This window comes from Microtus oregoni, unplaced genomic scaffold, assembly GCF_018167655.1.
Source record: "Microtus oregoni isolate MIOR12 unplaced genomic scaffold, Mior012 000052F_005, whole genome shotgun sequence".
Lineage (NCBI taxonomy): Eukaryota > Metazoa > Chordata > Mammalia > Rodentia > Cricetidae > Microtus > Microtus oregoni.
This window is the reverse complement of record NW_024543817.1, coordinates 1-61,067: the sequence shown is the minus strand read 5'-3', so window position 1 is coordinate 61,067 and position 61,067 is coordinate 1. Positions and strand designations below refer to the sequence as shown.

The 61,067-nt window shown below is 43.6% G+C and overlaps 1 protein-coding gene across 1 annotated transcript; it reads left to right on the top strand.

Moving 5' to 3' along the window:
* The first annotated feature begins 42,810 nt into the window (after window positions 1-42,810).
* Window positions 42,811-47,243, top strand: LOC121437408 (zinc finger protein 449-like). Its single transcript, XM_041637299.1, has 3 exons — window positions 42,811-43,170; window positions 44,701-44,896; window positions 46,486-47,243. Exons 1-3 carry the CDS (start codon window positions 42,811-42,813, stop codon window positions 47,241-47,243), a joined length of 1,314 nt encoding a protein of 437 aa, XP_041493233.1.
* The last annotated feature ends 13,824 nt before the right edge of the window (window positions 47,244-61,067 follow it).

Here is a 61,067-nt window from a genome sequence, read left to right as displayed (position 1 = left end):
TAGTTATGATAAAATGTGTCCAGATGTCCAGTTCATGATCACCTCAGATCTCAACCTTTTGTAAGTCTTTTAATAAGATTACCTAATACTGAAATTTTCCTTATCTGCTTCTCCTGCCATAGCACAGACAACCAGAGTCTTCTCTCACTCAGGAAATTGAGTCGGTGCATTCACGTTTAATCAAATTGAAAGAAAAAATGCCAAGACTCTTAACCTTAAGATTCTGTTCCTGTGGAACCACTCTTGGTACTAAAATCTGTATCAGTCAGGGTTGTTCAGAGCAACAGGATCATTAGGCTATAGGAAACCCACTCACATATGCACACATAGAAACACTCATGCATGTATAGCTGTTTAAAGATAAATCCATAGTAATGCATGGCCATGTACATATGAACATGCATGTATACGTATGTATGTATACAGAGATATTTATTTTAAGGAGTTGGTTTATGCAAATTATGGGGCTGTAAGCCTGAAAACTATAGGGTAGGCTGGCAGAGTGAAGCCTATCATATAAGCAAAAATGTTGCCAATTTGAGGCAGGATTTCTTCTTTCTCTAGGAAAATGTATTTGTTCTCTAACTCATTGCATGGGAGCCACCCAACTTATGAAGAGTAGTCCCCTTTTCTTAAAAATCAGCTAACTGTGAATGGAGCAACTTACAGAGTACTATCACACTAATGCTTAGATGAGTGTTTGGCCCGTAAGTACTATAGTCTACCTGAATCGATACACGGCAAAGCCATCCAAATAGTGGCATACTGAAACCCAGACTGATCACATACATACACCTTCAATCCCAACACTCTGGAGGCAGAGGCCAGCTAAGACCGCATAGCAGAACACTGTTTAACAATACCAAGACATTTTTTGCATCTTCAATTTTGTAAGGAAATGTTTAAATTATTTTCCAAAGTGAATATATCATTTTATACTGCAGCCAGTAGTGCATGAACAGCTCGGTTTCTCCGCATTGTTGCCAGTACTGAGTGTCAGCATTGTTCCTCATTTGAGCCTTTCTCATACCCCACATGTCTTGTCTTATTATAGCTCTCATTTACATTTCTAAGGCAGTGTCTTACTATGTAGCCCTGCCTGGCTTGGAACTTGCTTTGTGACCAAGCTTGTCGTGAATTCACAGAGCTCTGCCTGCTTCCTACTTCCACTGTGCTGGGATCAAACTGTGTGCATGAATGCTTTATATCATTTCATGTGCTTATTTGCTGCCTGTTCTGCTTTTCCCATAAAATACCTATTGCGATATTTTTCCTGTTATTTAATGGAGCTGTTTTTAAATTGAATTTTGAAGTATCCTTTATATAGCTTTGACACTAGCCTTTGTTGGGCATGAGCTTTGGAAATCATTTATCACAGCTTGTGGCTTATTTTTTATATTATTAGCAAGATCTTTCACAGAGCAAAAGTTTTAGTTTTATGTTTACTGTATCAGTGTTTGTGCTGGAGAGTGGTGGCGTGTGCCTTTAATTCCAGCACTTGAGAGGCAGAGGCAGGTGGATCTCTGTAAGTTCGAGGCCATCCTGGTCTACAGAGTTCCAGGACAGCCAGGACTGTTAAACGGAGAAACCCTGTTTTGAATCTCCCCACCTAGAACTCACTCTGTAGATCGGGCTGGCCTCAAAGCCACAGAGATCCGCCTGCCTCTGCCTCCTGAGTGCTGGGATTAAAGGTGTGTGTGACCACTGCCTGGCTCTGGTGAGTCTCAATACTCACAGTTTACTTACATAAACATTTCACTTCACTTCATGAGGTACAGCAACTTGACTGCCACATCTGTGCCTTCATGCTCTCTGCTTCTAACTGCCATCATCTTGAGTATCAACCATTGTTCTCCTCCCTTTAGAGGAAAGAACATTGGTAGTTGGTAGTTGACAATTCTTTATATTTTACTCTTGAAAGATGTCATACTACTTACTTGTGGTCTTCGAAACAGGGCTTCTCTGTGTAGCCCTAGCTGTCCTGAAACTCACTCTGTAGGCCAGGCTGGCCTTGAATTCACAGAGATTCGCCTGTCTCTGTCTCTGAGTGCTGGGATCAAAGGAATGCACCACCACTACATGACCTTTTCTGTTTGTTTGTTTTTTTTTTTTCTGGAGGGGGTTGTTTTTGTTTTTGATTTTTCGAAATGGTATTTCTCTGTGCAATCCTGGTTATTCTGGAACTCAATAGATCGACCTGCCTCTGTCTCCTGAGTGATGGGATCTTTGTCTGTTTTGGGATTATTTTATTTTATTACTTTTTTGAGACAGAGTTCCTCTGTGTAGTCTGTGTAGCCCTAGCTGTCCTGAAACTCGACTGGTAGACCAGGCTGGCCTCGAACTCAGAGATCCTCAAGCATTAGTATTAAATATGTTCACCACCACCATCTGGCTAGGTTATTTTGTATGTGACTTTTTGCATGTACCGCAGACATCTGGGTTATAGTGTAGAAAGACACCAGGTCATGATCATACCGTTTTGAAGGAGGTTGTCACGTATTTAGGTTGGACGTGCAGGTACTGGTGTACTTTTTGAACCCTGAGTTTAAGGACAGAGTGAAGATCAGCGATTTTTTTCCCAGTACTGTGCTGTAGTGCTCGTATCTCACATGCTTTTGCTATTATCACTGCTCGAAGAGGTGAAAGGTGTATAGGCCTCTCCCTACCTGATAGCTACAGGGAGCAGAAAGGATTCGGGTGATTTTTGTAAGAAGAATGTTCACTGCTTTGGGAGCTTCTAGAGGCCTCTGTCTGCACGGTGGACATTTTTTGAGCCTGGCTTTTGTAACCTGATTCATTGTGCCGTTCTTCCAAGTGAGACGGTGAGTGTGATTGAGGAAGTCAGGCTTGGGCCCAAAGCTGAAGACAGTTATTATGCCAGGCAGGTCACTGTGGCGGGTCTGCTTTTCCTGTGCTCCTGGTCACAAAGGGTTTCTGCACGGGAAAGGGAAGGCTTAAGCCTGGTAGAAAGGGCCTTTTCTAAGTAGTGGAAGGAGATTTCCTTAACTTCCTTATGTACCTTGTTTAGTCCTAAGGAGCAGAGACCGGGTCTTGGGGAATAATATTATTTTTGTAATCTTCTAAGGTAGTGGTTCTCAACCTGTGGCTCGCAACCCCTTTGTGGAGGAGTCTTTCACAGGGGTCACCTAAGAACATCAAAACCCATAGATATTTACATTACAGTTCTTAGCAGTACCAAAGTTACAGCTATGAAGTAGTAATGAAAATAATTTTATGGTTTGGGGTCACCACAACACGAAGAACTGTATAAAAGGTCACAGCATTAGGAAGGTTGAGAACCACTAGTCTATGGGATGGCAAGAATTATGAATACTATTCTTTTTTATTTTTTTTTTATTTTTATTTTTTTGTTTTTCAACGCAGGTTTTCTCTGTGCAACAGTCATAGCTGTCTTGGAACTAGCTCTTGCAGGCCAGACTGGCCTCGAACTCACAGAGATCCCCCTGCCTCTGCCTCCCAAGTGCTGGGATTAAAAGCGTGCGCCACCACCTCCCAGCTTGAAATGATATTCTTAGTGGGATTTTTGTCACCTTCTGAACGCTCTCCCTGCTTTATTCCTGTCTTTTCTTCTGAAGAAATGGTGGGAAACAATGGGATGGCAAAGGCTACAGGTGATATGGAAATGCCCCATCACCTTTCCCTTCTCCAAGTGCTGCTCTTACGAGTCCCTTTCTGCCTCTTACAGAAGGCCCTTTTTCTCTCCACCACATGTTTCTTCTGCCTTAATTTAATTTGTATTATCCACACCTCACTCGTGGGTTTGCTACCCTTCCACCCTGTAGCACGTTGTAAGTACCCCTATTTTCTCACGTTATCCCATCCGACAGTTCTCGGAGCTTCTCTTTCAGTTGCTTGAATGCTTGGTGAATGTGCTTTTGTCTACTTTCCCCGGGGAGTGGACATCAAGATCCTGGGCATAGAAGATGGGGGGGGGGCATGTTGATTTGGTTCAGGGATGAAGACTGTGCTGCTCATTGCCAGGGTCTTGTACCATATACACTTATTACACTGAGCTTATGCATGGAACATCCTTCTTCATTCAGTGGCCAAAACTCACTACAATCAGTTCAGTGTGGCTGCCTGTCAAGAAGCAGAGTGGTCTCAAAGAGTGACGCTCCAGCTGCCAGAGCTTAGAGAACTTAGTACACTTCCTACGGTAGGAAAAACAAGAATCAATGAATACCCCCCCCCCCTCCACACACACACACTCAGTCCTGAGAAATATATCTAATCTAAAGTTTTGGTTTCAGACAAGGCGCTTGTTCTTCTGAATTCTTTCATAATTTCTACCTTTTATTAGAATCGCTTGTCTTTCTAGAAAAATGAAAACAGTGAACATTTTAAAGATGCTGATCGGCATTTCCACTTATCTGCCATCACTGAACTTAAAATATCAGAAAGAAGGTACAGGCCCTCTCAGTGGTTGCTATATATAGAAAGAATTTGGGTGCACATTTTTATGGTGCTGGACTTGTTTTTAAGTCAGATTTGTAGAAATATAGCAAGATTTTTATTTTCAATCTTTTTAGCATAACATATTCAAAAGAAATTTTGATACTAATGTTCTCTTGGTACCCAAAAGGATGTAATTCTTGATTTCTGTTTCTGAGAAAGGAGTGAGGTTCCTGAGCTATTCAAGGAGATGCAGCAAAATGCACTCTCAGGTAGGCTGTGCACGACTCCAACTCCAGAATGTGTTGTGTATGAATGGTTCTGCTTCGGTTGCAGAGTGCACAGTCTATATGGTGACAAGAGGTAACCCCAGAAGAGAGGCTAAGAAAGGAAAGAGAACATTGGGACAGAAAACATGCGAGGCTGAGAATCTCAGAGGATTTTGAGTGGCCACACATTTTTAGTGATAACTATACCTGAGGGACCTATTATCAGCACCCTCCAACAGAACTAGACAATTGGAGGTCAGAAATGGTACCCTATCATTAGGGGAGAATGGGTTTGGAGGTGATAGGTGTCTTGAGTTTCCTTCTTTGTAACATGAATGAAGTTCAGCTGAAGATCTCAGAAAGGGATTTCCTGGATGTACCAAGAGTACTGGTCGAGGAAACAAAGCCTGGGACTCAGAAGAAGGCCCAAGGCACACAACCCATTAAGCCAAAACAGCAACCACAGATACCAATATCAAATGTTGGTGTGTGCCACGGTCAGGGATAATCTGTTTTGTTTATCAGAAGTATGGTGGGGAATGGCAAACATACAAAGGTGTTGTGCCAAGGCTTCAGGTATGTTATCCTTGCTATATTTATCAGTAGCTAGATAGTTTGAGTAGAGGAGGATGAGGGAAAAGAATCAGAAGAGGAGGGAAGAAGATGTATTGATTGGACAGGTTACCAAGAGGAGATAGAAAGAAGGAGCAAGTAAGTGAAAGGAGGTTTTACAAAAAAGAAAGGATGAGGAAGCGAAGGAAGGAAAAGAAATGGGAAAAAGGAAGGAGTGGCTAGGGAACATGAAAGGGTGGAACGGCCATGTTAAGAACATTGGATTTGGGGGCTGGTGAGACAGCATCACAGGTAAAAATGCTTGCTCCCAAACCCAATGACCTGAGTTCTAGCTCCAGGACCCCCGTGGAGAAAGGAGAAAAATGACTCCCATACCTTGTCCTATGACCTTCACATGTATGCCCTAGTACATACACATATGTACATATTTGTGTGTGTGCATGCACACTAATTAAATAAATACACCATTAAAACTTGAAAAATACTACTGGATTTGAATCTAAAGATCCTAAACCATTGAACCAAAGAACAAAATAAGTACCAATTGCCCCAAAGAGGTTAATGTTTAAACCAGAAAGGACTTGATGGGACTCGCCTTGAATCAGGAAGATTTGACCATTTCCTCCATCTGAACAAATGGGAGCTTGTGTGCATGTGGAAGTTGGTTGTAGAGATACAAAGAAAGTCACCCATGAGCTGAGTCATGTAACTCTCAGAAACTGCCAGCATCTACAAACTTTCCAAACGGTGACAAATTTAAATAATATTTAAGCATTGATGGAATCAGACTAGAGTGCTACAAGGTAGGAAAGCAATTAGCTACCACCTGGGGACAGAAAAGCAGAGGTTCCCGGATGTGATTGTTCTCTTTGCTTACACCATTAAGGCCAAAGTTGAGCCAGAGAGAGCAGGAAAGAGCTGCTAGGTGTCAAGGTAGCTGCTAAGCCAAGTCAAAATGGTAGCAGCCAGTCCTTTAACCGCTGTAATAGCTAGCAATAGGCTAAGTGGGTGCAAATGTCACCTCCCTCCTGCTCCATATTCTTCCTGAAAATACCACTGGATCAAGAATCCTCGGCCAGCACAGAGATGGAGAATAGTCTCATTGAAAAGGGAGCCCTCAACAGAAGGCTCATTCTTGTGGACCCAAGAATAGAAAAAGGGGTAGGGCTAGGAGTAGTAATTAAAATGAAAGATAAGAAAGCATCTTCAAGACCTTTCTCTCATAGAAGGAGTAGAAATACCTGGTGAAAACCTTGGCTGAAGGTTCTCAATAAAAAGGTTTGGAATGGGCAAGAGCCTAGAATCTAGACACAGGTAAGAAAGTGTCTGGCCCTCCGGAGAGGCTCCTGAGTCTGTGGCTGTAACTTTCTTAGAGACTACAATGCACTGGCTGTGCACCAAGGCTTCAACAGGGGAGCAGCTTCCCCGCGCTCATGGGAGTTTTTGTGGCAGAAGCCTAACTCCTCCATTCCTGCTTGGAAGCCTCTGTTTCCCTCCCAACAGTCTTCTGCACTTATGCCACGGTAAGTCTTTTTGAGCTCTTAGACCAAAATCTCTCAGCCTGGGTGCTTTACAAACCATAGCTATTGCTCACTGTTCCAGAGGCTGGGAAGTTCAAGGCCAAGGTGCTGGCAGACGTGACCCTTGGTCAAGACTCACTCTTTGCTTCCTAGACTGCTTTGTTGCTACATAGGCCTTTACATAGCAGGAAAGTGGGAAGGGGGGTTCTCGCCCAGCCTGTTGGTAAAGATATTAATCTTATCCATGAGAGTAGTCTCCTCAGGACTTGATCACTCCAAAGCCTCTATTTCTTGTTTTTGTTTGTTTGCTTGCTTTTGGAGACAAGGTTTCTCTGTGTAACTGCCCTGGCTATCTTGTAACTAGCTCTGTAGACCAGGCTGGCCTCAAACTCACAGAGATCTGCCTGCCTCTCTGCCTCCTGATTAAAGGTGTGTTCCACCACCGCCTGACTCTATTTCTTGAGACTAAATTCTAACATACATATTTTGGGAGAATATAGACTACAACAACTATGGTAGTCAAATGCTTCATTTTCAGACTAAACAAAACAACAAATGTATTTAAGAATGCAAACACAATAAAAACCGAAACAAGGTAAACTAGTGATTAGGATACCATTCAGAATGCTGGTAACGTTAAAGGGAAGGAAACATGTGACTAGGAGGAATCAGGAGTGGAATGTCAAGGTGTCGGTCAGGTTGTATTCTTTCGGGGAGTTTAGTTCCAGGTTTTATTTGTGATCGTTCATTGAACTATGCAAATATGGAAGGACTGTTTTACAAACATATATGCATACACATAGATATGTGTATATCACAGTCATATGTGTGTGTGTAAACGTGCTTCCTGGGGACCTAAAAGTTGAGTGGCAGAGTAGTCAGACAGCAGACTCATCCCTGACCTTTTCTCTTCTCCCCCATACCCAGAAAACAGCTGAGCTGGCCTATCGAGTAAACAACTTTATCATTTCCTTTGACGTGCGTAATAAGGATTTCAGTTCTCGGATGCAGCGATGAAGCAAGAAGGGAGCCTGGAGGCTAACAAGTCAAGACTGAGAGGCCCTAGCTGAGTCAGCGGATGGCCCCAGGAGACTATTAGGCAGAGCCTGGTGGATGAGCTGGAGCTATCAGGAGAAAAGGCATCCTACCCCAATGGTGCACTGAATGGGGAAGGGGAAACTCAATACTATATGTCTATTGCTTGAGTCATACTAAATCTTTACAGACATAATGATGTCCTATAAGAATCTAGTCTTAGTTGAGCAGCGGTGATGCACGCCTTTAATCCCAGCACTCAGGAGGCAGAGGCAGGCGGGTCTCTGTGAGTTCGAGGCCAGCCTGGTCTACAAAGCAAGTTTGAGTTCCAGGATAGTCAGAGTTACACAGAGAAACCATGTCTTGAAAAACAGAAGACGAAAAACGAAAGAAAGAAAGGAAGGAAGGAAGGAAGAAAGAAAACGCAGTCTTGCCCACATTTCCAATTTACTGCTTTCTAATTCCCTCTGTCCGTTGTTGCTACTTCGCTTACTTTGTTCTCCTAGTCCTCCAATACCACACAGTTTGAAACAGCTTCTTTTCTACACCAGGAACTAAAACCAAGGATCATTGCAGACATTGGGGTGAAAGAATCTGTTGACTCGGTAGAGTCGAAAGAGAAGCCAAAGGACAAGATTTAGAAGATAGTGATGTTATCGAGGTCAACTAACAAACAGTAGAGGGAAGGCCACAAGGCACAGTCCTGAGCCTCCAACCCTCTCTGGGCTCTGCCATTCGTCACAGGTATTGTTCTGGAGAAGACATGAAATTAAGAGGAAGGTAGTTCAGGCCTCGGACACCCTGTTGTTAAGAAGCCATAGTTCATATACACACGAACAAGTACCCCCAATCCAGGGGTGAGATGCGCATGTCTAAGACACCCAGCTCCATTAGCCCATGACCACAGCGCTGATCAGCAGCAGCCAGAACACAGGGTTTTCCACACACTTCAGCCTTTTCCTTCCCTTTCCTCCAAGCTGACCCTCACTTGGAGTAGAAAAAGGGAAGATTAGAGCATTTACTGAAAGGAGGGGTCAAAAGGACGATCCCCCCTTTTGTTTCATTTCTCTCTCTTTTCCCCCCTGTTCTCTCTGTTCCAGGAAGGACAAGGGGGAGACAGCATGCCTCTCTTTCCTAGAGCCTTTGAGAGTGATGCTCACACCTTTGGCTTCTCCTTGGTTCTCCAGGCACTGGGAAGAATATGCTGCTCAGTGCTTACGAAAAGGTAAACTCAGGAGAGGAGAATTGAGAGCCTCTGGAAAACCAAAGGAAAAGAGGCATTCGAAAGTAGATGCATATGGACATGGTTGGCCTTTATGCAGCTGAAGATGAAGTTGAAATGAAGCAAGGATGAAGTGGGGCTGCCTTCTTTCTCACCCCAACTCTCCTCTCCAGCTTGAGCTTGGCAAATGACACCTCAGGTTGCTTGGAGTTGAGAACAGGAATCCCCACTATAAAATTCTTTACAATCTATAGTTTTCCATTCCTTCCTCCCCCAAAATACGATTTGGGTGGTTTGATGGCTACAGTTCTCAGTTTGACACACCCATGGTCCCGCTGCGTGGATACTACACTGACATGTTGTCCCCTGTTGACTGTCAGCTACTTGGTAGCAAGACCTATATATGTAAAGGGCTACCTAGACTGTCAAGACAGAACTTGAGTTTTCTGCTTCACAAGTATAAAATAAAAAGAAGACTTTTGTGGGAGCAATGGAATTCACTCCTGTGTCCACTTTGACTGCTTAACGGGGAACGGATGGAACTCCACAATTGTATTAGCTCCAAACACTGATGTCTTTTGGGAACAAAAGAGCCATCTCACTGGGTAGTGATCTACTATGTGAGATTTTGTCAGAATTAACTATGCATGAAGGGGGTTTCCCTTTTACACTACATGATATGTGAAAACTTGCCGTTAACCTTAAAGTTAGAATTTAAATTTCTGTTCCAAGTGGAATTGAGGTAAAAGTAACCTCATTCCACGATATCTGATAGGATTTCACGTGTTACCTTCTGTTAGTCAAAGGGCTCCTTTAACCTGACCAAAGAAACTGTGGAGCTGGGTGTGGGAAAAATGGCAGACTGTATTGGTTACTCTATTTGTACAATGCAATGTGTCCTCCTTTCTTCTCCTTCCTTGTGCCCTCTGCTCTGATTCTCAGGAAATCGACACATAAAGGCTACATTCCACCCCTCATTCTCCACCAAGAAGTCCTTCAGTTCTCCAGCCCCTCCAGACACCTAGCGAGTACACACCCTCTCGTGGAGGAGCAGCTAGAGCTCCTACCTTTGGGTTTGATCACCTTCACAGGAGGACAGGAAGTGAGGCATGAAACCTTTGCCGTCAACTAGTCTGAGGCCTCAGCCAGTCAGAGACTAGGTCATTCCACTTGAACTTCCTGCTGCCTTCTAGTGGTTTCCTTGACATCTCCAGCTTCTGCTCGGTAAACTCTAGTTATCCGGCAGCAGCATCCTCTTCTGCTCTGAGCTACTTGTGTACTTCCCTCCCTTGGATCACTGGGGGATCACATATGGTTGCCACCCGTGGGCCTCCCCGCAAAATTCTCTCTGGCCTTGGATGGCCCTGAGATGATGCTTTTTGTCCGGTCTCCACTCCTCTGCTGTGTCTCCTTGTTCCCCTGCTGTTGTCCTTCAGCCTCAGCTCGTTCTCTCTTCCCCACAGTCATGGTTTTAATGGGCTTGACTGATCATTGTTGCGATCACAAGAGTGACTGTACTCTCTCTTTCACAGAACCACCCGCACCTCTGGACCTAGACTGGAACTATATAGATATTGGGGGGGGGGCTGTATTTTTTTATGCAATGGGATCAAAGCATAGCTATCAAGGGGGACAGGGAGAAGAACATATTCTACACGAGGACCTGGAACAGAGGAAGTTAAAGGGAGACAGAGTGACATCCTCTGAGATAGAGCCAAGGACAGACTTAGAAAGGGGTAAAAAAATATGCGCTATTAGCTAGGCAGTAGTGGTGCACACCTTTAATCCCAGCCCTTGGAGGCAGAGGCAGGTGTGATTCTGAGGTCAGCCTGGTCTACAGAACAAGTCCCAGGATCTCCAGGAGAAACCCTGTCTCAAAACAAAACAAAACAAAAACCAACCAAACAGAAAAACAACAAAAAACTCCATAACTCCTACCTTCTCCAACAAAAAGCTCTACAATTGGTGAGGATGCAGAAAACGATTTGCCGTGAAGGCTACATGGAGTCTCATTTTTTTTTTTTTAATCTCACATTAAGCAACAAGAACAATGTAAGAAATTTAGGAATGTTTTCACGGTGGCGCCTCCAAGTCTTGGCCATTTCACTTTAGAGAGGTGTTTGGAACCTATTGTCGTCCCACCTGTCCTTTCCATCCTTCTTGTCATCTGTCTGGGCTACCCACATTTCCCATGCTCAGGCTCCTAGCCCTCTTTTTTCCTGTTGACGTTTGCCTTCATTCTGCAAGGCTCATTCTTGCACAACATCCGTTTTAGACTTGTAAACTTGTTGTAGACTTCTGGTGTTTCTCAGCCCATTCCTTTTAGGGATAAAGTTGCTATTGTTTTTTACTCTTTTGTTTTTGTGTGTTTTTGAGCGTTTGCCTGCATTTTATAACCGCACCATGTGTGTGCCTGGTGCCTGACAAGGCCAAAAGAAAGCCCTGGACCCCCAGAAGCTGAAATTACAGGCAGTTCTGAACCCCCAATGAGGTAGAAACTGAACTCAGGACCTTTGCAAGGGCAGCAAGGGATCTTAACAGATAAGCCACCTTTCTAGCCTTAAGATAGAGGTTGGTGTTTATTTGGTTGGTTTTTGGCTTTTCAAGACAGGGTTTCTCTGTGTAACAGCTCTGGCTGTCCTGGAACTCACTCTGTAGTCTAGGCTAGTTTTGAACTCACAGAGATACTCCTGACTCTGCTTCCTGAGTGTTAGGACTAAGGCATGTGCCACCACAACCTGGTTTGTTTTTTGTTTTTGTTTTGTTTTAACAAGAGCTATTCCTTAAGTCTTTCTTGACTATGAGGTAGCATCATGTTGGTCAGAAGAATTCTATCCCAGCACTCGGGAGGCAGAGGCAGGCCTGTGAGTTGGAGGCCAGCCTGGTCTACAAGAGCTAGTTCCAGGATAGGCTCCAAAGCTACAGAGAAACCCTGTCTTGAAAAACCAAACCAAAACAGAAGAATTCTACTCAATCTACCTGGGGCTTGACATATTTAAGTCCTCCCACCCCACCCTGTCTCTCTCTGGCTCTCCTACAAAAACTCACACTTGGGAATTCCACTTCTTTGAAAAAAGACTTTAACAAGGTTCTCAATGTATAGTATTTCCAATACAAAATGCTCCGTGCCCTATTTTGTATTAAATAGAACTGGGCTTTCTAAGTCATGTTCTCATGAGCACCATAATAAAAAGGTACTCAGAACCTCCCACCGGCTCTGCTTTGCCCTCAAGAATTTCTTTTTAGTAGGGAAGGCAGACAGGCTTTACAGAGCAACATGGTGGATGTCTATCCAAAATGACTTCGGGGAAAGATTCTTTGCTCCTGAATGGCCAAGTGCTACAGGCATGCATAAACACCGATTTTCCAGATGACAGCGAAAGAGATGTGATTTGCAACCCAATCTCACTATCTTGAGTCTGAGAGCTTCTACATGGACTGTTAGGATGGGTAGACTTCTCTGTCCAACATGACTATAGAAAGACAGATTAAAACATATACAATAGGCGGCACCAAATGGACTCAGTGGGTATTAAACTTTTAAGAAGCACATGAAACTAGGAGGAGAGAGAAGTGGGGACAGGGCTAGGGGAGAAGTTGGAGAGCAGGAAGTGGGTGAATGGATTAGTTCTAGACACAGTCTATTCATAGATGAATACTAAATGAGATAGTTAGTAAAATATTTTAGTAAACATTTAGTAAAAAAAAGACACAGACCAAAAGAAATGGAAAATACAGCTTGTATTCAACAGCAAAAGCAAGAAGTTTTAATTTCCATTCTTCTTGGAGGGTTTCCCATGATTTGGGATGGGCATAAGAATGTAAGTAATATGATGCTTGGGCAACGGCCACCTCCAGCCTGGCATTCCTCGTGTCAGCATCCACAGCCACCTGTACATTTCCGCTTCATCTTCATGCCTCCCCAGTTGTCTGCCTAATATAAAGCTCATCACGTTTTTGGTGCCTTTGCCACGCTTTAAGTATTCATCTGCCTTCCTCCTGGGGCTCACTCTTGGTGGGTTGGGAACGACCTCGGGTTGTCCTCTATCCATGGCTCGTCGATCCCACGCAGTCTCAAGGAGACAGCACAGCGGAGGATGCCTATAAAAGATAATGAAATCCAAATAAGCCACGGGCCTCAGAGGTTCTCATTTTCTTATCACCTCCTTCCCCGCCCCCACATCACTGTTAATGCAGGAGTCCTGCCTCGCCTAGAGTTTCAATTCCCATAGCTTTACTTACTAGTGGTCAATCATGATCTGAAGATAGTAAGTGGGAAATTCCAGAAATAAAAGAGATTCTAAATTTGAAATTATGTTCCTTTGTGAAGTGGCATGATGGAATCCCATGCCATTTCTCACTGTCCTGCATGGGAACTGCATGAATCACCTCTGTGTTTATTATCACATGCAGCTGTGTACATGAACTCTTCCACAACATCTGTAGCTTGTGTCAATGTTACCCTGTTTTTTGTTAATGATGCTCCCAAAGCATAAAAGCAGTGATGGAAAAGTGCCAGGGCATAAACACGGAAAGACGGATTTATTCTGGTACTATATAGCAATGTTGCAGGACATGTAGGAAAAGCCATCGTATAGTGGATACCCACTGGAGATTTAGAACACATTCTCTTGTGGAATGGGGCTTTGACAGTCCTGACATACATAGATCTAATCTACATGAGAAGCAGAAAAATACAACATCTCCTGAGTAATTTGGGAGCATGGGGACCTTGGGGAAGGATTGGAGGGGAGGGGAGAGGCAGGGAGGGAAGCAGACAAAAATGTAGAGCTCAATAAAAATAAAAAAATTCTTAATAAAAAAAGAATGCTACCCCTTCTTCCACATTGTTATTCATGTAGGTCTGTGTCTAGAATCTCTTTTGTTTTTCTGGTGCATTTTAAGTCATGTCTTTATTTCTAAATCCTTCATGTAAGTTTTCATGTCTTATAGGTCAAGTTCATTATCAGGTATATATCTTGGTGTTTCGAGACAGGGTTTCCTGTAGCTTTGGAGCCTCTCCTGGAACTAGCTCTTGTAAACCAGGCTGGCCTTGAACTCACAGAGATCCACCTGCCTCTGCCTCCCAAGTGCTGGGATTAAAGGGGTGCGCCACCACTGTCTGACAAATCTCTTCTATATTCCTATACACATTCTCCCAAGTACTGGGATTAAAGGCATGCACCACCACCGTCTGACAATTCTCTTCTATATTCCTCATACACATTCTCCTGAGTGCTGGGATTAAAGGTGTGCACCACCACCGCCAGGTGCATGCTTTTCTTAATTGAATAATCTGCTCATGTCATTACTTGAGAAAATCCTATTAAAGCACATAAATTATATTGTGTTGAATTTATAGATTGGTTTTGAGTAAGAATTAATATTATTATTCAGGAAAATGATAATATTTTAAATGTGAAACAAATATGTGCCATTAAAAATCATTTTCACAGCTGGGCAGTGGTGGCACATGCTTTTGATCCCAACCCTTGGGAGGCAGAGGCAGGCAGATCTCTTTGAGTTCTAGGCCAGCCTGGTCTACAGACTGAGTTCCAGGACAGCCAGGATTGTTACACAGAAAAACCCAGTCTTGAAAAACCAAAACATTTATTATCTGCCTTGACCAGTACACACTCTATATAAATGCACAGAAATACCAAGCTACAAATGTGTACAAAAATTATTACATTTTAGTCAAAATAAGTTAAATCCACATGAATAAAGGAGATGGTTTGAAATAATTCACAGCATTCCCATGCCGCAAGTTCTTTAGGCATTAGAATGTAAAACAGAGGGGTAGGAGATAGGAGGCATTATCTGTTGTAGGTCTACATACGTTACTCTCATGTGTTTTCAGTACCAGCATGAAAAATTGTGCCCAGATTAATTCCGCCAATGGTGTTGAACCAGTATCAAGGCTCTTGGAAGTCTTAGATTTGAGAAACAGAAGGATAGGACCTAGGCAGGTTGGTTCACAGATGTTTTCTCGGCTTTTTGTTTGTTGGTTTGTTTGTTTGTTTTTGTTTTATTGTTTGGTTTTCTTTCAAGACAGGGTTTCTCTTTATAACAGCCCTGGCTGTCCTGGAACTAGCTCTGTAGACCAGGCTGGCCTTGAACTCACAGAGATCCATCTGCCTCTGCCTCCTGGGTGCTGGGATTGAAGGCGTGCACCATCACTGCCCGGCTCTCAGCTTTACAACAAGATCGGTTCTCAACTTTCTTAATGCTGCAATCCTTTAACACAGCTCATCATGTTGTGCTGACCCCCAACCATAAATGATTTTCGTTTCTACTTCCTAGCTGTATTTTGCTACTGTTGTGAATTGTACTGCAAATATCTGATATGCACAATGGAATTACAATTCACAGACTGAGAACCACTGTTCTAGAAGAGTGATCACTAGCACTGGGCCAGTCACAGGAAAAGCAAACCAAGCCAAACACAACCAGCTAACCAATGAAACACACAAAGGGAGCCTACGAACCTGACAGTGGTCTCCAAGGCAACAGAACAGAGTTTCTGGGGGAAAAGCTGAGCCCAGGCCTTATCTCTAAAATGCTCTTACCCAGGAGGAGGAAACAGGAGAGACTCTTACCTGAGACTGAAGTCTCCAGCAACTCAATTGATGATTGACTTCTGAAGCCCAGGTAGGCTGTGAAAATGGAATGAACACTGTTAGGACATTTTGGTACCTCCCACCATAGGAGAAATTCAAACAAAGAGAACTTTCATGGTCTAAGGAGCAGTCTGAGACCAAAATACCTGAGCATCCCAACAACAGCTACAGGAATCTATACCTGAACACAGTACTCAGTCCTCCTCCCAGCAACCTCTCTACTTACTGTTTTCAGTCCTAAGTCAAGAGTAACCTAGGTGGTAGTGGTCAGGGCAAAAATCTTCCCATTGTATACAGTTCCAAGGTTCTGAGGTCCATTGTGAGACATCATGACTTTTTAACCAATCAGATCCCAGGACGTAGAGGAAACAGATGGAAAGTGAATGAAACTTTCCCTCTCCCTTCTTACCCTCACTCCCAGATCAGTACTGCTCCCTCGGGATCTGGCTCCTCTGTTAGCTGGAGAAAAAACATTCACAGAAATTATAGCAACTATGTTCATTATAAACAAATTAACTGAACTGATAAACACCAATCCCGCTGCACTGTGGCAAGATGGATGCTATCATTTAATTAGTAGAAAGTCGTTGCAGAAACAGCTTTAAGTAAAACGTGTTCTGGTTTCTATCCCAGCCCTGGATGGCTTCCATACATAAATCTATTGTCCTTAGGTCTGTCTTCTGCAAGGCAAACGCCTTCACCTTTGGGTGTTTGTAAGGATTTACTGGGATGGAGTCAAAACCATACTCAGTAACTGTCTTCCAGTGAATACTCAGGTTCTTTCCACTCCTCATGCTGCTGGTCACCACTGACCTTGGCCTTAAGCCGTTCCTGTTGGCTTTTTTTACTTCCTTGAAAGTTGTCCTCCTTGGTGGTGTTGTTTCCCCTTCCCCATGTTTCTCGCCATTCTCAAACAAAAGTTCTCGGGAAGCCGGGTGGTGGTGGCACACGCCTTTAATGCCAGCACTTGGGAGGCAGAGGCAGAAGGATCTCTATGATTTCAAGACCAGCATGGTTTAGAAGAACTAGTTTCAGGACAGGCTCCAAAGCTACAGAGAAACCCTGTCTTGAAAAACAAAATAAAAAAAAAAACCTAAAAAAAACCCCACAAAACTTCTTGGGGGATAAGGGAAAGCTCCAGATACTCACAGTAGCAAAGGGAAAGGGCTCTTGACTCTCAAGAGCTGGTCTCTATTCTGTGGCTGATAGGCAAGTTCTTGCCTATAGAATCACTTGTATTCACAGGAGAGACACTAAATTTGTGTCCCTGGTCAGTCTGCCATCATCTGACTTTGAGAAAATCAGCATGTACTGTACTCCCAGAGTGCTAAGACAGACTGCCTGAGTGCTAAGACGGACTGCCCTTGTTTTATACATGAGCTTAATTCCAGTTCTTACTGGAACTGGGGACCCTGAGGTCTGCCTGTGGACAGAGTGGGGCCCCGTCTCCAAAGCATTAGCCTGAAGCACTGCTTCTGGTCCTCTGGTGAGTCACGGTTCTGTGTCACGTCTAAGACCATGGAATCCCAAGCCTACAGATGCACCGACCTTCAGCCAGACTCCAGTGTTGCTGATGGCTGAGATGACTATCTGTCCCCAGGCAAGAAATTGCATTTTCATTAAGAGGCACTGACGAGAATGTGAGCTTCATGTCTAACTGGAACATGAGTTAGGACACTAACGGCACGTAGTGGCACGTAATGTGCGCAAGTTCATTGCTAGTCCATAGTAGTCCATACATAGTAAGATTGTTCCCTTGCTTTGAAAATCAACTTGCTATTTAAACATTTCTCCATTTCCTGGACTGGGTTAGGAATACAATTGCTAACATAAGGCAATGTGTTCCAATTGCTGACATTTATAATGCTGTACTTAAGTCTATCGGCTTACTTAGACCTTAGTCTCATATCCATAAATGATGAGACTGGTAAGAAAATCCCTGTTAACAAAAAGTCAAGTGACGGTGGCACAGGCCTTTATTCCCAGCATTTGGGAGGCAGAGGAAGGCAGATCTCTGAGTTTGAGGCCAGCCTGGTCTACAAAGAGAGTTTCAGGATAGCTAGGGCTGTTGCACAGAAAAACCCTGTCTTGAAAAAAAATGAAAGGAAGGAAGGAAGGAAGGAAGGAAGGAAGGAAGGAAGGAAGGAAGGTCTGGTGAAGCACGATTAATAAAAACCCAGAGACAGAAATTGGGATTCAAACTGAAGACCAAAGCAAAGCAGCCAGCCACTGGCTCTTACCTTGACCTCAATCTGAAAATGGCGTCCTTCCTCCAGGAATCTCAGAACGAGACTGAGACTGAGAGCTGTCTCCTCCCGTTTGATAATCTTCTCTAGTTCTGAGATTAAGGGCGTGCACCACTACTGCCTGGTTTTGATGGCAAGCTAGTGTGGCTACTGGGATTAAAGGTGTTTGTCATTGCTGCCTGGTCTGTAAGGCTGGCCAGTGTGACTGGTTTAATTTTTGATCTTCAGACAAGCTTTAGTTATTAAAACACAAATAAAAACATCCTGTCACAACTAAGCATGAAAGCTAAAGAGAGGCACATGTGGCATAAAATACTAGAAAAGAAGCAGGAATTGGTCCAGGCGTCCAGCCTGAGGTGTGAGTTCTCATTATTTTGGAGAATATTTAACCCAGATCAGGACTGAGAAAGTGCAAAGAATATGAGACTGAATCTCATGCCATTTCCTTCCTTCCTTCCTTCCTTCCTTCCTTCCTTCCTTCCTTCCTTCCTTCCTTCCTTCCTTCCTTCCTTCCTTCCTTCCTTCCTTCCTTCCTTCCTTTCTTTCTTTCTTTCTTTCTTTCTTTCTTTCTTTCTTTCTTTCTTTCTTTCTTTCTTTCTTTCTTTCTTTCTTTCTTTCTTTCTTTTGAGACAGAGTTTCTCTGTAGCTTTGGAGCCTGTCCTGGAACTAGCTCTTGTAGACCAGGCTGGCCTCGAACTCACAGAGATCCACCTGCCTCTGCCTCCCGAGTGCTTGGGATTAAAGGTGTGAGCCACCACTGCCTGTTTTTTCTATTTGTCTTTAAGTCTCTCTCTCTCTCTCTCTCTCTCTCTCTCTCTCTCTCTCTCTCTCTCTCTCCTCCCTCCTTTTTTCTTTTTCGTTTTTCAAGACACAGTTTCTGTGTTTAGTCCTGGAACTCACTCTGTAGACCAGGCAGGCCTGCCTCTGCCTTCCAAGTGCTGGGATTAAAGGTGTGAGGCACTATTGCCTGTCTCTGTTTCTCTTTGACACTGGATCAACCAATCCAGAGTGGCCCAGAGTGACCTTGAACTCACAGAGTTCCGTCTACCTCTGGCCTCCCCAGTGCTGGGGACACTATGATATATGTGTGCTCATCACTTTTGCTTACAATTTGCTGGCTTGGGAACAAGAAATATACATATTAAGGTGAAACAAGATCTTACCAGGCCCAGAAAATCACATGCAGAAGGTGGGGAGTAGGTGGCTCTCTAGCATTAGGAAGCCTTGGAAGGCAGGTTTTGCATCTAGCTAAAAGCAAAGCTCCACTCTGAAATAAGTTCACCCAGCACTATCCTCCCAAGACAGCCCAGAGGCTCTTATGAGGCAGCGTGCCCTCATTAGGGGATCTAGCTTTCATCAACACAGCTTGGGGAGTTGTGCGGTGAAACTTGCAGGTGGGTGAGCTATTGGTTTGCATTGTTCATGGGTGTTGGGGACTGTGGACCCCTAGACCCTGAATTTCCTGTGACCCCCCCGCCTTCTGAAGTAAAACAACTTGTTTTCCTATTCTTGCAGCTGGTCTGAGCAAACAACCTGTTTTGGAGCTGCGCTGAGCAGGAGATCCTCAGGAGTTCCTGATGCAGGGGAGTGGTTTCTGATAGGCTTGCAGCTGAGAGTTAGGGTGTGGCCATTAGTCAAGGAGACCCTATATAAGCTGCGCAAAAGATGCTTAATCATACTACAAAAGCATTTGTTCAACTATGTTCATAGCAGCATTATTTGTAATAGCCAGAACCTGGAAACAACCTAGATGCCCCTCAACTGAAGAACGGATAAAGAAAGTGTGTCATAAAAAAAAGGTGTGGCACATTTACACATTAGAGTACTAGTCAGTGGTAAAAATAAAAAAAAAACAATGATATCATGCAAAGGGATGAAATTAGAGAACACTATCCTGAGTGAGGTAACCCAAGCCCCCCAAAATGAATATGGTATGTACTCAATCATAAGTGGATTCTATCTATAAACAAAGGATATTGAGCCTATACTTCATGAACCTAGAGAAGCTAAGTAATAAGGTGAACCCAAAGAAAAACATATATAGATCCACCTGGAAATTGGAAACAGACAAGATAGCCTGACAAAATTGGGAGCATGGGGGCAGGGGATAGAAGGAAGGGGAGAAGGGGAAGAGGAGGGGAGAATGTGGGGTTGAGAAGAATTTGAGGGAATGGGATGGTCGAAATGGAGGAAAGACAGAGCTGAGAGCAAGGAAGGAGATATTTTGATCGAGGGAGCCATTATGGGGTTAGCAGGAAACCTGGCTCTAGAAAAATTCCCAGAAATCCACAAGGATGACCCCAGCTAAGACTCTAAGCAATAGAGGAGAGGGTACCCGAACTGGCCTTGCCCTGTAGTCAGACTGATTTATATCTTAAATATCAACATAGAACCTTCATCCAGCAACTGATGGAGGCAGAAGCAGAGACCCACATCAGAGCACGGATTGAGCGCCCAAGGTCCAGTTGAAGAGTGGAAGGAGTGAGAATACAAGCAAAGAGGTCAGGACCATGATGGGTTCATCCACTGAGATAGTTTGCCTGAGCTAATAGGAGCTCATCAACTCCAGCTGGACTGGGAAGGAACAAGCATAGGACCAAGCTAGTCCCTCTAAATGTGGTTGACAGTTGTATGGCTGGGGCAGACTGAGGGGTCACTGGCAGTGGCACCAGGATTTATCCTTACTGCATATACTGGCTTTTTGAGATCCTATTCTCTTTGTATGTATACCTTCCTCAACCTAGATGTAGGAGGGAGGGCCTTGGACCTTCCACAAAGCAATGTTCCTTACCCTCTCAGGGTTAGAGGGGGTGGTGTGGGAGGGTGTGTGGAGGGAGTGGGAGGAAGGGAGGGAGTGGGAATTTGTATTAGTATTTTTTTTAAAAAAATCTAATAAATAAATTTTTAAAATGTGGCATTCTTGGCATTACCCGTGTTTCTCTCTCTCTCTCTCTCTCTCTCTCTCTCTCTCTCTCTCTCTCTCTCTCTCTCTCTCTCCCTCCCTCCCTCCCTCCCTCCCTCCCTCTCTCTCTCTCTCTCTCTCTCTCTCTCTCTCTCTCTCTCTCTCTCTCTCTCTGTGGTGTGTTTCAGTCTCCAGGTCCTTGCCGACTCATGAACCATACCGTAGCATGTGGCAGATGGAGAAGGCATTGAGCTATACGTGGGGCCCTGAGAACCCTGGCTTTGCTTGTACTCATTCACTCTTGTGTGGATTTTTACGTGTCTCAGCAGGCTGGATTTGTGTTTATAGCTTTTCTGACAGTATTGGCGTATAAATGGTTTCTCGTGAGTATATCTCACTTGATGTGCAGTAACATGCGACTGCCCACTAAACCTTAGTCAGTCAACAGCTGTTAGGGGGGTTCTTCACCACGAAGTTCCAGTTGTTTGTATTCTTTGGCTAAATGGAACTCTGGGAGCAAAGCAGAAAACAGGTGCTTGCCCTTCTCCAGTGTTACACAGTGATGACTGAGGAACCCTTATATGGATGAGAAAGCATGTCCCCATGTCTGCGTCTGCTGGGACTGTGCTCTCTTCCCTTTAGCCTCAACTTCAACCAGTCAGTGCTGTAATAGATGGCACCTGGGCAGTTGTTGCAAGCATGAGCCTAGCATAGGCACTAATGACTATGGTCCCAGGAGGCTTACGAGTTGGATGTTCTTTACAGGGGCTCATAATGCTTTATTGGATTACTAAGTGTCATGATGCGAATAAGGAACCAGCTCCTGGATCCTATGTGCTTATTGTGCATCCACCAGGAGTTTATATCTTGTAACTTGGACTTCTTTTTTTCTCAATACTCTGCAGTTTGTTCAGGGGATGGAGGGAGAGCCGCTCCCTTCATCCAAAGAAGTTCTTTCTGTTTCTATGCTTTTCACACTCACAGCTGATTTCCAGTTGCACTGGTCATATTCTAAATGCTCAAGAACCAGGAGCAACTTTTGGCTCCTGTGCCTAGCAGGACATAGCCAGGCCACTGAAGACAGTATCTTATATAATTAATAAACTTGAGATGACAGAGAAGGGAGGGAGAGCCACTCACTCGTTCCATCCTTAGACAGAAGCCTTTGGCAGCCTCCTGTACAGGCCACCACCTACCCTGAAGCCAACCGCTCCTACAGAGCAGCTCTGGCCTCAAGCCCCACACAGCATGAGAGCTCCTGCTATTTCCTCCCAGGGACACTGCCCTGTGTTCATTGATGCCTTCTGTCGATGAAGCTTCAAGCGGTGGTTCTGAACAGAAGGCAAAACTGCCTCCCCCATGAGGATTTTCACCATATGCTTGTAAGTGTTGCTGGAATTTAATGGGCCAGGGGCGGGGTGCATCACTCACAACACGGAGCCATTCCTAGGTTCTCCGAATATGGAGTGTCCTCCTCAAATGGCCACCTGGAGTGAAAGAATCTAGCGAAAGAATCCTGTTGATCAGGTAGAAACCAGATAGTTCTGCCCATTTGAGAAGGACTTGGTTGTCTCAGAAACATGCAGTTGTGAAGTTGCTGGAACAACATGTTGCTTATAAGCCTTCTCTTTACCAAGACTTTTTTGCCACTTGGAGAGTTCATATGACCAGAGGCAAGAATGCTCATGGCCCTGGGACACTGGCCTGAATTCCTGAGTTCTCCAAGCATAGTAATTATGAGCAGAAAAACAGCAGGTGAACATTTTATCCTGTCAGCCATGGATGTGAAACCCAAAGATGTTTTGTAGAGAGGGCGGTGGTCAGGTACGGGGCCTAACCTATGGCCCCTATGCGGCGTCCAGCTGACTTCTACAAAAAACACCGTTGAAAAGGACTCTGGGGAAGGGTAGGGGCTGTGGAATGACATGGACAGAATGACTCGTCTTGACGCAACTGCCTGGGCATTTGTTTTGGTCTGAGAACAACGAAGCCAGAAGTTCTCACATTGTTTTCTGCTTCCCAGTTGTCTCTCCGCAGCTCTTCTATCAGGGTGAAAAGTCGTTCTCTAGTCTCCAGGCTGCGCATGCTGGCGCTGCTCTCCATGTCTGCAGGTAGAATTTGCAGGAATTTCTCCGTCACCAACAGCTTCAGCCATTGATAGCAAAGCTCCCAGAGTCGGCAGAAGGCGTCCCGAGGCCCGGCTGCTTCTTCATATTTGAACTGACTGAAGCGCCTGTGGAAGGCTTCCCAGGGTGTGTCACGCTCTTGAGGCTGAGGGCCCTGGTGGCACGATGAGGGGACCTGCATGCCAGATTTTCTGGGTGCAGCCATTGTGCCCCTTGGCTGGCTGCTTACAGCTTGTTGAGGGCCTGAGGTCTCAGGTCTCAGCTGTTTTGCTGGGTGTTCAACAGGGAAGCCACCTGCAACAGAGGAGGGGACTCGGTGACAAAGGAGACACAGCAGTGTTGACAAGAGGGTTCAATTGGTGCCCTGCTTTTCAGAATCTAACAAAAGTCAGTACTCTTCTCAGAAACATATTTTTATATGTTCGTATCTAATATATACATGTCCAACACTACACCCAGCTGCCAAAAACTTACAAAATGTCCACCCCTCCACAGACTCCCTGGATCTGTCCTTTCTAATAGGGAGTAAGTAGCTAAATTCAAGTTTCGCCGTTACTCACATCCTGTGATAGCATTTTATGAAGTGTTTAAATGCCCTCCCCAAGTGCCTAGGTTTGAACCCCTCGGCCCCAGGTATGGTTTATAATTCACGAACTCCTTTAGCAGGGGGAGTGGCAAAATCTTGGAATCTCAGCACTCTGGAGAAAGAAGCAGGAATATTAGCTGAGTATGGTGGCTCACGCCTTCAGTCCCAGCACTGGGGAGGCAGAGGCCAGTCTGGTCTACAGAGTGAGTTTCAGGACAGCCAGAGCTGTATGCATGTGTGTATACTCACATTCTCCTCTTTTTCACTCTTTTGGTTTTTGAGACAGGGTTTCTGTATATAGCACTGACTGTCCTGGAACTTGCTTTGTAGACCAGGCTGGCCTCAAACTCACAGAGATCATCCTACCTCTGCCTCCTGAGTGCTGGAATTAAAGGTGTGCACCACCACTGCCTGGCTTAATTTTTAAATTGTTATTATTTTAAAAAAATTTTCCTTCTTCTTTTTTTGTGTGGGGGGGAGCAGGAGGACACTCACACATAGGTGTGGGTGCCATAAGAGTCCAACAAAAAGCATCAGAACAGCCAGAGCTATGTAGAGAGATCTTGTCACAAAACCAAACAAAAAACAACAGGGGCTTGCGATGCTTTGTATGTTAATGCTCCCCAGTAGGCTTCTATATATTTGAATGTGTCTGCCATGGTTGGTGGAACTGTTTTGGAAAGGCTAGGAGCTGTGGCCTGTGGTCTTAGAGAAGGTAATGCCATATGGACTTCGAGGTCTCAAAAGCCCACACCAGGCCCAGTTAGTGTTCTTTCTCTCCCTCCCTTTGTGTTTTGTGAATGTGAATCGAACTGATGTAAGCTCTAAGCTACTTCTCCAGCACCAGGCTGGCCTGTGGCCTAACTGCTGCCATGTTTTTTGCAATAATGGACTCACTCTCTGGTACTTTAAGCCCCAATTAAATGCTTTCTTTTATAAGTTGTTTTGGTCACAGAGTCTCTCCACGGAAATAGAAAAGTAACTGTAAGAAAGGGCTTTCCATGAACAAGCATCCCTAACAGGTTCGTAGAAAACAAAAGTTCAGCAAACTTAAACACTAATTAAGTCAGAAGTAGAACTATTTCCTTTATCCTACATTGTCTAGATATGGTCAGTAAACTATCTCTCAAAATTATATTTGAGAAATGATTGAGGCAGAGACCCTTAACTAAATTTCTTATTTCTATCTAATTTAACATTTTCTGCGTAAGCTTATTAGTGAACACTTTCAAATGATATTTTAATGAATGTTAAACCTTGTTAATATTTCTTCTCTTCAGTGCTATGAAAGCTAGTCATCAGGGAGGAGGCTTTCAAGTTAGTTCCAGTTCAAATCTAAGTCCTGTGTCCAAAGTATATATCTTTAGCTATAGGCACTCAACCTTCAACTTCTAGGAGTCAAGCAAAGAAAATTGCAATTGGCTATATTGTTTTGGAGAGTCTCTTGAACTCTCTTGACCAACAACTTGAAAAGAAGCTTCTCATTTTTGTTACTAGGTATTTTATTAGATAATCTATGGCCTTGGGGTGTATTGTTATCCCAAGAGGCATAATTTCATTAAAATATATATGCATAATTATATATTAATATGCATTATATGTGATTTTAGGTAAGTATAAATAATGATTCCCCCTGTCCTTTTCAAGCATCCTTACTATTTTAAAATTTTTAATTATAATTTCAGTGTGCCTGTATACCATATGTGTGCCTACCCACAGAAGCCATAAAAGGATGTCAGATCCCCATAGACCTGGAGTTACAGGGCAGTTGTAAGATACCATGTAGGTGCTGGGTTACTTGGAAGAGCAGTCCCTGCTCTTAATTGTTGCGTCATTTCTCCATCCCCCCTCAGTGGCTTGTAAAAAATTCTTCTTCTCTCCTTCTTATTCACTATTGTCTCCTCATCCCCCTCCCCACACAAAGCCCCCTCCGTGCTTCTTTTTGCCATTTCCCCCTATCCCCCTCTCTAGAGCCGCCCATTCACGGTCTCTATTTTCCTGGTTTCTGTGTTACTCCAGGCTATATACTAAAATTTGAATATTTGGAGCTTATATTTGTTACTCCAGGCTCTATACTAAAATTAGAATATTTGGAGCTATGAACCACAGATGGGGGTGCATGTGGCACTTGTCTTTCTGGTATGGTTACCTCACTCAGTGTGTTTTCTAGTACCATCTATTTTCCTGAAATTTGGAGAGAAAGAGCACAGGAGGGTAAGTTAAACTGACTGGTGGCATGAGTAGTTACAGATTATTTTGGGAGCCATGCAGCTTCTGCTATGAACACATACCTTTTCTCTTGTCTTGCTAGAGTAGCCACAGACAATAAGAAATTTAAGGATGCTGTTATAATACAATAAAATTGATTGACAAACAGCAACGACAGCAACTGCCAACTAGTGGTTATTATGCTTTGTGAAGGAAACTGAGAAGGTGTAAAATTGGTCGTTGATTGTCAGAGAGTAAAAAATAGGGCCCATGTTCAATATGAGGTGTGATTAGAACTCATCCCAGTTATAGATATGCAGGAAGCATTAGCCCCTCCCCCATCTCCTCTAAGCTGGCACCGGAGCCTGCTTGTCTCAAAACTGAGAGTCAGTAAATTCCAAGCAGTGTGTCATGTAACTGAGCCCGTAGTCAGAGATAGGGATTGTCGCAAGTCCCCCATTATTTGTTAGATAAGCCTTTGACTCCTAAACCAATAGGATGGGGAATTTGAAAGGAAGTTATGCTAGACTGTCATTCTCAGAAGGGCCACCTCAGAGAAAAAGAGGGTGGGAATTTCTGGTGGTAGGGGTTCAAAAATCACTACTTGGTGCCAAATCAGAATCTCAGCTACTTTTGCCTTTTCTCTATCTTGACGTCCCTTTCTGCAGAATGGTGCATTTAAAACAGTTTCATTTCCACTCGTCTCTTAAATTTGTTATCTCATTTCTCACAGAGATGATAATTTCAGAATAAAGTCAATATATTAGAAATAATAGCTGGATGGTGGTGGCGCATGCCTTTAATCCCAGCACTTGGGTGGCAGAGGCAGGCAGATCTTTGTGAGTTCGAGACCAGCCTGGTCTACAAGAGCTAGTTCCAGGACAGGCTCCAAAGCTACAGAGAAATACTATCTCGAAAAAAAAAAAAAAACGAAAAGAAAGAGAGAGAGAGAGAGAGAAAGAAAAAAAGAAAGAAAGAAAGAAATCATTCCATGGTATGCTCTGAGCAAGTAATTCCACGTGGCATGAGTTAGGCATCAATAAGCTGTTTATAAGACAACAGGGAACAGATGCACTTCAGAATTTACTAACCCCTGCACAAGATCATTGATTTCTTTCCTTTTTATCAGCACATGCAATGAAATGAACACAGGAGCACCCACCATACCTGCTCATCAACATGTATTTCCAGCATGCCAATTGGAAACTACTTTTGATTACTGAGACCTTTGTGGTAGCAGGGCCTGAGAATTTCATGCCACATTTTTTCTTGTTTGTAGCCCACAACACAACTTTCTGCTCTGTGAATCCATGTGTCACCCAGGAAGACCAGTGTGACACTCTGCTTGAACATGACACGATGGTAAGGATCCTGCATCTCAAATTATGGGAAAGAGCCTCACAGTTGGCCTGTGAATTCTCGACCCAAAATGCTCAAGTTAAGCTCTATTGTGTCTATTCTATGAAAGCAAATGGATTGTGGGCTTTTGTGTTGGAAGAGTTTAAAAAAAAACCCCTCATCTACGCTCTAAATGCTGTTCTCCCTCAGGCCCAGGAAGACATCTGCCAAACAGATTTGAATCACAGATGATTGGGTTGGGAACATTTGCCGTTGCTTCCAAAGAAGCATTTTCCACATCAGCTCAGGCAGGTGGGAAGTCACCTGGCCCACACATCTTTCCCAACTATATGGGTAGTTTTCTCCGATTCCCACAAACAGGAGGCTTCATAGGAATGTCAGCTTTTACAAGTACCTGGAACTTCCAGGGCTATTTACTTCTCGCTGTTCATCTCATAGGACAAGACGCTCCTGGGCTCAACAAGCCCAGGCATGCAGTGCCAGAAGTTCCATTCTCCGGGGGCCTGAGGTTATGTGCTCTACTCTAGTGCTTAGAACATTCTGGGGTAAATAACATGCCGTTAGTAAGAATCTATGGACTGGACCACTGAGTGAAGTCCTAAACTCAAGAAATTCACTCCTACTGTCTCCCTTTATTAGAAAACTGAGCAGGAACTAATAGATGGTACGGGGGGTCACTGCACTTCTAAGGCAAAGCCAAACTGAATGCTGTTTATTAGATCCTGGGATTAAGGAGGAATTATGAATCCCGGAGCTGGAGTGTACTCACTGACACTTTTCAATGATGCTAAAGCTTTGAAATAGCATTCTTCCAGGCTAGGCGGTGGTGGCGCACGCCTTTAACCCCAGCACTTGGGAAGCAGAGACAGGTGGACCTCTGTGAGTTCAAGGCTAGCCTGGTCTACAGAGCTAGTTCTAGGACATTCAGGACGACACTGAGAAACCCTGTCTCAAAAAACAAAATAAAACCAAAACAAAAAGAAAGAAAGAAAGAAAGAAAGAAAGAAAGAAAGAAAAAAGAAATAACATTCTTCCTGGGATACATTCACCTGGGTCCACCAGAGTACATGCTCTCTTGATGGGAAGCAAGGAGTTTCCCATTGAACACACAAGTTCAACATTCTAAGAACCTTCTCCATGGGTAAGTTCCTTCTTGCAAGGGGCTCTGTGTTTTTCTGCTAAATAAATAAAAATGAGCTGTGCTTCTCCCATAATGTAACCGAAAGAAGCTAATGTGCAAAACGGCTCCACTTTGTTTTAAGCAACCGTGTTTCTAATGACAGGCAAAATAAGTTCATTCTTAGAGACTGAGTGATTAGAAAAAGAAAAACAGCCAAAAGTAAGTACTATTTCTACTTGAGTCAATTATTGAGCTTACTAATGTGTCACCTATTTTGTTTGTTGATAGATTAGTAGAAAAACACACACCTCAAAAAGCCCAACTTTTGCAGTCCTTTCTTCCCTCATGTGACTGACTCTAGTACTCCCTGGAAGAGATTCTGGAAATATCTATTGAACATTTCACCGTGGACGCAGTGTGCTGGACACAGCATATCATATCATAAAGAAAAGGGAAGGGAAGATGGGCCCTAGATAAGCACTAAACTGAACAAACAGAGTAGATGTTAGGGAAGGATGGTTTGTGAACAAATAAACATTAGGCATGGTATAAAAAGACTCAACGTTAGAGATAAAATGCTTTGTCTCCATAGAAACCAGGCCACTGGCAGTGAACAGTCCACTCCTGGCTATGGAAAACAAGGATAATCAACGCAATATGCAGTGCTGTTTCCTCTATCGCTAAGAGCCAGCTTTAGTGTAGTTTTGAATAGTCACACTTCTTCTTTTTAAAAAATATCTATCTACTCTATTTACTTTGGTTTTTCAAGACCTGTCTGTAGCTTTGGAACCTGTCCTGGAACTAACTCCAGAAGATCAGGCTGGCCTTGAACTCACAGAGATCTGCCTGTCTCTGCCTCCGAGTGCTGGGATTAAAGTCATGAGCCGCCACCACCCAGCTCTTATTTTGCTTTTTAAAGCATGTGTCTGTGTGTGTTCACATGCATGTGTTGTGTGGTGTCTGTGGAGGTCAGCAGATGGCTTCAGATCCCTTGGAATGGGAGTTACAAGCTCTTGTCAGTTGCCTAACTTGGGTGCTGAGACCCAAACTTGGATCTTCTTTAAGAGCAGTGTGTGTTCTTAACTGCTGAGCCACCTTTCTCCAAGTCCTCGGCATCTTCTTTAAAGTGGGTTCATGCTTCCAGCAACAGTCACAGGGATGCTTCCAAAAAGGTCATATTTAGCATTTATTTGGACTTACTACCGAACTATTGCATTAAAATTCAGGCTCTTCATTACCCATGGAAGTAACATTGAAGAAGGACTAAAAAGGTTTGATCCCTGCAACGTTTCTACAGGGACGGTGGAAAGTGTTCCCAGTGATGATAGAGCTGAGCGCTTTCTACTGCATCCACATTTACAGCCCCTTCTTGTCGGTGCAGTTATCCAGAAGGGCATTTCAGGGAATCCAAGGACTGCAGAGAAGTAGAACCAATCGTGGTAAACCCTACCTTTCCACACTCTGGATTTTTTTTTTTCCGAGACAAGGTTTTTCTGTGTAACAGTCCTGGCTGTCCTGGAACATACTCTGTAGACCAGGCTGTCCTCAGTCTCACAGAGATCCACCTGCCTCTGCCTCCCCAGTGCTGGGATCAAAGGCGTGCCACCACCGCTCAGCCTCACTTTGGGTTTAACCAACAGGTCCTTCCACTCCATCACTGATTCCTATTCTACTTGACACATTGGCCAAACTCTGAGTTGCAGTATGGACATGTCCAGCCCCAGATTCCACTGAGCATCAATTACAGCAGAGATAGTGGGCCTATGATGGGACAGCTTGCTCTACATGTTATTCACAATGGCCATACATTTCTGACTAGCCTTATTGTCAGGTTTACTACCTGTTATCTGCCTTTTACCCATAAAAGGAAGCCTTGTGGTCCACTTCATTCATTCTTCCTGTACCTTCCCACAGCCAACTTTCATTTCTAATTGTCATTCACACAACATCCTAATACCAAATTAATTTCATTGGTTAGAAATGAACTGTGTGTGTCAGAAGTCTTTTCTTTTTAGTAAGTAAGTGAACTTTGGCAAGGAATATAGTTATTAGATTTCCTCCCGTGACCAATAAAATTCTGGGGAAGAAAATGATCCGTAATGGAATGATAAATTGCTAGTCATGACGGGCAATATAAAAACAAATCACTTTACCCATATGCTGAAATTTGAGGAGGCTCACAGTGTGGACATGGATGTATGAGGTACCTGGCTTCATGGAATACTCAGCTAGTAAAAAAAAAAACATAAATCCTAAAACAACAATGGAAATTTGAAGTGTAATTACTATTTTACTGAGCTCATGTAAGATTTGCAAAGGCCGTTATCACTGTAATATACTGATCAACATTTTACTGAATGCAAGGTAATATTTTCAACGCTTAAACAGTGCCTTCTGAATCTCCCTATTGTAAGGGAAACGTTAATCCTGATTACAAACCTGATTCTTCTTTACTGATTTATCGCAGTCAGATGTGGAAATACATTGACTTCTCACAGTGAACTTTTCAGTAGGACCACTGGATTTCTTAACTCATTGGCCAAGCTCTTATCTCCTTTGGGAGAAGCAGTTAGGTATAAAGTAGGAGTAACTAAACACAAAAATAGCATGTTTTCTCTCATATGCACACATACATGAAAGCAAAAGGACTATTTGGAAGGTAAAAGGGGGAAACATGAGGAAGAAAGAGCTAGGAAGACAAATGAAAATGAACAAAGTATCAACAATGAAAATGTATTAAAACATCACATTGGAACCCGTTGTTTGTCACACAAACCAAAACAAGTAAACATGCTGCTGCTGGGGGCCAGGTTGAAGAAATGGCCTGTGTAGTCACCTGAGGCCATGTTGACGTAGTGTTTGTGGTTTATTATACTGCTAAGGGCCATGTTTGGGTCCATGGGTTTATGTTAGTGTTTGTGGCCCTGGCTACCACTGAAGGCAGTGCATCTGTCCATGGTCCGTGCTGACGTCTGAATCTGTGCTGATGTCCATGGACTGAGCTGCTGCCAGGAACCATATTGGATCTGTGACCTGTGTTGACCCAGATGCCATTTTGATGTCCTTGGACTACGATGCCACTGAATCCATGGCTTCCAGAAACCACACTGTTGTCCTTGACCTGTACTATCACGGGGGGCCACGGCTTGTGCTGTGGCAGAGGACTGTTCTAATGTCCATGGTCTGTACCACCACTGGAGACCATGCTGACATCTGTGGGCCATGCCAATGCTGGAGGCCATGTGGATATTCGTGGTCCCTCTCACTGCCAAGGGTAAGGAAGGTACTTTTGCAATGGTATTGATGACTACACACTCACAGTTGAGAAAGAGGGATATAGAAGGCTTTTGTGACAATCCCTACCCCCAGAAGAAACAGCCTAGAAAGAAATTCATTGAAGAGAAGTCCAAAAAATTGTAATAAGGATGCTGAACTGTAGCTGTCCGTAATTGATGGCTTCTGGCAGAGGGTGGGGAGGTAGGACTCCATTTTCTTTAAGGGGATGGCCCTGGGAGTTTGGCCATGCTCCAGTGAGTATATGAACAACACAAATCGAACTTTTTTTTCCTTCTTTTTATGGGGATGGGGGAGGTCATAAGGGTGGGAATCAGACCTGGGATTGTGATCAGGGTGCATACTGTGAAATTTCAAAATAACCAATAAACATATTATGCTGGGGAAAAATGAAAAAAAATTGGATACGATCATGAAAAAGGCTTATAAGTGCTTGTCAACCTATGTATGGGTTGTGACCCTACTAGGGAGGAGGCTCAAATGACCCTTTCACAGGAGTCGTCTGAGACCATAGGAAAACACAGATATTTATATTACGATTCATAACAGTAGCAAAATGACAGGAAGTACTAACAAAAATATGTTTAAGGTTGGGGCTGTATTAAAGGGTCACAGCATTAGGAAGGTTGAGAAGCACTGATCTTGAAACACTATTCCTCTACTTGTATGGAACGGAAAATAGCTTAAAAGGTCATTAATTTTTTTTGTTTGTTTGTTTTGATTTTCAAGACAGGGTTTCTCTGTGTAGTCCTGAATTTCTTGGAACTTACTCAGGCTGGTTTCAGACTCACAGGGATCCTTTTGCCTCTGCCTCCTGAGTGCTGGTATTAAGAGTATGTGCTACTACTGCCTGGGTAAAAGTTTCTTTGAAATGTTTTTATTTTTCTTAGAAAATATTTACTGTATGTTTGGAATAGAAGAGTTATGTATTAGCCTTTTAAATAGTGTTCAGAAGGCACATTTTTATTTTTACACAGAAATTATTTACGTCACAGATACCTATAATAAAGTTTTTTGTTATGCAATTCTATAATCACAATGTTTGCCTGTGTTTTTTTAAATCCACTGATAATTGTATTTGAAAGTACCTAAATATTTATGATGAAATAAATCTTGCATGATATACAGCAGAAATACTATGTAATTAATCTAGCTTAAAGTATACAGAAATGTGTACACAGATTATATTCAAACTCATATTTCATAAGAGTATTCAACATAGGGGATTTTATTCCTGAGATAGTTAGATACACCCATCCTCCATAGAAGGCAAGCAGTGATTGCAATTGCTGGTCAGTACTCCTCCATAAGATGCCTCCAGGTTCCTTAGACTTTTTCCATCCGTTTATGCAGTCAGCATCTCAGCTAGCCAACCCTCCCATGACCATATTAAGGCCAAGTTGAAGGAATAGGGGCTCGGTCTTGTAATGCCCAGGGTTGAAAGATATTTATTTTGCCTCCTTATCTTCAGGTGATACCCAGGCCTCAGGGGTTTAAAGAATTTTGTCCACTTCTCCTCCCTAGGGACTAGCAAGGATATGCTGTCCTCTCACTCTGTGTGCCAAAGTCTATTATGATTCAGGCTAGCCACTTTTGAAGATGCTAGCAAGCCAAAGAACTCCTTAGTTACACCTTCAATTCTGAATAAAAAGGGACTGGGGAGATACTTACAGGTGCAAACGGCTAGGAAGACTAGACCTTCTCCTACAGAATTTTATATTAGAGGGCTCCTTTTTAAAAAATAAAAGTTAAGAAATAGTGAAGAATATTTTAAGAATATGATACTAAAACACAAATTAGTTGAAAACTACTCAAAGATTTCGCTGAGGCCCCTGCGTCAGTACCTCAGTCTTGCCATGAGGAAAACACCAGCAGTTTGAGATACAGAATGACCAGTTTTGACCTCTTGTTGACCCCACTAGCCCAGTCTTGTTCATTGGACATTCCCAAGGGCTCGTCTACCACGTTGACTTCATAAGACGCATGCGCAAAGGCTGCCTCTTACAGATAGGCTTCGCGCGCGGGCTTTCTCTTAGCTTCAAAAGGCAAGAGAAGCTGAAGAAGCCTCACAGAACTTGAGCGCTGGCCAGTCGTCATAGTCACCGACGAGTACAAGGTAGAGAGATAGGGGTGGTGGGGCGAGGGACTCCTTTGAATCCCTGAGGGGCTGGATCCTTATCTGAGGAGGCTGAGGTGGTAGTCTCGGCTGGCCCTAGCCCTCAACAGGCTCAGACTTACGCAAAAGAACTGTTTGTCTGTGTGATTTGCCAATGGCTACAATCAACCAGATTTTTTTTTTTTTTTTAGCTATGGAACTCGGACCTCTTTACTAGTGGACTGGTGAGATGTTCCTTTCTTAGAGAAAGAAGGTCTTGAAAACCTAGCTACTTTTGCCTCAGGGTTAACTGACGCCAGCTTGTGCGTGCCCGGTCTGAAGAGCTGTGGTACTCCAAGGCGCAAGGTGTCGCAAGGGGGCCAGCCAGGTCTAGGAACAACTAGAGTAGCGCCCCCTCTGGTTGTCTCAGTTCCTGAGGTACCTGCAGTGACGAGACAGAGATGCGCCAGTCCCTGAGAGAACCTAAGAAGAATATGGAGCTTGTCAGGGGTGGCACCTCGGCACGCTGAGGATTGTGTATGGTAGGTGCACTTGATCCCAGGAATTAGGACGGGAATAGAGACGGGAAGTATTGCTTGGCGTGGAGATGAGAGTGGACTTGTTTTAGTCCGTGAATGGGCCTGGTAGGCCGGCGGGCGGCGGGTGGTGTGACCTTGACGTAAAAGCAAACTGTGATTCAAACCAAGTATGGAACGTGTGGAGTTTATGAGTAGAATTACAAGGTCTGGGTAGGATGAGGTAGTCCGGTACTCTGAAGGTGGCCTATAGAGAAAAAGCGGCTTCTAGGAGGGCCTGGCATGATGAGTTCTGTGCCCGGAACCCATGGTAGGAGGAAAGAACTAACTGACTTGCCAAAGATGTCCTCTGATCTCCACAGGCACAAGGTTCAACATGGCCAAGTGTGGACACCACCACCACCACAATAAAAAACATTAAAATACACGGCTAAATTGGGAATATAAGGCAGTTAAAAATAAGAACTGGCTACGAGATAGCCAAGCTGACCAAATAAGAGGAAGGACTGGCTGATTAGTGTGTGACAGTAATTTAAGTTGCCTCAACTTTCAGGAAGGAAGGATCTGGATTTGTGTCTCCAAACATGAGGATCTCCTATTCCATCCAGCTTACTACAAATTTGTACTTATTTTTATAGCTGGACAAAACTCCATTATATATATATATATATGTGTGTGTGTGTGTGTGTGTGTGTGTGTGTGTGTGTATGTATATATATATACATACACACATATCATTTTCTTTATTCATTCATCTGTAGGTTGGCATTTACTGTGCCTTACACGCCTTGTGAAATATATATAAATAATGAAGAAAGTTTACATATAAATTCACTGGCGTACTTGTTTCACATGGTAGTTTTACAGTTTTAGCTTTTATTATTATTACCTTTTGGTTTCCTTTTTTTTTTTTTTGAAATTTAACTTCCAAAAGAGCAATTTCTGTAGTGGCCATATAGTGTTTCCTTTCTTTCTTTTTAAATTAATTAATTATTTTTTGTTTTTTTCAAGGCAGAGTTTTTCCATGTAGCTCAGGCTGGCCCGGCTTCAAACTCACTGAGATCTCCTCCTGAGTGCCAGGATTAAAAGTGTGTGCCACCACAGCCAGGTACTAGTTTAGTTTTCTTCTAGCAAAATATAATGGTTGTTGCTATTTGTTTAACGTCAGTTATCCTGACTGACTGGTCTTGTAAGTGTGTTGTTTTGCATCCCTGGGATGAGGTAAACTTGTTCCGTCTGGTTTTGGGCACACACACACACACACACACACACACACACACACACACACACACACATTTTTATTTGAGATCTTCAAAGGTATATACAATATATTTTGATCATGCTCACCCCTACTTCCTAATGACAACTCCTCCCAGACCACACCATGGTTCTCCACAAGAGTTATTGTTAAGACACTACACACTTTGGTCACAGAACATAGAGAAACCAACCTGGAAATTGTTTTTGCTTCCTGGGAGTTTCTTTATTGCTTATGTTGAAGTACTTTATATCCTTTTGATTTAATTTTGACAGCTCACATGTATCTAGGAACTTATCAATGTCTTCTAGAGTCTCTGGTTTTTGAAAATACAGATTTTCAAAATATCTCCTAATGAGCCTGTGAATTGGTATCTGCTATATCATCCTCTTTTTCATCTCATTTTTTAACCTCTATTTGTGATACTACTGAGGCAACTCAGAGCTTTGTACTTGCTGAGAAAGCATGCTGCCACTGAACTATATCCCCATGCTTTATTGGGGGGGGGTTTAAATTTAGAGGGACTCTCTTACTGAGTGACTTAATTTCCCAAACTTAATTTCCAATTTTAATATTTCTTGCTATAATATATATTTTTTTGTTTAAGGGTTTGTGATACATTGTAATGAGTCAAGTTTTTCTTTTATTCTTTCTTTGTATTGTCCTGCTTTTGGTTTTTGGGGTTTTGTTTTATTTTTTTTTGAGATAGGGTTTCTTTGTGTAGCTTGGCTGTCCTGGAACTTGCTCTGTAGACCAGGCTGACCTCAAACCCACAGAGATCCACCTGCCTCCCGAGTGCTGGGATTAAAGGAGTGTGTCACCATTATCTGGCTCTTAGTATGTTCTATTAGAGTACATTTCATTGCTTCCCTAATCCTTATTATTTATTTCCAGATACTGCTTTTGCATTAGCCTTTTTCCTGTTTTCCTTGTGGTGCATTATTAAATTATATATTTAAATGCTGTCTTATTTAGACATAAGCACTCATAACTATCAATGATCATCTTCTTGGGACTGTTTGTTTTATGATTTAGGTACTTTCATTTTCGTTTGGTTTTTAGAATTTTTAAATTTTTGCCTTGATTTCTTAAAAATAAACACTTATTCCAGTATATTATTTAATGTTCATATACGTGTATAATATTTTGAGATGAGTTGGGGAACATGGGACACACTGAAGAAAGGTTTTTGTTTTTCTGTTTTGTTTTGTTTTTGAGACAGGGTTTCTCTGTGTAGCTTTGGTGCCTGTCCTCCTATCCTGGAACTAACTCTTGTAGACCAGGCTTGCCTCTAACTCACAGAGATCTGCCTGCCTCTGTCTTTTGAGTGCTTTTTTTTGTCACACAAAGAAGTTTATCATCAAGCTTAAACTTTGATTTTGATTTTAAATTTACAACTAGCTCCTGTCCTTTTTTGGGGGGATACTGAATGAAAAAAGAAATAAAATAAGACCATGAGTGCTCACAAGGAGTTAAGAGACCTAACAGAGACAATGTTTCACTATTTAGCTTCTTAGGCCAGCCTAGAAATCACCATAGATCCGGTATAGTGCCCAACTCATAGAGTCCTGCCTGCATCTGCCTCTTGAGTATTGAATATTGAGATTGTGCCTTAATAGCACACTAAGGAATGGTTAAATCTCCAGTCTTTGTGCTTTTTGTATCCTATTTCCATACAAAGGAAACCATCTGCACTCTGTGCAGTATTGTGTGGGTGACCTGGTCTTTCCTTGACCTCACTACCCCTGACCTGATTACAAGACAACGTCTAGGACCTCCCCACCCTGACGCTTTAAAAGCTGCTTGCTTCTTTTTTTAAAAAAATATTTATTTATTATGTATACAATATTCTGTCTGTGTGTATGGCTGCAGGCCAGAAGGGGGCACCAGACCTCATTACAGATGGTTGTGAGCCACCATGTGGTTGCTGGGAATTGAACTCAGGACCTTTGGAAGACAAGGCACTGCTCTTAACCACTGAGCCATCTCTCCAGCCCCCAGCTGCTTGCCTCTTAAGCTGTGTGTGCCAAAGGTACCTTAAAGGTATCCTTGCTCAGAGCTCCACAGGGTAAAGGTGGCTGGGCAGTGCTAGCACATGTCTTTATTCGCAGCACCTGGGAGGCAGAGACAGGCGAATCTCTGTGAGTTTGTGGACAGCCTGCTCTACAAAGTGAGTTCCAGGACAGCCAGGGCTACACAGAGAAACCCTGTCTTGAATAAACAGAAAACGGGTAGCTGTGGCTGAGGACTGTGAAATCTGCACTGGAGATGGAGTGAGAACAACTCCTTTGTGACAGTCAGCCGGAGAACACGGAAGAGTGAGTCCTAGACTCCCAGGTGGGGACAGGGATTTCAGAGAGACAGACATCTGCTACTTTCATAATTACCTGAAGAGAGCATAAAGTAGAGCAGTAAACGGAGTGGGTGGGGGTGGAGGTGGGTGTTGGGACGAAGGTAGAGGTGGGGTGGTCTCTGGTTTATCTCTCACCTGAGTCTAGCAGGCTGAAGTGATGTTTATCGGCCAGCTTGCACCCTGAACAGACTTTCTTGTGGAAAACAGCCGTCAGTCCATGATAGTTGCCAAAGGCAACATTCTGCCAGATCCTCTGCAGCCCTGGGGACATCGAGCCTTTTGCTAGTGGGTCAAAGGAAGGTTCTTTTCTGAAAAGGGCCTATAAACCTATAGGTGAATGGGTGGAGAGAAAGGATAAAAGGAGACAGCAACTGAGTCAGATCTAGGAACCAGTGAGGGAAGATGCTAACCCTTGGTGGTCCCAGTTCAAGAAGTGCCTAAGTACAAGATGAAGAGAATGGTTCACAGCAGGTTCCCGACAGTCCCTAGGAAGGGTAAGGCGGAGGACTCAGAAAGGACCTGTGCCTGTTGCCATCCTCTGAAGCTTCCATAGCCACCAGAAGGTTGGAGACCAGGTAGATGATGTGCTTAGCCCTCGGAGCTGGGGACACGGTTGGAACAGGGACTGGGAAGGCATTGTTTGTTGTGGGGTTGGGATGAGAGGGTTAATTTTAGTCCGTTGATAAAACTTGAAGGCAGACAGTGTCATGGTATAAACAAACAGCCTGAGTTAAAATGAGCATTAGGTTTCAAATGCTCATGGTAGGACTAGATGTCTCAGGAGGTAAAAGCACTTGCTGTGGAAGCTTCATATGCCTGGTTCCATCCCTAGAACCCACGGTAGAGGAGAATAATCTCTAAGATGCCTGAAAGTCCTCCTCTGGCCTCCCCAATGCAATCCACGTGGGCACCCATACTCTCACATATACATCACATGCAATTAATAATAATAATATCAATAATAATAAGTGGACATGTAGGGAACACAAGAGATGAGAAGTAAGGCTTTTCAGTTTGGTATGAGATGGTCATATTGACCAGATAAGAGGAAAGACGGTACTGATTAACATGTGGCTCTAATTGGTCCCGTTGCCTAGGACCTAGGATCACAGGGAACTGTCCTTCCTCCTGCTGGCCACCGCAGAACTAGGGACAGGGCTTCCTTGCAGCATTCTCTGCTTCAGTTCTAAGGGATCTGGGATTTCTAACATCTCTCTTATAAATATTAATTAAACTTATTTCAAAAGCATGAAAAAAGCCGCTGGTTTGTTTCCCCTGGTTGCTGGAGCACTTCACTCCAATCTCTGTTTGCGATGCATTGGCTTAGCTTTACTAAGTAGATCACTGATGTGATAAATAAGTTTGTAGATTCGGGGGCTTTTCCTGCACCTTAATCTGTTCATATAGAATATATATATTATATATATACATATTTAGTGTATACATAAATACACTATAGTCTAGGGCTTCCATGGGAGGAAAAACATGCAGTTTCTGTAACCTCAATTAATATACTTTCCAGATTCATCCATTTCCCGGGCTTCATTTTCTTTACAGTTGAATAAAATTCTATTGGGTATACATGTCACATTTTCATATTATGGGTGAGCCAAGCCCAAAGGGTTCCATTCTGAAGCTTTGTGTAGGTCAAGGAAACTAGAAGCTTCTTTGGGTTCCAGGGAGGATTTTCTCATCTATGCTCTGGGATACTGCAGTTCTTTCAGTTTCAGTACCCTCAGGGAAAATGACCTAGACTTGAATACGAGTTATACACATCATCACATTTCCTTTAAATTACGTCTAGATATTCACTACTCATCTGTTTGTTGTCTGGTTCCATTCCATTGCTTTAGTGACTAAAGAAGCAATATGAAAATGTGGTCCATACACATGATGGAATTTTATTAAACTGTAAAGAAAATAAAATCATGAAAATTTCAGGCAAATGGGTGGATCTGGAAAGTATGATCTTAATTGAGGTGAGCCAAACTTAAGCAGACGCTCCATGTTCTTACTCCTATGCGGACTACAATATGTGTATGAATGCACTGTTTATATACATGATATGTATATAGTATATACAAACAGTTTTAAAGGTAGGAAACGCCCAAAAGTCTACAAAGGAGACCAAGAGGGTTAATAATAGATGATGAGGAAAGATACACGGGACATGAAAGAGGACTGTAAAGGGGGAGGCTACAAGGAAAGAGGCTACTAGGGGGAGCACTGAGCAGGGAGTTGGGGGAAGAAGAATCATTAAAACAGACTTTGTTTGATAATGATGTAATATCTAATCTCTTATGTTAATTTAAAAGAACTCTAAATAATATCTAGATGACTTATAATCATCAATACAGTGTAAATGCAGTAGAAATGCTCATTATAACTTTTACTGGCTATCTATAATGATTTGGAAAGAGCTCTCTATCCATGTTCAACAGACATGCAATTTTCTCTGCAACATGTTCAGTCTGAGGTTGGTGTCGTTTGCAACAGCAGAAGCTCACGATGACCAGTGGCTTCATGGTTAGTCTGTGAGCCCCTTTCAGTGGACAGTCACGCTGGTGTCTGAGTCACCTACATAAGGGCTAGGTATCTCCTCACCTTTGCATAGAAGTGTGGTGGAGCAGATGAGGTGGAGGTGATGGTTTGGGGGTAGGGGACAGAGGCCTGAATATTTTTTTGATGACCAGACTTCTAGAGAAGAGGTCAGGAACAGAAGCTGTTTCAGTAAAAGGAAGAGAAACGGGAGGGAAGAAGAGAGGGTGGGAGGAACCAAGGGACTTAGGGGCAGAGTAATAGAGGGAGGAAGGGGAGAGCTGGAAATCCAGCCAGAGAAAAAAGTTCTACATCATAATAGTAGGTCCAGGTTCTGAAAGCTTGAGAGGCTGTCTGTAAGCACGTTCATGACACCACAGATCACCAGAAGAATGTTTCCATGCAATCTAGAACAATTAAATGCACAAATGCAGAAGACTGGGAATTCTTGTGTGTGTGTGTTTGTATTTATCGATTTTATTGAGCTAAACATTTTTTCTCCACTCCACTTCCTACCTCTCCCCTTCCCTTAAACCCTCTCCCAAGGTCCCCACGCTCCCAATTTGCTCAGAAGATCTTGTCTTTTCTACTTCCTATGGAGATTAGATCCATATATGTCTCTCTTGGGGTCCTCATTGTTGTCTAGGTTCTCTGGGATTGGGAATTGTAGGCTGGTTTTCTTTGCTTTATGTTTAAAAACCACTTATGAGTGAGTACATGTGATTGTCTTTCTGGGTCTGGGTTACCTCTCTCAAAGTTATGTTTTCTAGCTCCATCCATTTGTCTGCAAATTTCAAGATGTTATTTTTTCTGCTGTGTAGTACTCCATTGTGTAAATGTACCTTATTTTCCTTATCCATTCTTTGGTCAAGGGGATTTAGGTTGTTTCCAGGTTCTGGCTTTGACAAAGAATGCTGCTATGAACATAGTTGAGCACATATCCTTGTGGCGTGGTTGAGCATACTTTGGATATACACCCAAAAGTGGCATTGCTGGGTCTTGAGAAAGGTTGTTTCCTAATTTTCTGAGAAATCGCCACACTGACATCCAAAGGAGCTGTACCAGCTTGCATTCCTACAAACAATGCAGGAGTGTTCCTTTTCCCCACAACCTCTCCAGCATAAGTTGTCATCAGTGTTTTTGACCTTGGCCATTCTTTCAGGTGTAAGATGGAATCTCACAGTTGTTTTGATTCGCATTTCTCTGATGGCTGAAGATGTTGAGAATTTTTTTAAGTGAAGACTGGGTATTCTTTAATCCTCATTACTATTTCCCTCTTGCAGTTTCTTTGTGGCCTGGGGCAGTTTAATTAAATGGTTCTAAGAGTCGCACCTAACTTCCCACCACCACAAAAAAACACATACTATTGTCTGAAAGATGTCTAGAGTGGACCTGGTACAGGATGTGGTGTGAACTCAGTATATATCCCTCAATAAGAACTCCTGAGATAGTCACTATGCTATCACATTTTACAGTGTGATTTTTTTTCCTTTTAGAAAAGCTACTAGAAAGGCTACTACAGAAAGAAAGTGCTAGGGGTGGGCATGAAGTCATTAATACAACTGTATTTAATCTGTGATGACGAGATCTAGGGAATGAAGGTTGGCTGTTCTGATATAGCCCAGCTCCAGCATGGGCTACTGTTTGAAGGCTACTAAAGGGGGACTCAAAGCTAGAGGGATTTTTCAGGGAAATTGTAGATGTTCCTCCCCATTATTTTGGTGACCTCCTTGTATTCAGAAACACATGATTACCATTATTATGTAAGGAGTATGGCTAGGGACCTGCACTTTTAAAAAAGGGTTATTATTAATATCTTACTTGGTTGATATCTTATAGATTGTTTTCTGTATGTATGTCTATATGCCACATGTGTGCCTTGTGTCTGCAGAGGCTAGATGAGTGTGTTGGACCTACTAGAACCAGATTACAGATGGTTGTGGGAACTGTGTGGGTACTGAGACTCAAACCCAGGCCCTCTGGAAGAGCAGATAGTGCTCCTACCCCATGAGCCATTTCTCTAGTTCTGAACCTCTTCAGGAACTTTGTTAGCGTTAGATGTTCCCAGCCTGTAGTCCATGGGACTGCTCTGAGCAGAGCTTCCCGATAGCAGGTAGGGCTCTTCAATGATGCCCAAGAAGCAGAGACAATGTGGCTAGGAACAGAGCCTCCAGCTTCCACTAATGCCCACTTCAGTAGCCACACAGGGCCAGTGGCTAACCTAGGGAAAGGACAGGCCCAGGGAGTCTGTGGAGGGGTGGACATTTTGTAAGTTTTTGGCAGCTGGGTGTAGTGTTGGACATGTATATATTAGAAACGAACATATAAAAATATGTTTCTGAGAAGAGTACTGACTTTTGTTAGATTCTGAAAAGCAGGACACCAATTGAACCCTCTTGTCAACACTGCTGTGTCTCCTTTGTCACCGAGTCCCCTCCTCTGTTGCAGGTGGCTTCCCTGTTGAACACCCAGCAAAACAGCTGAGACCTGAGACCTCAGGCCCACAACAAGCTGTAAGCAGCCAGCCAAGGGGCACAATGGCTGCACCCAGAAAATCTGGCATGCAGGTCCCCTCATCGTGCCACCAGGGCCCTCAGCCTCAAGAGCGTGACACACCCTGGGAAGCCTTCCACAGGCGCTTCAGTCAGTTCCAGTATGAAGAAGCAGCCGGGCCTCGGGACGCCTTCTGCCGACTCTGGGAGCTTTGCTATCAATGGCTGAAGCCACAGACACGGTCAGTGGAACAGATCCTGGCACTGTTGGTGACGGAGAAATTCCTGCAAATTCTACCTGCAGACATGGAGAGCAGCGCCAGCATGCGCAGCCTGGAGACTAGAGAACGACTTTTCACCCTGATAGAAGAGCTGCGGAGAGACAACCTGGAAGCAGAAAACAATGTGAGGACTTCTGACTTCGTTGTTCTCAGACCAAAACAAATGCCCAGGCAGTTGCGTCAAGACGAGTCATTCTGTCCCTGTCATTCCACAGCCCCTACCCTTCCCCAGAGTCCTTTTCAACGGTGTTTTTTGTAGAAGTCAGCTGGACGCTGCATAGGGGCCATAGGTTAGGGGGTCAGAGGTTCCACCCCCGCCCTTACCTGACCACCACGCCCTCTCTACAACACACAAATGGCCTCGTTAATTATCAGTAAACAAAATTCTCAGACCGCTTAATTTACCAAAAGCAACACTCTGGTGCTGCATGGCCTGAGATATGTATGGTTAGGCTCTTTATAGGACAGTTTGAAAACCCGAGGTCAAGTAGAGTCTAGAAAGCATAGGAAAAAAGGGAACGTAGTTTATTATGAAGCCTGTGTCTCAGCTTACTCTTACTGTGGTAGGAGAGCCAGGAGTTAGCATCAAATGTCCCATGCTACAAACATTTAACCCATGGTCATGTAATCTCTGTAAGTGGAGAGCTGCTTTTACCTCACTGTGAACTACACTAATGCCATGCAAGGAACTTTGGCTTGGGTAAATAGGAGCAACAAATACTATGACCCCTCTCCTCATGCCTCATCTCTACGGCATCTAAGTTACAGAGAAATATGGAACGCTATCCAGTGCTCACTGGGGTTTTTCATCTGTATGAATGTCTGAGGGAGGAAGTTCTGAACTTGAGAAAGCCTAGGAGGAGCCCTGCCTCAGGAGCAATACACCCATCTCTGGCCCATTAAATTCCAGTAGCAGCTCCTGCCAGCATATCCAAAAGACCTTATAATGGAGGCAATATTGCCTTCTGTATGGAGCCACTTCTTGAAGCCTCTGTTTGGGGAAGGCATGGCTGAGCACGGGGCGGGTCCGTGGGAGGAAGCAGCAGGAGCAGCCAGCTGAGATTCATAGTCTCAGCTTGGGACAGGGGCTGCTTTGAAGGAGCTTCAGCTCCAGGGCATTTGGCTGCAAGGACAGGGTTCTGCCAAAGGCTTCTGGCTCCTGAAGGTACCACGAGCGAGTGGTTTTGCTTTCTTTGTCTGTCTTCCTGATTTTCTTGACAACGTAAGGTATTATCTTCAAGGGTCTATACATGTCCTCTCAGCACAGGAGCCGTGTGCCACTATTGGCTCTTGAACAATTGAAATGTGACCAGTGTTGCTATATATCAGTTGTGACTCCAACTCTTTCTTTATGTGTGCTGTTGCCAATGGTTGCTGGAAACCTTTTTTTTCCCTGTGGTTTTCTAAGACATGATTTCTCTGTGTAGCTCTAACTGTCCTGGTAGTCAGTCTGTAGACCAGGTTGACCTCAAACTCACAGAGATCTGCTTGCCTCTGCCTCCTGAGTGCTGGCATTAAAGGCTTGTGCCATCACTGCCCAGTGGTTGCTGGAAATCTTCAACCTCCTTGCATTGCTGATGGTTAATGATGTATTTACAGTAAGATAAAAGTAGTTGTATTTCCAGTGGGATGATGGGTTCTAATGTTTCCTCAGATCAACATTGGTGATATGATCTTAGAAGAACTGGTGCCGATGGGTCCATTAGTCACACCATCAAACGTGTACGCGAGGCCGCCTGCACCTCAGCTAATGGAGCCTGCCCAAGAGTTCCCTGAAATCCCACCGGCAGAGCCACAGGAAATAATCATTGATGATGATGACGATGAGTGCCCGACCTTTCTGGAAATTGGTAAGGAAAGGGATTCCCCACCCCCTGCTCTTGGTTTCTTTTTGAGAACTCAAGTTGGCTCTGGGGTATTTTGGAGTTACCAGTTCCCTAAACGTAATAGACACGGTCAGATGTCCTCCCAAATGACCTGGCATTTGTGCCTTCCAGCCGTAACTTACACCAGTGCTAGCATTTGCTCCCTTCACAAACAGTTTGATTTCAGCCCTGTGACAAGGGATCTGGGCAGCCTCACTTCCTTGGTGGGCAGACAGAAGGGAGCAGTGTGGAGATCCACAAAAATATCTTCAATAAATATCAAGTTCACTTAGCATCAAGTGATAGTGTTTTATTCAATGTGAAGGGATAAGGAGTGGGGACTGAGGATGGGGATAGGACTGCCCGACGGCTATGAACTCTGAAGAGAAGAATGGAGGAAACTCTTTGGAACGGGCCTTTGGTTCCCTCCGATGTGGCAGGTGTGTGAACCTGAGGCACTTGCCACCGAATCGCCGAGGATGATGTCAGAATGGGCAAGGTTGTTTAGGATATACATTGGATTAAAATCCATTGCAACTCATACGCCATGTGGAGCAGTAGAGATGGCCAGTACTTAAGAAAGAGAAGTGAACCCAGGCTGTCTGCTAAGGCGTTAGGACCGCAGGAGCGGGCAGGGAGCAAGTAAGGGTTAGGGTATTTTACCTTGTGGTCCTGAGGTTGGCAGGCAAAAGCAATGGCTGGTAGTGACTTGTGTTGTTTTCAGCAAATGCACATCTACACTTCAGTGAAAATCAAAACAGACAGATAATCTAAGCTGGCTGCAAAATCAGTACAATCAGTGCAACACACACACACACACACACACACACACACACACACACACACACACACACTGGTAATATGTAGGAAAGTTCGTTGGTCTCCATTTGAAAAGACTAGCACGATTTTCTTAGTGATTTGCTTTCCAGTTAAATATGTCCCTCTAAGATCCATGTGGAACTCTCTCAGTTCATCAGCTTTAAGCTTGGATAGAGTCTACCGCTTCTGCAGATGACAGGAGACTAGCTTTACACTAAGCATAGTAGGCTCCTGCCAGCCTTCCCCTTGTAGTCTGTAAAGCGAAACAAGACAGCATTGGTCAGGGGCTCCTGGCAAAGGAACGCTAACTGAGAAGGAAATGGATGGAGAGACTTCTGTACAAAACAGCAGGCTGAATGAACTCTGATACGGTTTGTGGTGACGTTTTCAACTGCCCTCCCTCTCCCTTCTGGCAAGCAAAGCAGAGCCCCGCTCGCTGGAGCTTGTAAGACAGACGGAAGTGGAAGGACAGCTGGCTTCTCCACATGTAGGGCGGTTACCAGACTCTAGGAGGAAGAGAGGGATTCAGTAGAAGACAGGGACAACAGGGACGAGAAAGGGAGACTTCATCAAGGAGGGGAGGTCACTGGTGCTACCTGAGGGCTTCCACCCACCCTCAGAATATCTATTTTCCGTAGAACATAGGAACACCTGCCGTTTCCATCCCTCCTCTCAGCTTTTGATGTTGGGAGGGGAAAATGAGCAGATGTTAGCACAGATTAAAAGGACAGGTCCATTTTCTGCTTTGCTCACAGAGTTCCCTATAGCCAACGAGTACAAAACTCTGGAACCTCCTGGTGAAGAACCCCCAGAAGAGCTGCTGACTGTCTTCAGTGAGCCTGAGGAAGACCAGATGTCCTCAGAAAACCAGAACCAATGGGAGATGCCGGGGACCTCCTGGCAAGTACGGGAGACTCACAGCATTGGAGTCCAGACACAGGCTCCTCCCGATGAGAAGCCTTTCTCTAGTGAGCAGTTAGGGCTGTGTTCTGCTCACCGGCAGCAACATAATAGCTGCCTGGAAATTTGCACAGGAAAAATAGCTGAAGAGGGCCCTGGAGATAGGGCAGGGACCTCCCGTGGCTCAGACCCCTCTAGGCACCAGTTGGTTTCCCAGGAGGAGAGTACCCATGACCGTGCAATGCCTGGCACTTCATCTACTCAGGCGGCAACTGTTAGCGAGACAGAGGCAGACGATTTTGACCAAGAAAGAAAGCAATGTAGGCTGTGTAAGAGGGAGTTTATGTATAATTTGGGCCTGGTAGAACGTGGGCAAACTCAGGCCGTTCTCAAACACCAGTGCTCCGTCTGTGGCAAAGGCTTTAAAGGAAAGTCACGTGTTACTGCACACCTAGTGACGCACACTCATGAGAGACCATTTTCATGCCAACACTGTGAGAAAAGCTATAAGCACAAGTCCAGTCTACTGAGACATATAAAAATCCACAGGCGAGGGAAAGAGCACAAGCAAAGCCAGGGTTCTCAGGGCCCCGCACACGATGCAAAACAATAGCTCATCTGCCTGCAAGTTTCACCGCACAACTCCCCAAGCTGTGTTGATGAAAGCTAGATCCCCTAATGAGGGCACGCTGCCTCATAAGAGCCTCTGGGCTGTCTTGGGAGGATAGTGCTGGGTGAACTTATTTCAGAGTGGAGCTTTGCTTTTAGCTAGATGCAAAACCTGCCTTCCAAGGCTTCCTAATGCTAGAGAGCCACCTACTCCCCACCTTCTGCATGTGATTTTCTGGGCCTGGTAGGATTTTTTTTTTGCTTTTAATACGAATATTGTTTATTCCAAAGCACTACCCATTTCACAAATACTGTGATAATGGAATACAGATCGCATACATTGTTCATACCTTAAATGGAAAACTATTGACATGCTAGCCCTGTACTGAAGTAAGTTGTCAGTAGCTGCGAGTGTCAAATTTTCCTTGTTATTGTAAGTGATGGTCACAGCTAGTTTTGTTTTGGCTAGCCCTAGGAAGGGACATTCAGGCCTTGCACGTGCAAAGCAATCACTCTTATCACTGAGCTCCATCTCTAGCTCAGGTAAGGTGTTTTTTTCTTTCTTTTTTCTCTTCTGGCACTTGGGAGTGACTTTAGGGCCTTGTACATGCAAAACAAACACTACCACTGAGCTAGCTCCATCTCTAGCTTTGGTGGTTTATTTTTGTTTTTCTTTACTAGTGCTGGGGAGTGACTTTCGGGCCCTGTGCATGCAAATCAAACACTACCACTGAGCAAGCTCCACCTCTAGGCCAGTCAGGGTTCTGAATTCATCACCTCTAACTGTGTTCACTCCCCAGTAATTGGAGGTTATATTCTTGTTTGCCCTGTAGTCACGATCTGTGGTCGAGCTTCTGTGTTTTCCTCCCTGCTTTTTGATTCAGAAGTTGACCAATGTTATGGCTTTGCTGAAACGCTTTTGCTACTGCTGCAATTTAACCAATAAACAAGCTTCTATTTCTGCTTTGCCTCAGTTTTTATTTTCTTGAAGACTTGTATCCATTGGGCCAGAACAAAAACACCATGTGCACTTGAGGAGGGTGGTCTGGGGACTCTGAGAGAGGATTTTTAGTTATTAAATGCATGCCTGGTCCCTGGTGCCCTGGCAGGGTCGTAGTGTTCCTTAGGTAAAATGCTCGTGTTTCTCGTCCCGATTTTTTTCAAATCACAGAACAAATTTTAACAGGTGTTTAGCTTTTAGGCTGGCAGTAAACACCAAAGACTCAACTTTGGACCTAGGAGGAGCCTGTCCTCTCAAAGCTAGTTAAATAAGGCCCAGCTTCAGAAGTCCATCTTTGCCTTCGTCCCGAGAGTGGAGGGAACTGTGCTATTTTCTAAGGTGTTTGCAGTCAGAACTTCTGGCTTTAGGAGGGCTTACTTCTCAGCACACCAAAGTTGCTCACCCAGAGCAACAAGGGAAAGGTGGGAAAATCAGTGCCCTGGTGGCTCAAAAAAGTCTAGAATATTGTCGCACTCTGGCCCCTTGCATCTGCTGTCCCTGTCACTTTTTGAAGGGAAACAGCCGTCCTCCAGGAAGCTCCAGGCAATGGAGCTGCATTCTTCTGTTTGCTGTCATACCTAACCCCAGGCCCAGACTTAAGTATTCTTAAGTATAGCCAGGGTTCACACTCCAGGCCCAGTTCCTGCTTCTTTCTTAGTTCTCTGTAACACATAAGACTTTCTTAAGCTTTTATGCTGAGTGGTGTCGGCCCCACTTCTCACAAGCTATCCCATCCAGCTGGCGGAAGAATTTTCTTCTCTCATCTAGTTGTTTACCATTTATGTGGTCAGAGAGAATGGCTCAGCTGTCTAGCCTGGGCTAGGTTCACATGGCTAAAGAGAGGGAATATGAAGATAGGACAGACGTATCCAATGTCTGTCTTTAACTGACATCTCAGATGCTGAACACGAGAACAAAGTTTTGTGAGGTGACTTCAAACCCTAAAATATAAAATCCATCAAGAAAGCCAGGGAAGGCCTGTTGGCCATGAGAATAATAACCCTCTGCATCTAACCAGCACTGGGCTTGAAAGAATTCGCTCCTCCATGTCTTTCCCGTTCTGTCCCCATCCTAAGAAGTGAGGTGTGGAGACAGGAGGCAATGAGAGATAGGAGCTTCTCCTGTTTGAGGTGGGAGAGAGCTGTCTGAGGTGGCCAGATATCTCGGGATGCTTATCCACTCTGAGACTTCAGGATGTTAGTGTCACAGTGATACCCGTGAAGCAAAGAAGCACGCAAGCCTGGCAGAGGAGACTGTGGCTTCTTCTTCAGGGTTTGCATTGTAAAACCGAAACACGCTGTAGTCACTTGCATCTTCCTGATGTTTATCAAATTAATGTCCACGGGATATCTCAGTTTCTTTCTCGGGATGGTTTTAGAGCAGGGAGGGAGTGCTTTTCCACCAACCTGTGTGTGCCAGGAAGTTTTGTCAACCTGACACAAAGTTGGAGCCACCTGGGAAGAGGGACCCTCAAATGAGGAACTGCCTCCATCAGGCAGGGCTGTAAGCGTGTCTGCTGGAAATTTTCTTTTATAAAACAGATTTATTGTCTTTACATTTTTCATACAGAAGAGTTCTAGCATATTCTTTCTCTCCTGCACCTCCCAGCCTGTCCAACTCATGTTCGTTCTCTCTAAATAAAAAAGAACAAAAATCAAAACAAACAAACATAAGCCCAAAATGACAGACGCTGCCACAAAAAAAAAAAAGCCCACAAGAAATCCTGGAGACCGTTTTGTATTGCCCAGTTACTTCGGAGCGTGGGACGTGCCGTTGAGTGTGGTTGATGCATTCAGTGCCGTTCTACTGGAGAAAACAGCTTTTCCCTCTCCCATCATGTGTTAGTTGCAAACAGTTTCTTGGTTAGAAGTGGGACTTTGTGTCCACTTCCCCCTTTGCATGCTGGGATTTTGCCTGGCTTGAACCTGTGCAGGCCTTGTGCATGCTGTCCCAGTGTCTGTGAGTCCATCTGCGTGGCAGTTTTGTTGTGGCTGGCAGATGCTGTTCTCTTGGAGTCATCCATCACCCCTGGTTACCCTAATCTTTCTGTCTCATCTTTTGCATAGGTCCCTGAACCTTGAGGGGAGGGGCTTGATAAAGGCATCCAATTTAAGGTTGAGTGTGCCAAACTCTCTCAGTCTCTGCACATTGTCTGGCAGTGGCTTTTGTGTCAATGATCACCTACTGCAAGAAGAAGCATCTCTGATGAAGGTTAAGCAATGGGTAGAGCAACTAGGAGTCATTAGAAGTCATTTTATTACGATGTTCATTTAGCAGAATTATAATTAGTGTATTTCCTCCTAGGATTCATGGCGTATCTGGTCTCAGATCCTTGGCCTGAGACCCTTTCCCATTTAGTCCTTCTATACTAGTTTCTAATTTATTCCTGTATAACACTATGTTCTATTTCCTTGTCCTTGAAGGATCTCCTCCTCCCCGTGGCCCCTAACTAGATACCTAATCTCTGTGATTATCCTGAATGAAACACACACACATATCAATCTTAAAGGCTAACTCCACGTATGAGAGAAAGCATGCGATGTTTGTCTTCCTGGGCCCGTTTTACCTGCTGGTCATTTTCCTGATTAACAGTTAATGGGAGAGGACCCAGTGCACTGAGAACAGTGCTCTCCCTGAGCAGATGGTCCTAGGGTATAGAAGAAAGCAAGCTGAGGCTTGGGCTGGAGAGATGGCTCAGCTGTTAAGAGCACTGGTTGCTCTTCGAGAAGACAACGCTTTGAATCCCAGAACCGAGGTGGCAGCTCTCAACCATATGTGGCTCCAGCATCAGGGGATCCAATACCCTCTTCTGGCCTCTGCAGGCACTGCACAAACATGGTGCACAGATATACATGCAAGCAAAACATTCATTCATACATGCACACATACACACTTACCTGCCTACATATATATAATAAAATAAGTTTTTAAAATTTTTAAGAAAAATAAAAGCTGAGAAAGCCTCGGAGAGAAACCCAGGAAGCAGCCTTTCTCCGTGGTTCCTGTATCTGCTTCTGCTTGAGTTCCTGCCCCGACTTCCCTCAGTGATGGAGTAGGCTTCGGAAGCCTAAATAAAATAAGCCGTCTCCACCCTAAGTTGTCTTTGGTCGTGGTGCTTACCACAGCAGTAGAAAGCAAACTGGGACACAGCAGAACAGCATCCTCCCTAGACAGCCTTGTCCAAACGACACCATGGCACATTCTTTCACCAAACAGCTCCTGAGCCTGTCCTCAGATCAGGGCGTTGGACTGGATTATCTAGGTTAACCCTGTGTGATTCCCAAGAGACAAGATGAAGCAAGAAGATGGGAGCAGATCTTAGACCGATGCCAAGGCAAGGCTGGGAGCCACACGGTGCAGGTGCCCCTGGAAGCTGAGGACAACGAGAAAAATGGTTTCTCTCTTGACGCTTTCAGAACAGTGATCCTCAACCTTGGTGCTGCGATCTTTTAGCACGGTTTCTCATGCCATGGTGATCCCCAACCATAAAATTATTTTCGTTGCTACTTGATAACTGTGCTTTTTCTACTGTCCTGAGCCATAATATAAATGTATTTGTGTTTTCTGATTGTCTTTGGTGACTCTTGGGAAAGGGTCATTTGACCCATATTTGGGTCGTGACACACAGGTTGAAAGCCATTGTGTCTGAAGTTACTAAACCTAGTCAGGACCTTGATTTTATACTTCTGCCTTCCAGAACTGTACTAGAATAGACGGGCCCTATTTTAGGTGCCTAAGTAAAGATTTGTAACAACAATAACTGGAAACTGGCATGTTGAGTGGGGGTGGGAGTCTACTGTTCCTGTGTTGGAATCTTGGCAGGCTTGAGTCAGCTGCTAATCAAGTCGATCAGAAAGGTTGCTGGATGAATTCCTACCTTCATGAAGTATTCGAAGACAACAGGGATTCCATTTTTCATGGAGAATGGGGGAGAATCTGCACTCCATTGAAAGAGTCTGTAGCTTTATTAATTTGATGCCTGCCTGCCTGTCTGAGTGTGCTTCGTGTTTCAGTCCGTCCTGTGTTTCTTAATTACTGGCTCTAGGGTCCTTCCCTGACTTGCAAAATGAAAGTCATCTCAGTTTGAAAATCTTTCACATTTGGTTTTCTATGTGTGTGCATAATTGGATTTTTTTAAAAAATAACTTTCTGAATCCTTTGTACCCCCAATAAGGCCAACATATCTGTCATGGGACTTTTTTCAATTGAAAATAGTTTTTGTTTGTTTGTTTTTGTTTTTTGTTTTTGAGACAGGGTTTCTCTGTAGCTTTGGAGCCTGTCTTGGAACTAGCTCTGTAGACCAGGCTGACCTCGAACTCACAGAGATCCTCCTGCCTCTGCCTCCTGAGTGCTGGGATTAAAAGCGTGTGCAACCATCACCCAGCAAAAATCGACTTTTAAATTCAATATATTCTAATTACAGTTCGCCGTAACTCCTCCTACATTCTCCCTACTTTTCCATCCACCCAAACCCACATCCTCTCCTTCTCCCTCTTATTAGAATGGAAACAGGCATCTCAATGATAACAACAACAATAATGATAAAATAAAAACGAATGACCCAGACTAGGTCAAGACAAACAGATGAAGAAAAAGCACAAGGAACACATACAGAAGTAGAGACACATGTGATCACACACACAGAAATCCCATAAAAACACAAACCTGGAAAACATAATGTGTACACAGAGGACCTGCAAGAATTTTGAAAAGGCCGCGACGATACATTATTAGATAAAGAAGCTCCGGAGACGCCACTGAGTTCATTTTGTATTGGCCGTCTACTGCTGAACATTAGGCCTGCCCTTAAGAGCGGTTTGTATCCCCACTGAAACTCCATTGGAGGAAACCCGTCTTTCCTTTGTGATATATTATCAATTGGAGATAGCTTCTGGATTAACGATGGGGGCTTGTGGCCAGGAGTGGAGGCACACGCCTTTAATCCCAGCACTCAGGAGGCAGAGGCAGGTGGATCTCTGAGTTTGAGGCCAGCCTGGTCTACAAAGGACAGCCACAGCTACACAGAGAAATCCTGTCTCAAAAAAACCAAAACCAAACAAAACCCCCAAACCCCAAAAGAAACCCTCCCCACAATTGCCCAAACAAAAACAAAAAAAGTGGGGGTTAGTGTCCACTTTCCCACTCATTGCTGGAACTCTTTCTGGTTTAGACATGTATAGGCCCAGTGCATGCTTTCAAGTCTCTGTGAGTTCAGCACATTGGTCCTGATGGCTCTAGAAGGCTTTGGGATGAGATTTAACAACTTTCAGCTATGTAAGTTATATGAAGAAAACACAGACAGCTTACTGAAATTTTAACTGGCTGCATTCCCTGTTATTATACGTCTTCATAGGTGGTTATAACTGTGAGATAACGAATAAGCAGGCAGGTTTCTGAGAGTGTGAAGAAATAAACCGTAAGGGGTGTGGGAGACGGCTCGGGGAAAGGGGACTCGTCAGCCAAGGCTAAGAACCTGAGTTTGATCTCTGAAGCTTACATGACAGGAGGGGAGAACTGACTCTTCCAGGTTATCCTCGAATCTCCACATATGTGCAGTGGTATGTGCCTGTCTGCACACATATGTACATTCTCAAATACATGTGTACACAAAGTGAACAGAGCAAAATATGTAAACAATGAAAAAATAAACAGGCCTCTAACAGCAGGCTTCAGGAAGAAGCCTATGGGCTAGGATTGGAAAATGAATTCCTGCAAACCTCCCCTGAAAACAGGAGGGTTAACCCTATTTTCTTACAAGTAACTCTTGGCTTGAGGACCTTGCCTTGGCTAGGTGAAGAGCTAGTCATTACAGTGCATGCCCAGTGGCCTCTGTGTGCTGCAAGGACCCAGGATGCTGCTGAATCCCAGCGCTTGGGGAGCTGCATACATTACACTCTAAGACTTGCAGTCCCTCTTTGGTTTCTTTTATTGTAAAAAATATCTAGTTTATGTTCTAAACTACATAACGTAGCTTCCATCCAGATGAATACGGTTCTGGTTTACTTAGATGATTTTATAAATATATCCAAACAGACAATACTGTAGAAGTTCCTTTTCAGAAGAGTTAAGTGCAATAGGATTTGTATTGTGTATTATTAAACGAAAAGCCAATTTGGAACCACACAGCACTTTGAAGTTAGTGGCAAAGGTTTTTTTTTTTAATTCATGAAATGCATATTTCACATCAAACCTTCTACCAGACTGTCTTTATACCTAAGATCAATCCCAAACAAACAAACAATACACGGACAAACCAAAATGAGATGCTCATTCAGAAATAAGAAAAGATAAGTACTGTTTTTACGCAAGCAATTTAATAATATTAATAGTAGAAACTTCACTTTTCTTCATATGCTCAGAATTGAAGAGGAGAAAAAAAGATACTTGAGAAAATCCACGTATATATACAGAAAACTAAGCAAGCTCCTCATGGCAAAATAAAAGTATTGGTAAATACTAAATACCCAGCAAACATTCTGATCAATGAGGTAAAGTTCCATCACTGCTAGCCCATCAGTCTAACTTTAAAAAAATAATATTTCTGTTTTGTTTTTCTAGACAGGGTTTCTCTGTGTAGCCCTGGCTGTCCTAGAACTCACTCTGTAGACCAGGCTGGCCTCGAACTCACAGATGACTGCTTCTGCCTCCCAAGTGCTGGGATTAAAGGTGTGCACCACTGCCCGGCTCAAATGTTTTTCTAAAAGAACATTTAGGGTGTCCTGACTCAATCTTTTGGGTTAGCATTTCTGCTTCTAGGGGTCTCTGGCAGGGTCATTTCCAAGAGGGAACAGTGTGGTCGAATGGGCTGAGTTTAAACCAACCAGCAGAAAAACAGGACGGAGGGGTGGGGAAACATGGAGTTGCATCGGACTGGTTTTGGTCAGTTCCACTCCCAGGTCTACCTAATCTGTGCTTCCCACAGTGCACAGCAGCTGATGTGCCAGAAGGGCGGGTGGGGTGGGGGCTAGTACTGAAATACGTCCTGGGATTCCTCTTCTAGGAGAATAAGAACCTTATTGATCCAAAGGACATGGATGGCATAAGCTTGCCAGTGTTCCTGGGTACAGGTTAGAGATGGAGCTCTAGTTAGGAGGTAACATGATAGGGTAACGGGGTTGAGGCCCTCCAAGAACAACAAAAATACTCCAACCTACCCTGGGAGAGACTCGACTCATGGTTTATTTACTATTATTATTTTATGTGTAATATAGTATTAGTATTTAATGAGTATTGTATCTGTACCGCAGGTGTGCTCACACGCTCAGTGGCCAGAAGAGGGCATCAGATCCCTTGGAATTGAGTTATAAATATCTGTAAGCTTCCATGTGGGCTCTGGGAATGAAACCCAGGTCCCCTGGAAGAGCAGTCAGTGCTCTTAACCACTGCGCCATCTCTTCAGTCCTGGCAGTAATAAAAAAATAATATATATTACTATTATATCATATTATATTAATTTACCTACTTATAGAGTGAGAGCGCTAGCTCTCTGAGATCTCAGGGTGAAGCCTCATGTTGCCCTGGAAGGGGTAGGGGTGGATGTGGGGTGCACAGTCTCCATCCTTTGGAAATATATCTTTTGGTATACTCTGGTTGTTAGTAACGGCCAGTACATCTAGCTGTAGTAGGGTCACTATCTTTTAAAGGCTAAGTGGAGAGCAGCATCAAACCAGAGGAAATTGGGACTAGTGGGAAAGACATTACGTAAGTACAATAAAACGCTACATGAACATAGAATGTTTAGTTTCTTTACAGCACTAGGTGCATGAAGCATGTTCCAAGTGATTCGTGAACACCGAATGTGTCCCACCTCTCTCCTACATACCATAATATACATAAATAGCCCATTTAACCCACACGGTAGGTCTCAGGCAGGAGTCATTCCCATTTTATAAATCTGAAAATAGGCTCTGCAAAGTCTCTTTGAAAAATGTCCTTTAATCATCTATTTAAAACGGTGAATGATAGGACTGGAGAGATGGCTCAGTGGTTCAGAGCTCTTAGGGAGAACTCAAGTTCAATTCCCAGCGCCTGCATGGTCACTAGCCACTGTAGCTCCAGTTATAAGGGATCTGACACCCTCTTAATGGCCTCCTGTGGTACTGCACACATATGATGAACAGATGTACATACAGGTAAAACATTCACACACAAAAAGTAAATCTTGAAAAAAGTTAAGATGGGAAAATCATTTTGGGGGGGGGTATTTGGTTTAAAGGAGTTTCTTTAATATTTAAATGTAGTATGGCGCATGTGCTTTTCCATTTACAAATATATGGCAACCTCGCCCAATATCATAAATTAGCTTTTGATATATCTTTCAAGCCATTCATGCTATTTATCTCTAAAGAGATACTTGCACAAATGGAGAAGGGATAAAACACGAGATCAAAAAGCAGCGTCCATCTGGCCTGACTCTGATGGGGATCATAAGCCTTTTCCTGGATGCTTTTGGATGTCCCCTTCTAGGAACAGAGGTGTATAAGTCAAAGAGGCTACATGAGGCCCTCCTTGCCATTATCAGTAAATTAAACGCTCAGACCTTTCTATAGAGAAATCAGCCATACTCATTTAGGGCTAAGAAATCACAAAAGTGAAGCTCTCTTTAGGGACAGGAGTGGTATGCACCCATTTGAAAGCCTTCAGTGTGTATAAGGAAAGCCAAAATCATCAGGCCATTTCACTATTGCCCTGTACTTCCACGGAGACAGATAACTAGATGTGGGCATGCAGTGCCTCCGTGATCACTTAAGTCTCTAAGTACATTCAGAGAGAATGGCAGGGGGATTGTAAATGCTTAGAAGGCTCTTGGGCTTGCGTCTTGGCTTTCAGGTCCTCTCATGCTCCCCAAACTTCCCTGAAAGAAGACAAGGTAGCAGCGCAAACTAGGGAGGGCAAGTACGATGGGCAGACTTACATAGGAAAAATGCTAAGCCTCACTTCCTGTCCATGAGGAAATCTCCCTGGTTCTCAGTCTTGGCTGTCTACGGAGACACATATTCATTCTCTCTGAACTCACTTCATAGGGGCTGCAACGGCATTTTATACCTCTTCTGAGGAAGCATGAAGAGGGAATACAGGGTTCATGGCACCTGACACCTGAGAATAGCATTGGAGAAAATCATAACTGCAGACATAGTTGACTACCAAAATTTTGTTCTTTTATTCATAACGTACATAGTAAATAACAGTTTTATGGTAAAAACTGGAAACTAAGTCTTAAGAGCGGGGAACAGTGTGGATTACTTTCTGGGACGCAAAGCATACCTCCCCCCAATTTTCTCTGCTACCAGATTCTTATCATGGGAATCTCTACATAGTAAATAACAGTTTTATGGTAAAAACTGGAAACTAAGTCTTAAGAGCGGGGAACAGTGTGGATTTCTTTCTGGGACGCAAAGCATACCTCCCCCCCAATTTTCTCTGCTAACAGATTCTTATCATGGGAATCTCTACATAGTAAATAACAGTTTTATGGTAAAAATTGGAAACTAAGTCTTAAGAGCGGGGAACAGTGTGGATTTCTTTCTGGGACGCAAAGCATACCTTCCCCCAATTTTCTCTGCTACCAGATTTTTATCATGGGAATCTCTACATAGTAAATAACAGTTTTATGGTAAAAACTGGAAACTAAGTCTTAAGAGCGGGGAACAGTGTGGATTTCTTTCTGGGACGCAAAGCATACCTCCCCCCAATTTTCTCTGCTAACAGATTCTTATCATGGGAATCTCTACAGTCTGTCACTGACTCTCCTCCACCTGGCCGTGTTGCCTGACAATGTGTCTTCTGGTGTCTGACGAAGCTTGACTGTCTGCTAAACCTTTTCTCACACAGGCTACACGAATAGGGCTTCTCTTTAGTGTGGACTACCTGGTGTCTAACCAGGCTACACTTCTGAGTAAACGCTCTCTCACATCTCAGACACTTATAGGGTTTCTCTCCTGTATGAATTCTTTCGTGTTTATGTAAGTTTGTGTTGAGAGAAAAGCTTTTCTGGCACCAGGAGCACGTATATAATTTTATTCCTTTGTGTGTCCGGGAATGCGCTGTCAGATCTGACATCCACCTGAACCTCAGGTCAAACTCCTGACAAGGAAAAGGCTTCTCTCTGGTGTGAACTCTATGGTGCCTAACAAGCTCAGCAGGAACTCGGAAGCATTTCTTACACTCCTGACACTGATGACGTTTTGGAACCTGTTTTTTACCACCTGAAGCTGACACTGTTCCCCTCCTGGGATGAGCCTGACCACGTTTCTGTGCCCTGAGTGTGTCTGCACGGGTTTTTCTGCTGTTTTTGTTCTGGGCAGCTTTCTTTCTGGTGTTTGAAACTTTAGACGGTTTTGCTTCTATTCCTGATGTAGAGGCAGATTCAGGCTGATCATTTCCCTTGTCATTTTCTGGCTTTAACCCTGTTCAAATAAAGAAAAGAATCAGTCAGGTGTTTTATAGACAAGAAAATTTAAAGACTAGAGAGAACTGTCGATGAAAATTAAAGAAATACATAAACTAGTGACTCTGGCCCAGGCAGAAAAATGGTTCATATCCATAGTCCCTTATCCCATCTTCGAGGCACAGAAAGAAGCCCATCAAATGGTGCCAGAAGTTACAAAGGGAATCAGAAAAAGCAGAGAGAAGACAAAGAGGTGTAAGACTCAAGAATTTTAGAAAGAAACACCAAACAAAAACCTAGCAAAGTACATCACACCCAAACAAACACCCAGAAGAAAGTAGAAACTCAAACCCAGTATTTTCCAACCCAAAACCTATCTGCAGAAGGCTGCCTAGACAGACTTACGCCTTTCTCAGACCGAGTGTGAAACCTTTTAAAGACTGGTAAAACGCAAACCAGACACGGCTCCGAAAAGGAACCCTCCTGGTATCTGTCAACAATAAGCAGATTGGGGAGTATATACTAGCATTCTGTCAGAGCATGGAAGCTTCCCTCAAGAAGCCGAGAGATAAACGACATGTCTAAACAGCTCCATCTACGGATGGTGTCATGTCACATAAGGGCCAATGAATAAGAAGTACCTTCAACATTGTAGGCATGAGATACATTCTTATAACAAGAGCCACGGAAGTGAAGAAGCAGAAAGAGCAGGAGAGACCCAGCTAGAACTAGTGACCTGGCTTAGGAAGCCTTTTCCACAATGCCTTCTATGCACTTAGACAGCATCAGCCATAAGCCATGGCAGAACTAGCGGGATCAGAGGAACCGAAAGACACAAGATGCCAGGAAGTCTCTGAAAACAAAACTCATTGGAAGAAAGTCATATAAAAGCGATGAAGACTCTGCATGTTAAACTAACAAAGCGTGGGTGTCTGCTAAAATGACATATATCGACAGGACCGGAGCTCTCTGATTGTAATAGATAAACCAATTAGAATGCAATAAAGGCACTTATCAGACTAAACCCTAAGAGAGTTGTAACTCGAGTAAATGGCAAATCTGACAAAGGTGTAATCAAACTAGAAAACAAAATCAGAAATTGTATAACTTAAAGACACATGGAAGCAATAGGCTTACAAATAATGTGTCGCTAAGGAAAACCCTCAAAGCAGGGCGGTGGTGGCACATGCCTTTAATCCCAGCACTCGGGAAGCAGAGGCAGGCTGATCTCTGTGAGTCTGTGAGTTTGAGGCCAGCCTGGTCTAGAAGAGCTAGTTCCAGGAACCAAAAAGCTACAGAGAAACTCTGTCTCGAAAATCAAAAAAAAAAAAAGAAAAAAAAAAAGAAAAGAAAACCCCCAAAAGAGAGTGAGAGAGTGTAATATACTTATATTGGAATGAAAATGAAGCTAAACTACATCAATTTATAGAGAGTAGAGGTAAGGAAGTGGTCAACGACATACATGTAGCCTTAAGTGCTCACAGCAGAAAAGAAGAAGGCGACAATCTCCAAGTTCCCTCCTCGAGAAACTTGCAAAAAGCAAATTAGGCCTTAACCAATGTTACTAGATGAAATTTCAACAATGAAAATGGACATCACTAAGTAAAATGCTGCTTTTCAAACAGAATAGAAGCAGTAAGTCAGCACCAAGACTGACAGGAAATCATACCATGCTGAAAGGACTAACAAGAAGCACAGAATCCCAGCAGGCTCTGTTGCACAAGACTATGATCTCAGCGCTAGGGATATACCTGGAGGGAGAATAATGAGCGTAATTACGGGCCACATTGCAAAACCCTGTCCCAAACAGCCCTCCTGAAAGGAAGGGATATAGGGCAGGTGGTGGTTTATGAGAACTGGCCCCCAAGGGCTCCTCTATGTGACTGTTTTGACAACAGGAATCAAAACTATTTGAGAAGGATTAGGAAACTTGGACCCGTCGGAGGACATGTGCCACTAGTGGTGAGCTTTGACGGTTCAAAATCCATTTAGTTTGCTGCAGACTAAGACACTATCGAAACAAAGTGTGACATTATCACATACACTCAGAACACCAAATCTCTGGAGATGAAAAGCAGAGATTCATGAGTTCAAGCCAAGCCTGAGACGCACATTGAGAATCTGGCTTAAATGATGAAAGAAATGAAATTCAAATGTTCTTAGCAATTGACAAAAGTATATGACAAAATCTCACATCCATTCATGATAAAAAAAAAAAAGAAAACAACTCGTAAATGTAGAATCTTTGAAATTTTTACAAAAGCAAGAAACCTGCCCCCGTACTAAGTACAGGAAGTTGAAGTTAACGCAATAAAGTCAAGACAAAGAAATAAAAAAGCATTATGGATAATTGATACAAGGAAAATGCTGAGGTTGCCGAAGAAATCTAAACAACAACAACAACAACAACAAAAAACACTTGTAGGGAGTTCACTCTGATA

Bases quoted from the DNA above. Each gene is read 5' to 3' on its own strand.
- LOC121437408 (XM_041637299.1), top strand. From the start codon at position 42,811: ATGGCTGCACCCAGAAAATCTGGCATGCAGGTCCCCTCATCGTGCCAC. The intron at 43,171-44,700 runs GTGAGGACTTCT...ATGTTTCCTCAG, and splicing joins ACCTGGAAGCAGAAAACAAT to ATCAACATTGGTGATATGAT. The intron at 44,897-46,485 runs GTAAGGAAAGGG...CTTTGCTCACAG, and splicing joins CCCGACCTTTCTGGAAATTG to AGTTCCCTATAGCCAACGAG.